Below are 72,089 nucleotides of genomic sequence, written 5' to 3'. Positions count from 1 at the left end.
CACAAAGTGATGCCAGCATGACCAAACTTGACCAAATTCAATTTAGAACTTGTATTAGGTGTATGAAACATGTTTAGGGCAAAATTTGTGAGATTTGCAAAGTTTTTGTCACTGTTGTAAATAATCGCGATTATTTACTTTTGCATGATTTTTTCTTGGAAATTGTCGAATCACCTCACCCATCATATGTACACACCTATTACATGCCAAAAGTCAAGTATGAGCCAAAATGACCACCCATTACTTATAAAATTGCCAAAAAAACACAAAGAAGTCCTTGCAAGACAAAATCTAGGTTATGAATAACTTTTCTTGATCCAAATCACCTCATATCTCATACCCAAGGTCTATACCATGCCTAGAACCAATTTATGCCAAAAAAATGTCAATTTTGGAAGAAAAGTTAATAATCGCGATTATTTATTTTTTGGTCAAAATTGAGGAATTTGGATATGTTGGCATCATACATCCAAAGTACATGTTGTGATAAGCCCACTAGCCAATTTTGAATGAATTTGGAGTTCAAAATCTCAAATTTCCTTTATATCTACTGTTTCAGAGACCTAAAGCCAAAATCTGGTACCATTTTCACCCTGTGCATCCAAATGAGCCCATATTTCCCTCAGAGCATGTATTTGGCATATACTTCAAGCCTATAAAGCCAAGTTTGCAAAAAGTTGAAAATTTTCCTCAGCTGTAAATAATCGCGATTATTTACTTTGGTTGCAAATTTTTGTTTTGACCATACAATTTTGTTCCTTGCATGATTTTATGCATCTTTGCTTGTTCAAAAATTGATTTGAAGCAATTTGTACCAGATTATCAGCATTTCAGTTTAAAAGGACATTCCAAAGAAAAATCCGACAACTCTGCTAACTTTGCACTCTATTCACTCAACAGGAGAAATGCAAGCCACAGAGAAGGCCAAGAAGAAGCTAAACCAAAAAGAGAAACTACAAGAACTGCCAGCATATCAACTAGACCCCGAGCCAGTCAAGGTGGCAAAAGCATCGTATCTTTCTAAAGAACAGCTGGAAGAACACCACACCACGGTCTTCACTAGCAGGTTCAAGAGTGAACAAGGGCATTAGGTGGAGTTGCAGCTCTTGCCTAAAGAGGTCTACGATGTAGCTGCAAAGCCAAAAACCAAAGAAGCCAACCGCAGGTTGGGGCTACGACATTTTTACGAACAAGAGCCTTGCGGAGTGAACTTTCAGAAAGCTTACGAGCTTCTGTCCAACATTAAAGAAGACGGAACAAGGTCGAGGTTGTAATTACAAAAGAAATAGTGGCAGAGGTACTCAGACTGCCCACTGAAGGAATGACCATGCGGGCAAGAGACAAGAAAACCGCGGGCACATTTACCAAGGAGACAACCGCGGCTACATTCGTCGCTCTCATCCACAAACAGGTGGAAGAGCCAGCCCGTCTGTACCATCAACACTTCCATTTCTTGGTAAAAAGGTCACCAAGGTACACGAGACCATATCACGTCGTGGCCACCACCTTTACTCAAGTTTTGAAGTCAACAACAAGGCAGTCTGTGGACCACGTCCAGTATGTCTTGACCACACTAAAGGCCACCAAGAAGGAGGGTAAATTTACATACTTGGGCATGCGAGAAGTGTTGACAATAATAGCCTATCATGCCATCGGCATGGCTGACAACCTACTGCCTGCCCCGGATCAGAATACATGGATCTTGGCAGCACAACCCTCTCCAAGAGCTACAAGATTAGGTAAAAGATCTTCTAAATCAGGTGATGAATCAGATGATAGCTCATTGGAGCGACACAGCAGTGAAAGCTCTGAGAACAAAGAAAAGAGAGCTAGAAGGGAGGAGATGAAGAGGAAAGCCGTGGTTGCCCACCAAGAGGAGCCAGCTCAAAAACAAGCACAATTTGAAAGAGAAAAACAGGCTTACCAGCGCAGTAGGCAAGCACAAGGAAAGGACCCAGAAAAGTGGGTACCCACAGGCCTGAAAGGACTTCGAACGAAGCATCGTACAAGAAAAGAGGCCGAGGGTCCAAAAGATTATTTAGAAAGAATGTACCAAGAGGCCGAAGCCTTAAAGCTGAAAGAGGTAGAAGAAGCAGCAAAGAAAGCTAAGGAAGCGGCTACTCAAGAGCAAAGCCAGGCATCTCCCCGACCCACCTCACCACCGCCGGAACAATAGAACCAACCCATGCCAAGCCCACCACCATCACTGACAGGCCAAGATACCGATGAAGAAGTGAGACCAAAAAAGAAAAAGATTCTGAATTCACCCACCAAACAGAAGCTACACAAAAATCTGACCATACCGAATGACATGAGGAAAAAGAAGTCGAGCCAGAACCGAAGCAGGCAGCAGCAGAAAATCAAAAAACGACACAAGAAACTGATAAGGAGGTAGATACAGAAAGAGAGCATACCACTACACATGAGAAAGAGCTCGAGTTGGAGAAGGTAGAAAGGCCAACACTTGGAGAGACGGTAAGGGTTGAGGCCACACCAATTTCCCCTCAGCCAAAAACAGCCGAGGCATCCAAGCCTCACGATGGCCAAAGAGAAGAACAACCATCCACCTCTACAGTGCCACCAGCACTTACAACACGGCAACAAGAAGAAACACAGGAGGCTGCAGACACATCCATACTAGCAGGACAGGAGGAGTGGCAGTCCAATGACAAAGTCATCTTACAAGTAAACGAGTATGCAAGGCAGATGCAAGACATGACGGAGAAACTCTGCTCAGCAGCCTTAAATCGCAGCACAAAGGCCAAGGAGCTAGAAATGGTCATTGATGCTCTTCAAGGAGAGCTCGACGACAGGATGATTACTATCACTGATCTCCACAGGCAAGTGCAAGAGCTAAAGACAGAAGCACATCATCTGATAGCTAGGGATAAACAACAAAAGGAAATGGAGTTAGAAGACCTCCTCACTAAGTTATCTGATCCCTGCAAGGTGAAAGACGAGCAACTGAGAGAAGTGACGAATGAACTTCTTACCACTTCTCTATCAGCTCAGAAAATTCAAGTGCAGTTAGATGTAGCCAACGCTCCTCTGCAACATTCCGAACAGAGAATCAATGATCAGGCCATTTTCTTGAAATCAGAGAAAATCCAGCCGTGACCTCGATCATGGGAACAGATGAAGTGTACAAGGCACTTGAAAAGAAAACAGAGATTTAGAATTGGAATTGAAGCTTGAATACTCACAGCGCAGAGACGTGGCACTGATGCGGGTCCAAAGAGAGGAGGAGCTCCTAAAGGAGATTGCAGAACTGAAGCGTATGAATCAACTCCTGAGAGATGGAAAGCCCGACACACAAGAATAGGCAGTCACTTTAGAGCCGCCCCAACTTGACATTCCCTCGGTCTCGTTTGCTGAATTTGAGATGCAGTCTACAGTAGAGCCGAGTGGTGATGAAGACTTTCAGGTCCACAATACTGACGAAGATACAGTGCTAATGGTCCACCTGTCAAAATCTGAAGAAGATGCATTGAAGGAAAAGATCACCTTAGAGGTGGATGAGCAGTGGAAGGCCACTATGGATTTGGAGTTGAGAGTTTTACACTCTGACAACGTCACTCAACTCACTCCCAATCAAATCAACGCTCAATGGCACCAACTATCCTTGCCATACCCTCTCATCAAGGTAGAACTCTTACAGGTAAAAGAAAGGCTGTATAAGGATATGCAAGAAGATGGTGCAAATAAAGACCACCCAAAGTGGAGGTTAAGTTGGTTGAACAAGAATCCGAGGTACTTGATTCTATTCACAAGAGCACCTGTAGCCTTACAGAAGGATCCAACATTCTGTCTTGTACCAAGAGTGAGGACATGGCAAGCGCATGAAGCACTGCAAAATAAAAGGCCAACATGGCTCAATTTCCCCAGGCTACCACCTCCAGAGAGAGGCCAAGCGACGGAAGAATACATGGTGAAAACCCTAACGGGCGCCATGACATTCTTAAAGAGTCTGTCAGATCACTCCTATGCAATTCTATATAAGATCTGTAGGATGTTATTCACATGCATACATGTTTTCAATGAGCCTGAGCAAACAGGAGCCCCATGGCTCTCATTCTTAGAAGGGAACAAAGGCTTATGCTACAATCTGAGTGGGAAACCTTCAGAAGAAATCCTTTACGGATTCTATGCCAGATGCATGTTCCTGCCATCGCATAATATGCTAGCCTTTGAAGAAACATTCTACACTGGATTCTTCACCTGGTGAATGAAGATATTTGCACCGGTGATAAGCAACCTCACATCCAGATTTGTAGGCTACTCGGTGGTGGAACTGAAAAACCAAGTTACCATGCAGTTTTTGCAAGTGCCTGACAAAGAATGCAAAATCAAATACCAAACAGCAATGGAAGCACTTAAAGACCGCCTCGCCCGCCATCAACCCTAAGACTACTTCAGCCCATAAAGCTGTGTCAAGGGACGACACAGGCGAGGATGGGGGGAATGTTAGCAGCAAGCTAACGCGGGCATCATTTTTTGGAGTTCTCCTTGTAAAACACTTATTATTTTGATAAATCGAGAATATTGTAACTCCTATTTTCTTGGTAAACTTTGTAATTAATGAGCCGGGGCTACAAGCTTCCAGATTGTATCAGCCAGTCAATTCCCAGCTTTGGTAGAACTCCATATTATTAGTTTTGACCACTCAAAAACCTTGGCTAAGGTATAAAAGCCAATTTTTGTAAGTTTTTTACAATTTTTGGATAAGAAATACACAGTGTGAGCTAATTGTGCTCACTTCTCTCCTTCTCGCGCTTCCTACTCCCTCTCCGGTTGTGACATTGCGATTACGGTTGTTGCATTGCAATTGTAGGTAAGAGCTCTACGCATTGACGTAAGGCATTCACAGTATTTCGTAGCTTTTGGTGTTGCCGACCCGTGGCCTAATTTCTACGCATTGACGTAAGGCATTCACAGTATTTCGTAGCTTTTGGTGTTGCCGACCCGCGGCCTAATTTCATCATAACTAGGAATTTACACTTTTAAATCAAAAACTAAGCATAGGCAGGGTATTGGGGCATCATTGCTAAGCATTTAGATGCATTCTGGGTCGAAAACGACTAGGTCAAAAATCCACTGCTGTTAATAATCGCGATTTTGGAACTTGACCTAAAGTGGGGTTTGAGGCCATAGGCATGTGTGCTTATCTCTTATAAACTTGTCCTAGAAGTTTCGTTACGTTTGGATGTCATTTGATGCTGTGATTTTCTTGCCGATGAGCGATTGGCTTTTGGTGATTTCACTCGCTTGAGTGTAGCCTAGTTTTTTTCTAAGAGATTGACAACCTCTTGTAGCCTCTATGCACTAGTCAAGTCAGCTTCATCTCATGGTTTGACAAATTAATCGTGAAGTTCTCACTAATACTGCAATAAGATAGGATGGTGAGGTTAGACATGCGTCCCACAGGCTACTCAGCAGTGGAGCTAAAGAACAAAGTCACCATGCAGTTTTTGCAAGTGACCAATAAAGAGAGAAAGATCAGATACCAAAAGGCACTCAATGCGCTTAAAGACCACCTCACATCCGTCAACCCGAAGACTACTTCAGTCCATAAGCTGTGTCAAGGGACGACACAGGTGAGGAGGGGGGGAAATGTTAGCAGCAAGCTGACATGGATACCAAAAGGCACTCGATGCGCTTAAAGACCACCTCACCAGTCCGTCAACCCGAAGACTACTTCAGCCCATAAGCGATGTCAAGGGACGACACAGGTGAGGACGGGGGGGAATGTTATCAACAAGCTAGCATGGATATCACACGGATATCATTTTTTGGAGCTTCCATGTAAAAACACTTATTATTTTTTATAAATCAAGAATATTGTAACTCTTATTTTTCGCATAAACCTTGTAATTGATGAGCCGGGGCTACAAGCTTCCAGATTGTATCAACCTATCATTGCCTATCTTTAGTTAGAGCTCCTAGATTATTAGTTTTGACCACCAAAAACCTTGGCTAAGGGATAAAAACCAATTTTTTGTAAGTTATTTGTAAGTTTTGGATAATGATATACACAGCGTGAGCTACAACGCTCACTTCTTTCCTTCTCGCGCTTCCTACTCCCTCCCTGGTTGTCACATTGTAGTCGCGTTTGTTGCATTGCAACCACAGGTAACAGCTCTACGCATTGACATAAACACATCACAATATTTTTGTAGCTTTTGGCGTCGCCGATCCGCGGCCTAATTTCATCATAAATGGGAATTTACACTTCAAAATCTAAAAATACGCATAGGCGGGGTATTGGGGCATCATTGCTAAGCATTTAGGTGCATTGTGGGTCAAAAACAACTAGGTCAAAAATCCACTCCTGTTAATAATCGTGATTTTGGAACTTGACCTAAAGTGGGGTTTGAGATGATAAGCATGTGAGCTTAGGTCTTATAAACATGTCCTAGAAGTTTTGTTACAATTGGATGTCATTTGATGTTGTAACGGATGTGATTTGTTTGTCGATCAGCTATTGGCTTTGGTGATTTCAGTCACTTGAGTGTAGCTTGAGTTAAATTCGAGTTGTTTGTTGTTTTCCAAGAGATTGACAACCTCTTGTAGCCTCTATGCACTAGTCGAGTCAGCTTCCTCCCATGGATTGGCAATTTAATAGTGGTTCTCGCTAAAACTACAATAAGATAGGATAGTGAGGTTAGACACGCGTCCCACACGTTCCCACATAGGGAGTCGGCTACAGGGGCTAAATAACTACACAGTAGCTATCGAGTCTAATGGAGAATCTGCCTAAGGCCTGTATGCGGAGAAAGTGGCCGGGGGAGGAGGGTCTTTCAAACGCCATCAATTGGAGGCCCAGTCGATCGATCCCAATGGAGGCAAGCATGAAAGTGGCAAAACTCAGCAGAATGGTCACCTTAAGCAGTCTGAAGAAGGGGTTAGGCGAAGGCAAGTCTTTCCACATCCCATCAACTGGGGAGACAGCCTTCCAGGCCCTGAAGAAAAGCTTACCACATGTGGTTGAAGTGGAAAATGCGTGCTCAGTGTCCGTCCCGCCACCGTTGATTAAAAAGAAGCTTGCTATGAAGGCCAATTTGTCCTTGGTATTTGGCTTTATGGGTAGAATACCATCATAGGTAGAGCTCATCAGATGGATCTCTGGTCCGGCGGTCCTAAACCATGGCAGAACGATTGAGTACGTCCAGTATTTAACCAAAGGGTTTTTCACTGTCAGGTTTAACGACTCCACTATAACTAACAAGATCCTAGCAAAAATTCTATTGTACCTCAACCACTACCCAGTATTCATCCTACAATGGAACTCAACTTTTGAATCCCATGTGGCCTTCAAGGATTTGTGCCCCATGTGGGTTGATTTCATCAACTTACTAATGTGGTTGACGGATAACCTCGAAGACCTTGCAAGCACCCAGGGTATTCCTCTATTTGTACCAACACATAGGAAGGTGGGAACCGCGGAAAATTAAGGTTGCATTTGTTGGGATGTACATATACCTCCTCCAAAGAGAATGATAATTAATGTAGGGGTAGGTTTGAAAGTGATCCCTCTCTGATTTGGTACGTTTTTTGGAGCATGCTTTAAGTGCAATGGTTCGGCCACTTTGCTAGAGACTGCCATCTGAATGGTACTAGGGAAGTTAAAGAGGATAGATTCAAACATGCACAAGTGCCCTCGCTCAAAGAATCGCTAGTATCCAACATGGAAGTTGAAGCTTCAAAGCAAGGATAATGTAGGAGCAGCAAGGATAATAAGTGCTCGAGTCTGGCAAGATGGGCACTCATAAGGACACTCCCCAAGAACATGCAACTATTGAGCGGAGCCTAAAAGAATCCACACCAAATATTCAATTTTCCACATTCCCTGTAGTCAAACCTCCCATGAAGCCTCATCCAAATAATGCCTTGCCCCTGACCCCCAGTCCGATGGACGAGGGCTGGCAAAAAATCTATGTGATAAAGTGCAAGAGAGTAAAAGCATTCGCGTGTAGAAACTTCCACCAAAAGGAGAACCCTCCAAATTTTTAAGGATCGCCGTCAATTTGGATAATGTCTTTGAAGTGCTTATGGACAAGGATTCAAAGAGATTTCTTACCTTGAAGCTATCCTCTTCTCGGCTAACTGTGGTGGTAGAGGAGGAGAGCGAAACAGAGATGGCTAGGAATGGTTCATCAAACGTGGAGACAACATTTATGCCAACTCTATGGGCTCCATTGATACAAAGGGATAAATCAAAAGCTGAAAGTCATCGTTTTGGAGATTTCTATCTTTGCCTATGTCAAGAGTTTTATGTTTTTTTTCTACAAAGGCTCTTTGATCTAGTTCACTTGGCTCTAGTATGCAATAAATTATGCATTTCAGAACCGAGCATAGAGAATATACGTACGTGGCTATAGAAAATGAGGAGGGTTAGTGGAGATACACTTGGGAGCAGCCCAAGGAAAGTCTCAAAGGTAATTCTTTTGACACTCCAAAGACAGATTTGTTAGCTTTGGAAATGTCTTCGTAGTTGAGAATAAACTAGAAGTGCCCAAATCTGTAATGTCACAATAAACACCCTTGTCAGCAAAATGCAACATAATGTTGCAAGGGTGAAGGTTGTTGTGCAAAAATTCATGGTGATATAAGTACTTCAACGTTTACAATAGAGCATTGACAATGTATAAGATATTTTCTTGGAAGTGCTCTATACTACCAGTTGTCTGCAAAAACTCTTTGATGGTAAGCTTGTTACCATTCGAGTGACATTCTTGTATCCAATAGGGAAAGGCTACCTCTCTCTCGGCCATAATTAAGAGGAGGCATAAGGGTTTTTGAGTTGCCAGAGGCAAGCGGAGCTCTTGAAGCAGGGCTCTCTCCAAGGAAGATTAGCATGAGGACACAACGGGAGGAAGATGAGAAAGCAAGAAGTCTCTCTCATCATGCATAAGGTGATCTGCCTGTGATTGAAAAGGCAAGCAAATGGAGAAACAAGGTTAAGCAAAGAAAGGAGCGAGAAGAGAAGGATAACAAGAGTTATGAAAGCTTGAGCTATCGGTTTGGCAGAACCCTTTAAGGGAAATTGAAGGCAATGATAGAGAGCTATCGTAGCTTGATTTTTTTTTCACGTAAGGGTGGGAACTAAAACCAGAAAAGAACGACAAAAGGAGCAAGAATGAAGTCTGCAAAGATTTCTTGAGGACAATTAGAGAGCAGGTTTTACATATTTTTGGACGGCTATTGAAGGCAACCAAAAGGAGAAATTTCGTAGAGCTTTTGAGAGTTGTTGACATCAATTGAAGAAAATAAACTCAACATGGAGAAGAACTCCATCACCATCATTAGCTTGAAGATTGATTAATCATCTTGTCAAGTCTTGGTGTCGTTAACAGCTCGATTAATCCTGTAAAACGAGAGCTTAAACTCCTAGTTATTAGATGATCCAAGTGACAGAGCTGCTAATAGCCCGCCTTGGCTACCGATTAAAATGTACTCATATCTTAAATTGATTAATTGAAGTTTATGATGATTGACATAGCCATTTGCACCTGTTGTTCTTATTCTCTCTCACGCCTCTCACAGCCAGAGACCCGATGGCCTCCCCGCTCACATTTCGAACACATATCCTGCGACAACATTACGTACTAATAGCTAGCTATGTGAGCTAATAGCTCTAGCAAAAGAGTGGTCACTATTATTTAATTGATTGAAAGATTAAATAATCAATCTGGTCACTATTGAGGTGTGAGAAAATCTCTAACACAACTCAACAGTCAAACCATTAATCATCACATCTGGAATAAAGCTACTTGTCATAGTTACAAGAAACACATAGAGAGTATATCTTTACTCACCTATTGCAAGTAGCAGACAGTTATGAAAAGAGAAGCAAAGCTTCAACTTAGCACTCACTTTCTGGTATTATTGCTTAGGTGAGTTGGATACATAAAACAAAAGCATAAACAATAGTGCAAACAAAGTATAAACATCGATACATTTGTAGACGAACAGAAAGTTAAACTTAACTCTTCACTCTTCAAATGTGGCAATGTGTATACTTTATTTATACTATAGTTTAGCTTTGTCTCTAGCATGTAAAGTAAACTATATTGGATAGCAAGATTCTAGATATGTTTGTATATTTTGCCAACTTCTGAAGTGCGAGTATTCTCATACACAACACAAAGTGACAAACCCCTACCCCATCTCTGAAGTGTGAGGATGGAACCTCTACACAACACGAGTGGGATTATAAACTCGCATTGGATCTCTCTGGATTGTGAACTCGCATTGTCTCTCTTAAATTGTGATCAATTGATCTACACAACCACAAGAAAAAGCTTTATCGTCTACCTATTCCAGGAGTGTGACTATGTCGACACAACCTCGGAATAGTTCTACGCACATGCAAACTAATTATGTGTGCAAGGTGAACCTCTAGCACAACGTGAATTAGCAAAAATAAATAAAAAATGAAAAACGAATTATACATGCTTCCTTTGTCTCCTCTTTCTCTGACAAACTGTACTACAGTGCCCTCCTTCGATTGAAGTGTTGAAATTAGGGTTGCAAAAAAATACACACATCCTGGAGAAAATAAAGGAAACTCAAGGCACACAATCTAGAGTGTACTACTTAGTGTACAATGTAAAGATAAGTTAGCTCTAGAGGAAAAAACCTCCTAGTGAGAGAAATAATGTCCTAGTGGTCCTAAGTGTGTTCACACACATCACTACCACATGTATATGGTAACAAATCCTCTCTGGGAGTGATGCGATGAATGAGAGCTAGCACATAGAGTATAGGGAAGTACTATGCCCTAAGGATATGATCAGTCCACAAAGGGGAGTAAGCCCAAACCTTTGCGGAAAGCTTCAAACTTCTCACGAGACAGTGCCTTTGTGAAAATATCTACAAGGTTGTCTTGTATTGGCACAAAAGCCAAGCTGATCTCTCCTGCTAAGAGCCTCTCCCTGACATAGTGGTAATGCACCTCAATGTGCTTTGTGTGAGCATGAAAAATTGGGCAAGCATGTAAGTCTTGTGTGAGCCAAGATGTAAAGTGCCATTGAAGTATCCAAAACTCCTCTTGGCAGCCTACAAATGCATAGACCTTGGGCTATATATGAATTTGCTGACCTGTGAGACTACAAACCAAATATCCGGCCTCATGTTGCATACATAAATAAGGCAGCCAATAGCAGTTTGGTAAAGAGTGAGATCGGCAAGATCACCAGCATCATGAAGACTCAATTTCAAATTTGTTTAGATGGGAGTGGAAATAGGTTTTCAATCCTCAAGTCCAAACTTACATAGCAATGTCTCTATGTAATTTGCCTCACACAAGGCTATACCACCATCACACAGGTTAAACTGTATACCCAAGTAATGATGCAACAGCCTCAGTTCTTTCATCTCAAAAGTAGCATTCAAATCAGCCTTAAATTCAGTAATATGTCTTTCATTTGGTCCAGTGATCAGTAAATCATCCACATAGAGAGACACAATGAGATGTACATCACCCTCACTCTTACATAGAGTGTGCTTTTTGTTGAACTGTTACAAAAGCCTCGTTTGACCAAATGAGTGTCAGCCTTCTCATACCAAGCACAAGGATTTTGCTTCAACTCATACAAAGCTTTCTTACATTTTCACACTTTATCTTTTTTGCCCTTTAATGAAAAAATCACAAGGCTCCTTTACATAAACTTCCTCAAATATTTCACCATTCAAGAAAGTAGTAACAATGCATGACTGATGTACACCCAATAGCTACCAATGCACATAGAAAATGCACAGTAGTCATACGTCAAGTGGGAGAAAAACTATCTTCATAATCTATGATTTTTTGCTATGCATAACCCTTTGCAACAAGTCGAGCCTTATAGCAATCACTCTCACCATCCACATGCGTTTCAACTTGTTGTAAACCCATTTTTTACCAATAGCCTTTTTGCCAAGAGGAAAATCACACAAATTCCATGTGTCATTTTCTATAAGTGCATCATGTTTTGATTGCATTTGGTAGCCATTGGATTTTGTGATTCATCAAAAGTCAAAGGTTCCTCAACATCACATAAACTAGACACAGTTAGAGCATAAAAATCTGATGCATAAGATGCATGGAAAGAATCTGAACAAGTACGACTAGACAAAGGTGCATCCAATTTACTGTCACACAAAATATGCACCAGCCATTTAGGCATACCTCTAGCCTGCTCATTCTCAGCTTTTTCCTCATCAAGTACATCATGTACATCTGCATCAGTAATAGGTTGATCTGTAACATTTTCAAAATTCCCCATAGGCTATACATTTTCCTCATTGGAATTTAAATTCACACTTGCACCACTGAAAAGAGGCAACAAAGCGTCATACATGTCCTATGAGCTTACATTATTGTCTCTCGTACATGAAAGAAAGGGCAAAATTCAGATGCCCAAAACGAGAGAGAGAGAGAGAGAGAGAGAGAGAGAGAGAGAGAGAGAGAGAGGTAAGGTTAATGTGTACATCTTTCATTTCTTTATCATGCATTTATTTTGAATATATATAATTAAATTACAATTTTTCAATTATGCACGTAAACATTTGATACAAATTTCCTTTTTCTCCTTAGATAGATCTTTAAAGTCCCTTGGGTTTAACACAAGGAGAGCATTCACACATGGAGAGATTAACCCATGCTTCATTGAGAAACACTATTGACATAGGCGAATTGTTTTAGTTTTTGGCAAACTTACAAAATGTTGAATCTACCCCTACCACTTCCTCAAACGGATGAAAATATAAAATACTCATAAAGCAGCATGCAAAAATCCATTGTCATCAGCATAGTGTTGTCAGTAGGAGTGTGAGACCCTTCATAAGTACCTCAAATGCTTGAGGTGTACTACTGATACACAGCTAGAAATGTGTCTCGTGTAAAATTGGAACATCTACAGGTCATACTCAATTATTATTCTTTGCACAAAAACCATTGTGTGTCAACGCAATGTTGACGATAAGTGAGGGGTCAAGGTGGTTCAAGTCTTGCTCTGACGAGTCTCGCTTCCTCTTACCAATAGTACATGTGTGTGTGTGTGTGTGTGTGTGTGTGTGTGTGTGTGTGTGTGTGCGTGTGTGTGCGTGTGTGTGTGTTATCTTTATACATCTCTCCATAAGACACATGATATTTATAAGGTGTGAAAAACATTTCTTCTAAAAACATGTGTAAGTAACATGGTATTTGTAAGGCTAATATGAAATTTCCCAAACATAGACATAAATGGTGATATTTGGATTTAGAGGCACGCCCCTTCCCTTTAGTGGGCATCCCTACTTCTACTTTCCCTCTTTTGGTTGCGGTTGCATCCTCGTCCCCCTCGACAATGTCATGACCAAAAATTATCTATTCTCTTGCAGCAACTGCAAAGGCTTCCAATTTGGTTCCACTTTCACTTTCATAGGGCACTAACTCCTCCTTGGCTATGGGCAACATCTTAACCTTGAATACCCAGTTTCTCTTCATTTTTATTCATGCTTGGTGGCATTTTGACTCCTAGGGGAGGGTATTTGCCAAATTCTTTCTAGGAATGTACTATGAGGTCCCCAACCTGGAAGATTGGGGTGATTTGATAGATGGCCTTACTCTATCCTCAAGTTCCATTGAAGACACCTTACTCCAATTCCACGAAGCAAGGATATGAGCAACAGAAGAGAGGAAGTCCTCTATCCATCATGATCGTGGTTGTAAGGGTCATACACCATAAGCCAAGTTGATAAATCAAGAATTCTAATGGAAGCTATTTTCTATAACATAAAGATGAAATCCCATTGACATATTTAGAATCCATAAATAACATCTTTTTCCCCATGTTTAAGAGGCACGGCTGCCATTCATCAACCCTAAATATGATCTATGAGACTTAGTCTAAACTAATTAATAATCTTGTGAAAAGTACCCAACTAATCGGGCCCACCCGTCCATAGATATAGATGCGATTGGATACTAGTCTCCCACTTTCCACACTGCACTCACCCGCTCTTCTTGTTTTTGTATTCCTACCATATTGTTTTACATATAATACAAACAGGGTTCCTTTACTAATTCCGAGCACAGGTTCTTTCATACAGTCCTTCAAACATCACCAAAACAATTCTTTCTCAAATTAGGCCTAATGTAAATAGTCCTACAATTCAACAAAAAAAATTGACTTTTTAATTATACTTAAGAGTTTGCCGCTACCCGTGGACTTTCTTTGTCTAGCCAACAAAGCCTTTGCAAAGGATTTACTTATTTACTAACCTCAAGTCATCCTGCTAGCTGCAAGGCACCTTGCTAACCGCAAGGGACAAAAAGAGAGCTGATAACCTCAACTTATTCTTCGCTAACCGTGGAATCACCTCGCTAACCACCACGAGTTCCATTTGGAAACAAGATATTCGTTCAACAATTGTTTTCTTTAAGTGATTCCTCAAACATTATTAGCTAACTTCTAATATTCAATAGAGACAATTTATCAAATAGTAACCATTAATCAAACAATTCTTTCACTACTCTATGAAATCATATGATTGTTTCTTGTGATATAACCACATTTCGTTGATGGTTTAAGGGAATTCCTAAGCTTGAATTACCGGGTCATCATGTATAACAATGCAGAATTATAAATTTATCTTACCAGATTAGCAACACATTCAACTACCTCCCGTGTTGGAGGCTGGACGGCTTTTACTTCTTCCACAATCGATACCTCCGCTTGCACTACCAATGGAGTAGTTGATACCTTCCTTTGCACCTTCCTTGGAGGTAAAATGACTGGAGTATCCTTGGAGCTACGAGTCACTCGCTTTAGGGCCATCGTCACGGAAGAGAAAAGGGAAAGAGAGAAAGAGAGCTTGCAAAATCCGAGGGACAGCACGACGGCGGTAAAGAAAGAGTTATAGTTGGATATAGCGATAGAGATAGAGATGGATATGGATTAAGGGTGAGAGATTGAGAGAGAGAAGGTAACTCCGGTGTCAAGGCACGAGAGCTTCAGCTTCTAAGAGCTTCTATGTGTATGTTGAAAGTGAGGGAAGAGGGTTCTTTATATAGGCTCTCAAGGCCAAAATCAAAAGTTAAGAATAGAAAAAAGCAGTTTACACGCGTCCACGGATTTTTTTTTTTAATGTGGGTAAGCATCTCGATGCGCGATTTTGAGACTCTAATTCTAGGAGAAGTTTGGCTTCCAAGAAAAGAAGCTATAATCTTGCCTTACTTCTCTAAAAACATTCTTTGTTTCTTAAAAATAATCCTTTCTTAAAAATACTCCTTCTTTTCTAAAATTATTCTCTCTTTCCTAAAATTACTCATTCTTTCTTAAGGGTCAACTTTTATCTTTAGATATAGTCTTCAGACTTAAGTTTCCATATCAACCTATTGTTTCCAAGTGAATAAGGGCCATAATTAATAGTTCGAGAGTCAATTTTTGATCCAATTATTTCGATAAAACTCTCTATGACTTAACAAAATGCGAACCTCAAACACTTTTGCAAAGTAAATATAGGGTACATTACATGAACTCACTGTTCTAAACAATCTGCACACATGCACCTCCATTGACACTGCTTGCTAAGTAAAACTATTGAGCTGGTAAAGAAAAAGGCTTCCAAAATCTCGTTCCAGATCTACAAAATTGCAACAAAATGTGTGTAGAGACCTTCTCCTACGTTGGCTCCATAGCCAGCAGCTATGTTTGTTGGTAAGCAAGATGGAAAAAGGGAGGGGGGCTCCAACCATGTCAAGGTCAATGGTGTTGGAATTAGGGTTGCAAGAAAACACACACAGCTTGGAGAATATGAAGGAAGCTCAAGGCACACAACGGAGAGTATATTACTTAGTGTGAAATGGAAAGATAAGCTAGCCCTAGACAGTGTTTTTTTTTTGGCTAAAAATCGCCAATTTGGCTAATCTTGAAATTTTTGAGCTTTTTTTTTGCTCTTATTGGTATAGACGTTAAGATGTTTTTTGCCAGACTTTGCTAAAAGGTTTTGTATTTTGGGGTAGCTAATCGTCGCCATAGATATGCCCACTGAAGAACTTGATGGTAGGGGAGATTGAGGGCCAAGTAGGTTTGATGAAACACATCACATTATGACATGAGACCCAAAATATTAGAGCCTACATGTGATTGTAAGATTTTGTTACATGGAATTTTAATGGGCTCCTATCATCATAATTACTTTTTTTTCACTCTCCTAACTTTTCTATGATTGATCTATGCATGATTAACTTGATTTTATGTAGGAGGTCTGAGATATTCACACTTCCTCATTTAGTTTTCATCTAGATTTCAAAGACCTTACCCTACTCAACAAGATGTTGTCTCCTAGCAAAACTAAAGTGTGTTGTAACATTCATACTTATTTGAAAAGTGTAGGTGGCACTACTTAAATCACTTCTTTCTATTATATAAAAATTTGTAAGAGATGCTCCTTTTATCCTTACATGTGATATTGAGAAAAATGACCAATTAAGGTTTTTTTTTAAATGATAAATTTAATTTTAAAATATTTTGCTCGTCAAATTCATAAATTTAGATTCATTTTCTCACCAAAAACTTGAGTAATATTTCAAGGTCTGTGTCCAAAAAAAATACACTGGCCCTAGAGTGATGGGTGTATATACAATGCACGGAGAAAAGCCTCCTAGTGATGGAAAAAATGCCCCGATGGTCCTAAGTGTGTTAACACACATCACTACCACATGTATATGGTAACAAATCCCCCTTGGGAGTGATGCGGTACACGAGAGCTGGCACATAGAGTATAGGGAAGTGCCATGCCATGTGGACATGATCAGTCCATAAAGGGGAGTAAGCCAAAAGCTTTGAGGAAAGATTCAAAATTCTCACGACACAATGTCTTTGTGAAAAGATCTGCAAGGTCGTCATGTGCTACACATAAGCCAAGCTGCCGTCTCCTGCTGACAGCTTCTCCCTTACATATTGGTAATGCACCTCAATGTGCTTTGTGCAAGCATGAAAAATTGGGTTCCATGCAACTGCCAATGCGCTTGACTATCAGTGTAGATAGTGCTGGTAGTGTCCTATCCAATACCAAATCAACCATAAGGCATCTGATCCATACACACTCAACAATAGCTTTGAATACTTCTCTATACTCAGCCTCACAACTATAAGTGGCCAAAGTAGGTTGCTTCTTGCTCACCCACGAGATATATGAACAGTCAAGCCACTTGTGGACACTCGCATGTCAAAACAAGCAACCCAATCTGAGTCCAAAAATGCATGTCTGGTGACAATGACCCCCCTTGGGATAAAACAAGCCAAGATAGCCAAAACTCCTCTTGACAGCCTTGCAAATGCATACACCATGGGCTATGCATGAATCTGCTGACCTGTGAGACTGCAAACCGAATATTCGGCCTCGTGTTGCATACATAAATAAGGTAGCCAACAGAAGTTTGGTAAAGAGTTACATCGACAGGATCACAAGCATCATGAAGACTCAATTTCAAACTTGTTTCCATGGGAGTGGCAATAGGTTTGCAATCCTCGAGTCCAAAATTACGTAGCAATGTCTCTATGTAACTTGCATCATGCAAGGCTATACCACCATTACACAACTTGAACTGTATACCAGAGTAATGATGCAATAGACCCAAATCTTTCATCTTGAAAGTAGCATTTAAATCAGCTTTAAATTCAGCAATATGTCTCTCATTTGGTCTAGTGATCAGCATATCATCCACAATGACAAGGACATCACCCTCATGATTTACACAGTGTGCTTTCTGTTGGACTATTAAAAAAGCCTTATTTGACCAAATGAGTGTCAGCCTTGTCATACCAAGCACAAGGAGATCACTTCAGCTCATACAAAGCTTTCTTACATTTTCACACTTTATCTTCCTGCGCTTTAATGACAAAACCGCGAGGCTCTGTTACATAAGCTTCCTCAAATATATCACCATTCAAGAAAGCAGTTTCAATGTATGACTGATGTATATCTCAACCAAAATGAGCTACCAATGCACATAGAAAATGCACAGTAGTCATACATCAAGTGGGAGCAAAATTCTCTTCATAGTGTATGCTCTTTTGCTATGCATAACCCTTGCACCAAGTCGAGCCTTATAGCGATCACTCTCATCATTCGTCTTGTGTTTTAACTTGTAAACCCACTTTGTACCAATGGCCTTTTTTCCAAGAGGCAAATCACATAAATTCCATGTGTCATTTTCTATAAGTGCTTCATATTCTAATTGCATGGTAGCCATCCAAGTTTTTGAATTATGTGCTTCATCAGAAGTCAGAGGTTCCTCAACATCACATAAGCTAGACAGAGCCAAAGCATAACAATCTAATGCATAAGATGCATGCAAAGAACCTAAACGAGTACGACTAGACAAAGGTGCATCCAATTTACTGTCACGCAAAGTATGCAGCAGCCATGTAGGCATACCTCTAGCCTGCTCATTCTCAACTTTTTCCTCATCAAGTACATCATGTATATCTGCATCAGTAGTAGTTTGATCTGTAACATTTTCAAAATCCCCCATAGGCTGTACATTTTCCTCATTGGAATTTAAATTCAAACTTCCACCACTGAAAAGTGGCAACAAAGTGCCATACATGTCCTATGAGCTCACATTACTGTCTCTAGTACATGACAAAAAGGGCTGAACAAAATCTTCCACAAACACAACATCCCATGAAACCAAAATACGCTTTGTTTGCGGATGATACAACCTATAACCAAAAAATACATGTGATGGCCTTATCATCTAATTTTCTTCGCTACGTTTGTGGCACCAAAGCATATGCCAGATAGCCATAAACACGCATGTGCTCAATAGAAGGCTTTCTATCATGCCATGCTTCATAAGGTGTCATAGACTGCAAAGCTTTTGTAGGACACCTGTTAAGTACATAAGTAGCATACATGATGGCCTAAAGCCAAAAAAATGCGGCAAGGCTTGACTTTTGAAAATACATCGTGCCAATTTTGTAAGAGACCTATTTTTCCTCTCACCAACACCATTTTGCTGAGGTGTATGTTGCACTATACATTGGTGTTTTATCCCATGACTCACCAGAAATGCATTAAATTTATGAGACATATACTTCCCCTCCCGATTTGAACGGAGGGTGCCCATAGTACATTTTGAGACATTTTAAGCCATAGCTAGAAACTGTTTGAAGCACATAAACACTTCGGACTTTTCTTTAAGCGGATATACCCATGCATACCTGGAGTAATCATCAATGAAAGTCACGAAGGAAAGGTAATTTCCCAAGGACGGGGTTTGCATGGGCCCACAAACATCACTATGCACAAGCTGCAACCTGCATGTGCCCCTAACTGAACCATCCTTTGGAAACTTTGAACATCACTATGCACAACCTGCAACCTGCATGCACAAGCTGCAATCTGCATGTGCCCCTAACTGAACCATCCTTTGGAAACTTTGAACGTTGCATCTTACCCAAAATATAGCCTTCACAAACATGTGTGACAGGTGCTTTGATGCGGCAAAGAAGAAACCATATCAATTTTTTGCAAATGCAACAAACGGGCAAAATTTAGATGCCCAAAACGTGCATGCCAAATTTTTGCATCTGAAATAGCCTTAGAATCTACAAGTGTAGTTGCAAAATTCTACCCACACTTGTCATGCAAAGTAAGCTATATAGCCCATGATATAAAATTCTTAATGCAACAATCTCATTACCAAAACTGAGACCGTGAATTGTACATGTCATCCACAAATTTCACAACAAGACCAAGTCTAGCAAGCGCAAATATAGACAAAAGATTCTTCTTGATCCCCGGTACATACAATGCATCAACGAGTCTGAAAGAACTTCCATTTGCAGCAGTAATCACAATCTTTCCAACTCCCTGAACTGGATAAGAGGCATTGTTGGCACCAGTGATTGAATTCTTATGAGGTACGGACTCAAGATAGGTAAACAAATCACGATGTGAGGTAATGTGATTTGTAGCACCAGTGTCAAAATACCACGCATGTGAAGCTACACCACTTGACATGCATGCATCATGGACTGCAGGATCATAAGTACACTATGCACTAAAATCCCACTTTGCATCTACATCAGCATCACAATCTCCTTTCATAGAAGACTCTACAGCTGCACTTGTATTGGAACATGTAGTTGATCCAACCTCTTTCTTCTTAGCCTCTTTTGCCTTCATTTTGAACACTACTTGATCAAGTGATCTTTAGCTTTACACTAATGGCAACGCATCTTCTTTTTTCCCTTATCACCTTAATTCCCACACAAAGTGCGACCAGCAGAAGCATTAGGAACAAAAAATTTTCCGCTCGCAGAAGAACCATGAGAAGTGGCTACATTGTTGTTACCACCTTTTCTTTGAGCAACAATAAAAGCATGTTCAATTGCACGCTATTTAGCCCTATTTTTTTTGGAAAGTGACTCTTGCAACAAAAATTTGCATAATGCATCAAACTTGACAACTTCAGGATTTCCTTTGGGTCATAAGTCTCCAAGTACTAGCAAAAGTTTGGTAAGAATCTGGCAAAGCATCAAGAACAGTATGCACAAGTGAACTATCAGAAATGACTTCACCTACAAAAATAAGTTTCTCATTTATATCCTTGACACTAGGAAGTAAAGTGTCCATTTCATCTTCCTCATGTATAATATCCACAAAACCAAGATGTACATCAATGCCCTGCACAATGTTCTAGATGCCCTTTGACCACAAGGACATGCTGCATCATGTAAGCCCACATATGGTAATTGTCCCCATCCAATCTGTCCTCAGCAGCAAACATCTTGAACACATCTGTGTTGTTGTCAGTCTTGGCAAATGCCTTCCACTTGATGTGAAAACTGCCCGAAAAGAGGATTAACAAAGTGGAAACAACACGTTCTATATAGCACAAACCGTAGAAGACTGTAAGGGACCTCTATGCAAAAAATGATACTAACAAAAAATTTGCACAAAATGACAAAATAGCATGCATAGTACTGCTTGTAGTGGAAACAAAGGCACAAATGAGACCGAATCAAAAATTTGAGCAAACCAAGCTCTACAAGCTCACCCAAATTATTTTTCAACCTGCTAACACTTGCCAAAGCTCATAGAAATCCGACAAAGTGAGCATGTGTGCGTTGGAGATGCTCGCGACTAAGCCCAGGACGACGCATCCTGCTCTGATACCACTTGTTGGAATTAGGGTTGCAAGGAAACGCACATAGCTTGGAGAAGACGAAGGAAGATCAAGGCACACAACAGAGAGTGTATTACTTAGTGTGCAATGAAAAGATAAGATATCTCTAGAGTGATGGGCGTATATAAAACATTTCCTAGTGAGGGAAAAATTGCCCTAGTGGTCCTAAGTGTGTTCACACACATCACTACCACATGTATATGGTAACAAGTAGAGATCAGCAAGGCGTGTCAACTAGAGTTGTGCATGAGAGCTGTGGATGTGTTCCATACAGAATCAAAGTGCGCCTCTCAAAGAATTGTTAGTGGGTTGGTGCTAGTAACTGACCACCCACTCTCATGGCCATTACCACAGCAAAAAGGCATCTAGGAGTGTCACATGCATGCATTTGATTGGCCTCTCTTCTCACCCCCAATTTGGTTACACTACACTCACAAAAGCCCTTGAACAAACCCATCAACCTTCTCTCAAATGTGACAATGTCACCTCCACTTATTGACCTACCCATAGCAATCTTGATCAGCACACTAAAGACTGATTTGAAAATTTTCAAACTCCTTAGATCCCTCCCAAGTTAGGTTTCTCTATATTGGCCCCTCTACCCTAGTGCTCTTTTCTTAATGAAATGTGTTTGTGGAGAAGGCTCTCTCTCTCTCTCTCTCTCTCTCTCTCTCTCTCTCTCTCTCTCACTCACACACACACACACACACACACACACACATTTCTCTCTTTTGCTTGGCCACAAGATTAGGTATTGGCCTATATGTATACAATCTTACCTCTATGTGGATACAAATGGCCCATGGTCTTTAATATCTTCCTTGATAGTTGTATCTCTTACATTATGGTCATTGGCCATAATCTAAGAGATACAGCTCAAATGAAATCAATTTTGAAGATATTTAGATGTGGTTGATTGTAAGCTAGTGCAATTTTGTCTAGCCAAAGAACATGTATGAAATATCAAATCACCGAGGAGTTACTTGTAGTTGTTGTGGTATAAACACCAAAGTTTCTAACCAAATGTTCACTCTCTGGTATGTTTTCATTAACAAGGTGTCCCCCACACAAGGGGGGTTAATCATAAGAGATAGAGTGATTAGATCTTTTGAAGAAACAATAGTTCTCTCTCTTTCTCTCTCTCTCTCTCTCTCTCTCACACACACACACACACAATTTGGGTTCTTTTTTTGTGTTTTTTTTTGGGGGGGGGGGGGGGGGGGGGGGGGGGGGGGGGGGGGGGGGGGGGGGGGGGGGGGGGGGGGGGGGGGGGGAGAGATGAATTTACTTGAGGAGTACTTAGTGGAGGGCGATCTCCCCTCCCCTCCCTCCTCCTCCCAAGATGAATTTACTTGAGGAGTACTTAGTGGAGGGCGATCTCCCCTCCCCTCCCTCCTCCTCCCCCCCCCCCCCCAAAAAAAATAAAATAAAATTGCACACCTCAAGTTTAGGGTGAAATTCAAAGATTCATTTTGATAACCATCAATTGAGATGTAGACCCTATCATACAATACTAGTATGTGACCCGCACGTTGCTGTGGCTCATTAGAAGACACGATAAGTATGTGATACTCTCCTCCCTCATCTTTCCCCAAGGTGGCAACATGTGCAAACATTCTCTATGCATCAATGAGGTAGTGGGCCCAAATATATTCTTGGATACTTCATTATTAACTAAGATGATCCTCCAAAGCTACTATAAGGCAACTATAATAACTAACTATCAATAGGGACATCTCATATAGAAAAATGGATGAGATGACATCTAAACTCTCTACGAAGACAATCCAATGAAAATCCACCCACATCAATGTGTTTTTTCTTATACCCTTTTTGACATAAAGTAATTGTTGGCTTCGCTATATTGTTCCACTGAGGTTGGTTATTCTGTGATTTCCATTGGTTAGCAAATGACTTAGAGGTGATACATTTTTTTGCTCGTAGCATGGCCTAATTGTTCTAGGATCTATAGAGGGGATGTATAGCCTTGGTGTACATGGTGTATACTTTATGAGGATTTGTATACTTGCATATCACATAATATTCCAATCATAATTTCTAAGATTTTATTGTTCAATTAGCCAAGAAAGTTGATGCATGAGTTCATATATATATATATACACATCACTCTCTCTTTATCTCTCTCTCAAAGCATAATGGGATCTTCACATACAACATTGCTTACCCCCCCCCTCTCTCTCTCTAACAAATCGAGAGAGAGAGAGATGTATACACTCGCACACACACATGTGTGTATACACATACATATGTTTATGTATATAATATATATATACATACATATCATATATATGTGTGTGTGTGTGGGAATGTATATGCACATACATAAGAAATTCTTCTCATGGATGTGTGTGTGTGTGTGTGTGTGTGTGTGTGTGTGTGTGTGTGTGTGTGTGTGAGAGAGAGAGAGAGAGAGAGAGAAAGTTTACAGAGTGTGCTCTTGATGGAAGAGCCTATCTTTCTGAGGGTACTATCATCCTCTCTCCATTTAGCTTACCATAGAAAAATTTTAATCCTTTAAGAGAGAATTTTCATTTGGGTTTTGGTTTTTTCAATTTGCCATGTGGCTAGTTGTACAGTCCCAGGTTGTTTCTTCAGTGCCCTCAGAATCATCACCATTTGTATTAATTCTTAGAGTTGTTTTTAAGTAGTACAAATTAGCCTCTTCTCATTCACAGAGAGATATATATATATATATATATATATATATATATATTTATTGAAGGTAGACCTTATCTTCTTCTTCTTCTCTCTCTCTCCCTCTATGTATCTATATATGTGTACGTGTAGTCGCGACCCATTGTTTCATCCCAAGAAAAATCCCGTTTATCATCTTTTACCAAAAATTGAGAATATTTTAACATGAGCAGTTATGAAAGTCAACCTCTCTATGATCTCTTTGTCTCTCTTTCTCTCTCTACCTATCTTCCTTTCATTGATTAGAGCCTTTCTAGTCTCTCTTTCTCTCTCTCTCTCCTCACCCCCCCCCACACACACACACACATAGAACCTCTCTCTACTCTCTTCTTCTCATTGATTAGTGTCCCATTAACCTCTCTCTCTCTCTCTCTCTCTCTCTCTCTCTCTCTCTCTCACACACACACACACACACACAACGTATGCACGTGGTTAAATTGGCCTATCTACCATCCCAAAAGGTGATTCACACAAGAAGATGTACTCCTGCTAAATCTAATAGTGGTCTGTCCATGAAATTCCTCTCTCTCTCTCTCTCTCTCTCTCTCTCTCTCTCTCTCTCTCTCTCTCCAGTGACATACTAAGCTGCATCGAGAGCTATCCCATGGATGGCGGAGCTTTGCCGTAAGCAGGCAAACCCTCCTCTCTTCATAAAAATATACTCAATGTTGGAGTTTGAGTCATTAATGTCTCTGTCATGTACATACATGCACTCACTATAGTAACTGATAAATTGAGAGAGAAGGACATCAACACACGTGTCCAATGCTCAACAAATTTTCAAGCACTTTAAGAAATGTTATAGAAGTGCCTCTTTATAGTTATTTTAAAATTTCTAAAAATACACTTGTTTGTTTCAAAATACAATGATGTCATTGTGGCAAGCTGCGATAAGTGAAAGTTTGTTATTATAGAACACCTACTGTGTTCTTGATAGACTCGGAAAGAGAACAAATGTGTAATCTTCAGCACCTTAAGGCTCAGCTTAAACTTGAGGCCATTTTGTAATTTCTTTGAGATTTAAATACATTCACTTACTATTGTGAGTTTGGCCAAAAAAAAAATTTGAAAATACACTTGCATAAATTTTTAAAAGATATCAATATTGGTCTTAAAAAAAATCCTTTGAGAAAATAAAACCAAATTTATCTTTAAAAATTAGATTTTTATTAAACAATAAAATATCCACAACAATTGTCATTTTTTTGTTATGTTATGTGCACTTTAGCTGGACCATTTACTTCATGTAAAGTAGAAAGCCTTTGAATTTTACATTTTCAAAAGTCTTTTTTGTTGTGTGTACTTAAATGGGTTTAGTTACTTTGTGTAAAGTAGAAAGTCTTTGATTTTCATTTTCAAAAGTCTTTTCATTTGCTGCATTTTAAATCTTTGACTTTTGCATTGTAGAATAGAGGTCTTATAGAGTTTTCTCTTAAGTGAAGCAATGAGTGACACATGGAGGGTCTCTCCTTCCTTGAAAAATTTAAGGTGCTTTATAGATAGCATAGAAGAACAACAATGGACGTTAGAGGACCAGGACGCTCTAGGTAGAAAAGTATGATTTATACATCATTGACAACTAGTTATAAGCCTAATTCAAAATTAGGATGAGAGTAGGATGAGAGTAGTTGTGTTGGTTTTTTATGCAAGAGTAATATGATATGGCATTTGGAAAGCTGTTTTCCTTTGAAAAGTAAAGTCTTCTTATTTTGTTTCGTCAAAATTAAGATATAAACTATTATTGGTAGGCAATGCACCTTTTATCTTGCCAAATAGACTATAACACAATTCTCCAGAAATCAATATATATAGGATTTGTAGATGGTTATGGTGGGTGTTATTTCACTCAATCGCTCAAGACAAGACAAGTTCAATTGTTTTTGGCTTTTTTAAAAAAAACCTTGGTGTTGTGTTGGGTTGGGGGACTTTCATTTTTGGTGTTTTTAATGCCATGATACGATGGACACTTATCTTAAATGTTATTTTGGTTTTAAAACACATCGCTTGACTTCTCTTGCATTCTATTCTTTTAAAATACTAAAGTGTAGCTTCACCTTGCATGGTTCTAATAAATTCTGCACATAAACACACACATTTATACACACACGTGTGTGTGTGTGTGTGTGTATATATATATATATATATATATATAGAGAGAGAGAGAGAGAGAGAGAGAGAGAGATTAATGAGATCTTATATATTATATATGAGCAAGCCATGGTAAAGGGAAAAAAACCGATGAAATATATGAGAACTTAGTTCAAAAATTCATAAATTTTAATATTTCTTGTAATATTTTCGGTTCGCTTCTTTGCAAGACAGAAACTTGGTCGCTTCATGAAAAAGACATTTTTGAAGAAAGTTTCAGCTTATATAATTCTAGTTAAACTCAACGTAATGATTTTATCACTTATTGTTTTAAAAAGCCATCGTGACCCTTTCACTTGTTTTAGAAAGAGTAGGAACTTATTACAACTCACACGTCCGACTCTGTGAGGTGGAGCATTCCACTTACACACACACACACACACATATATATATATATATATATATATATATATTAATGAGGTCTTTATATATTATATATGAGCAAGCCATGGTAAAGAAAAAAAAACCGATGAAATATATGAGACTTAGTTCAAAAATCCACAAATTTTAATATTTCTTCTAGTATTTTCGGTTCACTTCTTTGCAAGAAAGAAACTTGGCTGCTTCATAAAAGAGACATTTTTGAAGAATGTTTCACCTTATATAATTCTAGTTAAACTCAACGTAATGATTTTATCACTTATCTATACTAGTATAAAAAGGGGAGGGATTTCGGCTTCCCCCCGCCACGTGGTGCGACCTCCTTCCTCCGGTCCGTGTCTTCTGCAGCCTGGTAACACAGCGACTCAATGAGTGCATTGAGAGAGAGAGAGAGAGAGAGAGAGAGAGAGAGAGAGAGACTGTTGTGAGTCTGCGTGCCTCTTGCACGTGGGGCTGTCAACCAACGTGATGAGACTCAGGAGCTCTCCCAGTCCGCCTGTCTTATCGCACGTGGAGGGGAAGAGAGAGAGAGAGAGAGAGAGAGAGAGAGAGAGAGAGAGAGAGAGAGAGAAGGGGAGGGAAGGGGAGGAGGGGGGCATCGTAGCCTGCAGGTCAAAATAAAGCAGGGCAGGGCGTGAAAGTGAGGCTGAGTGCACAACCACGGCTCTGCAGGACGAGCCCGTGATTGGTGTGTGTGTGTGTGTGTGTGTGTGCGTGCGTGCGTGTGTGTGAGTGAGTGAGTGAGAGAGAGAGAGAGAGAGGGGTACACTAACTGTCTTAGCTTAATATCTTGCCGTTTTTAGTTTCAAAAATGGCGGTTGACGACGAGGGGAAAAAGAGAATTTCACCCCAAGTTCCCGAGAGAGAGAGAGAGAGAGAGAGAGAGAGAGAGAGAGAGAGAGAGAACGTTGTCTGTGCAGGCACTACACTATCTATCGACTTATCAATGAAGAGAGAGAGAGAGAGAGAGGCCTCGTAGCCTACGTGTGATGAAATGAAATGTTATATTAAACGTCTTCAAAAGGCCAAAATGGCCTATGAGACCAAATTGATACAACCTTGGTGGATCTAATCGAGATCTAATCCAATGTCTGGTTTTAAAAAAATATGATATAAAGTGAAAAATTAAAATCATTATCATCATCAACATCAATGTCTAAGGATACCAGGCATTGTGCATTGTCCAAGAAAGTATTGCATTGGTCGCTGAAAAACATCGTCAATGTTCGTCTCTTATGTCGGGCTAGAATAGTCGTGAGCGCTCTGCAACGAATCGGCGGGGGAGGGGGGGGAGAGAGAGAGAGAGAGAGAGAGAGAGAGAGAGAGAGAGTTGTTGTGAGTGCTAAATCATTGGCTTTGCGTCCACATATAGAGAAAGAGGATTTTTGTGTAGGAGTGTGGAGGATAGGAGGGGAGAGACAGAGAGTGTGCACTAATGTGAGCCGCAAAGCTCAAAATAAGGGCTGAGTCATACCCGATGCAGGCAAGGATAAGCAAAGAATACCCAACGAGGGAAGTTGTGGCCATTTTTAGCTGATCCGGAGCAAGGGTCTCTCCAGGTGCTCTGATGCAGTCACCTACACTCAGTGTTCGGGAAAAACCATTTTCCCAGACATACAAAATTCTTTACTTGAATTTTCCAAGAGGAAATTAAAAAATAAGGTTTTTTAAAATTTTTCGACACTATTTTTCTCTATTTTGAGTCGGAATTCCTTCCCCCATTATACTATACTAAGTATAATGGGGAAAGGGATTCCGGCTCCCTCCCCCGGACACGTGGCGAAAGGAGGTTACTCCGGCAATGCACTCTGTAGTCAGTGGTCGCACAGGCACGCACATGCCGACAACTAGAGAGAGCGAGGGAGCTTTCCACGTGCGTCCGGACTCCGGAGTTGCCTATTTTGAGGATTTGACTACACTGGAGGGATTCTGCCCGGCCCCCCTCCGCCACATGGCATCTTCTACTTCTTTCGGCAACTCTAGGAACGCGTAATGTGTTGGCATGCGAAAGCTAATGCGTCCCGGTCTGTGCGCCTTGCAATTCCCGAGCACATAGCGACACAACTTGCCAGCCACAAACACAAAGAGATAGAGAGAGAGAGAGAGAGAGAGAGAGAGAGAGAGAGAGAGAAGGAGGTTACTCCGGCAATGCACTCTGCAGTAAGCAGTCCCATAGGCGCACGCACATGCAGACAACTAGAGAGAGAGAGAGAGCACTTTCCACGTGCTTCCGGACTCCGGAGTTGCTTGCTTTGATAATTTGACTATGCTGGAGGGATTCCCCCCCCGCCACATGGCATCTTCTACTTCTTCCGACAACTCCAGGAACGGGAAAGATAATGCATTCCGGTCTGTGCGCCTTGCAATTCCCAGCCACACAGCGACACAGTCTGCCGACCGCGAACGCACACACACACACACACACACACACACACACACACACACACACACACAGAGAGAGAGAGAGAGAGAGAGAGAGAGAGAGAGAGAGAGAGAGAGAGAGAGAGAGAGAGAGAGAGCTGCCAACGTGAAGTCTGCATGTAAAGAAAGACAGAGAGAGACACACACAGATAGAGAGAGAGAGAGAGGCCACACATTGACACGGCCTGCCGACTTCCAACACAAAAAGAGAGAGAGAGAGAGAGAGAGAGAGAGAGAGAGAGAGAGAGAGAGAGAGAGAGAGAGAGATAGAGAGAGTGATGCCAGCGTGAAGACTGCAGGGGGGGAGAGAGAGAGAGAGAGAGAGAGTGCTACCAGTGTGAAGACTGTGGAGAGAGAGAGAGAGAGAGAGAGAGAGAGAGAGAGAGAGAATTGGAAGGCCAGTGCTCTTTGCAACCCAGTGACTCAGTGCGAGAGAGGGAGAGAGTTAAGAGGAGCCATGCGACCGTCGAAGGCGGTGCCGTTTTACTAGTTGTTTTAGAAAGCCATCGTGACCCTTTCACTTGTTTTAGAAAGAGTAGGAACTTATTACAACTCACACGCGTGACTCTGTGAGGTGGAGCATCCCAGCCAGATAAGGTTGGCCATTCCATCATATGGACTAGGGAAACAGCCCCTACGGACAGCTACATGGCACACGAGCTATAAGGGGGTTGAACCCAAGATCTTAGACACAAGAAGCTCTTGCTTTATCAACTAAGTTAGCACTAGTTGACATCCAATTGTTTTTAAGATGGAATCTAATATATATGTGAGCCTTGCAAGGCCAACTTAAGATTCAAGGCTGAGTTAGAGAGCTTCGAAGTCTCTTCTAACATTTCTCGTGCTTTTGTGGCTTAGCCATAGACTCCATGATATGGGTTTAAATTGAGATTCTAGAGGCAAACACTTCATGTTAGATTACAAAATTTTGCCTAGACTATCCTAGACATAATTTTTCCTGGAAGCTCTTAATAGCAAAATGGCAAGAACCCATTTTAGGAGTGATCAACAGTGTAAAAAGTGTCATAAATATTGCAAACCATGTGACTGAGACCTAAGATAGCACCCTCATGTTCAAATAAGATGTGGTATACTAAGTAGTAGCAAGAATTCAATCACTACTAGTTCACGACGAGGTTTTTTCCCCTCATCTTTTATATCTGCTCATTGTCAGAGATTTTGTGATAAAATGGAGATTGGGTATGGGTCAAGCCTTTAGCTGTTGTGAGTAGAGTTAAGCTAGATTAATGAAGAGTGTAGGAACATTTATTTAAGGATTAATTTCTAATTACAAATATAAAGAAAGATTAAGAGTAGAATGCATAGAAATAGAGAGGATTTGAGAGCCAACAAGTGTAAAGTAGCCAAATTACTAGAATCTAGTACCTCAATTAGAGAGCAATAATGTAATATCATGTTGGCATAAACCTTGATGGCTCTACCCAAAACATAAAGCAAGCCAAATCCTACCTAGCTTCAATCCACCTCCAAAACCTCTAGTCACATACCTAAATAGAACTCCATAAGCCCCCACTTGAGTCTCGGATGACAAAAGCCTCTAGATAATGGCACAATGATCATGATTGCCAACTGTCAATTGGTAATTGCCTATTTCCAATCTTGTGTGTGTGTGTGTGTGTGTGTGTGTGTGTGTGTGTGTGTGTGTGTGTGTGTGTGTGAGAGAGAGAGAGAGAGAGAGAGAGAGGAGAGAGAGGGATAAAGAAATATTAGATTGATTTCTTCTTCCTCCTTCTCATACAAACAAAAAAATTGCAAAATTGGTCTTTTCATCCAAAAAACTTGCCTTCATAACTTTCCCCTTAGCGGATTCCAAAAATAGCCAATAAAGGAAAAAGATATTCTTCTTTCTAGCACCAGTAGCCCATGAATACCCATGAAAATTCCCTCTTCAGTATTTCAGCTACCCATAAGGGACAACTTCAACCTCCTATATATGAACCCTATTGTAGCCGTTGTGAAGGATTTGGGGGTGGCCTCTATAACACCTCAATACTCACAAGATATATGAGTAAAAGTAAAGTAGCTCTCACAAGAGAATAGGATCCGATCTCCACTCACAAACACAGTCACTCTTGCATGCACAAAACCCTGCCTACACTCGACTAGCTTCCCTCTATACTGTCATAGCCCTAGCTATGATCAATTGCAGTCAAGGAAGCAAAAAGGCACTAAATTTTGGGAAAAAAAACCAAGGAAAATCTCTGCACTTTTGTTCATAAACACCATACCCTCACACCATCTCAGCAGCCCTTGCATATGCAGGAAGGGGCTCCATAGTCGCTCCCAACCATACACACAAACCCATCAAAAACAATGCCAATCATGAGTTATACAAAAACTCATGATGTTCGGCCAAAAAACCCAGCAAAAACCATGGAAAGCATGGGGAAACAACCTCCCATTCACAACAATAACAAGGGGCTTTCATTGTCAAACCTGAGTAGCAGGCACATGCGTACAAGAGAGCTCCGCTTCACGCAGCTTCCATCACCAAAAAGAGAGAAGAGGGGTGAAAGTGCAGAGGTCACCACCGATGTCATGGCCTTCTTGATGAGAGAACACTCTCCAATCAAGGCTCCAGGCCCTCGCACACACACACAGGCACCTCCACTACACAACCCCCACGCATGACCGCAGACTGCAACAAGAGAGGCTTTCTTCTTCACAGCTGAAATCTCCCACTCACTCACGACCCCAACCTGATAAAAGTTCAGTTTTTCTTCATATTTTTAAATCACTTACTCACACTTTGAAGTCTCGACACTTCTATGTACAAAAATGACAAAACTATGTACCCCACACAAATGGCACGCATACGTAGAGATAGCTGGCACACACTGCCTTTGTACACTTTGTACAAGCATGCTTTTATTTACATCCAAGAGGTCTAAGAGCACCAAAAAACATCTCTCAAAGACTTTGGGGTGGTCGACACCATTTCGCCAAAATGCGTCACATATTGCCCGCCCAACAAGCATAAGTCACTTTCAAGTGTTTCATGTGCATACTCTCACATCATTGTAAACATTCTCCTATTTTTCATGCCACAAAAGAACCAAAATATAAGATGAGAGCTAAAAATAACATAAATTCTCTTACCATACACCTCCATGTTGCATTCAATAACCATATGCATAACATAGTAGGAGCTTCTCCCACCGAAGCGAAATCCCATATGCTATTGACACGAGACATATGTTTTTTCCCTCTATCATACACACAATTTTGCATTGAATCCAAGCCAAAAATTTCTTGCTTCAACTCATACAAATCACTGATTTTAAATATATCCATCAAAGCTTCTACATTCTCAACCATAATTTGTCTAGTCAAGACATTCAAAGTATCCTTGCATGCAAAACCACAAAAGAGCACTTTCTCTTGCCCATCATAATTAAGACCATAAGGCATGCCATCATCCAGCTTTGCAAGCATATCAAAGCCACTAGCACAAAGCATATGACCATCCATATGATCAAGATTTCCAAAGCAAAGACCCTCTTTCATTAGCCTCAAAGCTTCCTCTAATATTCTCTTGTGGTTGACATTAGAGCTTCCAACAACAAGTAGCTCACCAAGCAAGTCACTAACAGATATAGCATCATCAAGGACCACATCATCATGCAAAAATTTAGGCTGAAAATCAAAGCATCCAAGTCATTACATTTAAGGTTGACATGGGACTCCATAGAACCTTGTGCAACACAAACTTCCACATGATTGGCAACCAGAGGCATAGCATCGAACAAGCCATGAGTGGAAGCATAGTCTTCATCATCAACCGCAAGAGTAGCATGAGATTCTTGTAGACCATGAAACTCAACCACATCAGCATCCTCATACTCACGAGGAGAGTCTATACAACCCACATCACATACATCATCCATTGTAGATGCTCCCACAACTTCGCATACCAAAGCCTTTTCATCAAATAAGCCATATGTAGACACATAATCTCCATCCACATAAACATCACTCTTAACCATGGGATTCAAACCATTTTCCAAAGCACAAAAGTCAGCATCTTCAACATCAAGAGAAGAATCCATAGAATTGTTTATGTCTACATCATAAGCATTCACCACATGTATGTCATTTTCTTCCACGTGATCACATGCTGCTATATTTGCATGCTTTTTTTCCTCCTCATCAATAGAAAGTGGCTTCTCAAGCTCATGACCATTTTCAACAACCTTATACAGTAAATCAACCAGGTGCATATCCTCTATCTTCGGTGGCGTATCCAAACCTACCATGAGCCTTATCTTCCTCTCTTTGTTGTAGGCAACATGTAGTGCTTCTTTCATGCTTTTTGGATTCTTCAATTCCACATGTGAACGCAAGGTAGGTTTCAAATTGCTTATCAACATTTTCAAGCACTACATGTTGTAGACAACATGTAGTGCTTCTTTCATGCTTTTTGGATTCTTCAATTCCACATGTGAACGCAAGGTAGGTTTCAACTTGCTTATCAACATTTTTAACCTCTATTGCATGTGTGTATCATGTAACTCTTTCACTGACATCACATTAGCATAAATCACACACTTTTTCCATTGCATCCATACATCATTGAACCTCTTCCAAAAGCAAGAAACAAACTCATCTTCACGCATAGCTAAGCTCTTCACCCTTGACCAAGCTTCATTTGGAGTTGGCATCACTACATATCTTTGAAATATAATGCTTCCAAGAGTGACCAACAACTCTTATTTGCATCATTCAAGCTCTTATACCAAACATAAGCATCATCCTCAAGCAAGAGAGGAAACATACGCAACCATTCTACTTCACAATCATTTCCTGTCAGTAAACATTGCACTTGTACCTCTATCAAGAACCTTCTCTGGTCCTTATCATCTTCACCTGTAAAACTTGGAGAACTCATGAAAACAACTTACAAATAGAAGGTTGAGCTTGACGCCAGGGAAAGTCTCAACCGAAGAGCCAAAATATATCCTCAGAAAGGGGGCACCAAAACATGTGAAGGATTTGGGGGTGGCCTCTATAACACACCCATACTCACAAGATATATGAGTAAAAGTAAAGTAGCTCTCACAAGAGGATAGGATCCGATCTCCACTCACAAACACACTCACCCTTGCATGCACAAAACCCCGTCTACACTCGACTAGCTTCCCTCTATACTGTCAAGGCCCTAGCTATGATCAATTGCAGTCAAGGAAGCAAAAAAGACACTAAATTTTGGGAAAACAAACCAATGAAAACCAAGGAAAATCTCTGTACTTTTGTTCATAAACACCATGTAAAGAATGAGGATGCAAGAGAGCTACACAAGACAAGCACAAAGCACACAGAGATGGAAAGCTTCTTCTTCTTCTTCACAGAAAAGAGAGTACAAAATGACTAAGTGCTAAAGCTGAAAAGTAGCACATATGTACATGTGGTCACTAAGAGTGAACTTGCTAGAAGCGTACTAGGCTGGCACTATAAGTGTAGTCCAGCTGTAGAATCACTGGCAGAGATCCTCCGTGTCGGTCACCTAACGCGCCAGTGAGTAAATGCCGTAAGCGGCCAAGACCCGTAGTGGATGCTAGCTCAAGGTGTAGAGCTCGACATCTCAACACTCCCCCTCGAGCTCTGCATGTCACAGAGTCCAAGCATAGTCCGGAAACGTCGAAGCTTCTCAACTCCGAGGGCCTTGGTAAAGATATCCGCTATCTGATCCTCTGTGCTGACGTAGACCAAGTCGATGTCGCCCGCCAACACTCGCTCTCGAACGTAGTGGTAATGGACCTCTATGTGTTTGGTCCTGGCATGGAACACTAGGTTCCTAGCCAACTACATGCTGCTGAGGTTGTCACAATGGATGAAAATCTGCTGGTCCACCTGCACTCCCAAGTCCTCAAGTAATGTGTGTAGCCAAGCTACCTCGCACGCCGCAACTGCTGCACCTCTGTACTCGGCCTCTGTGCTCGATAAAGCAACCGTAGGCTGCTTTTTGCTGCTTCAAGTAACAGCAGCACTCCCAAAAGAGAACATGAAGCCACTCGTAGATCTCCTATCAACAATGCTACCTGACCAATCTGCATCTATATACCCATACAATGCTAATGGTGCATCTGTTGCATAGAACAATGCGTAGTCAAGAGTACCTTGCACATACCTAAGTGTGCGTCGTACTCCATCCAAATGTGGCTTCCTCGGAAGCTGCATGAACTGACTCTCCAAGCCTACTGTGTAGCTCAAGTCTGGCCTCGTGATAGTCAAGTAGATTAGACTACCCACAATCGTCCTGTACATGTTGACATCCTCAACAACATCACCCTTCTCTGCACTTAGCTTTGCATTCACATCCAAGGGAATAGAATTTGGCTTACAATCAGCCATACCATACTTTGACAACATGTCCAAAGCATACTGTCTCTGTGATAGCCATACACCCTCTAGAGTCCTGATCACCTCAATGCCAAGAAAGTAGCGCAACTCGCCTAAATCTTTCATTTCAAACTCCTGTTTGAGAAGACCCTTCACATGGTCAATCTCCATAGCATTGTCACCAACAATAATAAGGTCATCTACATATATGGTAATGACCACAATCCCCACATCACTCTCACGTACATAGAGTGAATGATTAGCATGAGCTCTCCTAAAACCAATACTGACAAGATACTTGGCAATCCTGTCATACCATGCTCTAGAGCCCTGCTTCAAACCATACAAAGCTTTGAGAAGTCTGCATACATAATCTGGGTAACCTGGATCGACATAACCAGGTGGCTGATCCATATACACTTCCTCTTGCAACTCACCATTCAAGAAGGAATTCTTTACATACATTTGATGCATAATCCATCCTCTAGATGCAGCCACTGCTATGACAGCTCTCACAGTCGTCATCTTTGCCACTGGAGCAAAGGTCTCCTCATAGTCTATGCCATACGTTTGTGCATAACCCTTTGCAACCAGCCTTGCCTTGTGACGCTCAATGTTACCATCAGCCTTATGCTTGGTTTTATACACCCATTTACAGCCAATAGCTTTCTTGCCACTTGGCAATGGCACCAACTCCCATGTGTCGTTTGCTTCCAATGCAGCCATCTCTTCATTCATTGCATCATCCCAATGCACATTTCCAACTACATCCTCAAAACATGTGGGCTCCACATCCTGTATCACCTTAGCCATGTAGGCTTGGTGATGCGCTAGATACCCATCATAAGTCAATTTCTGAATTGGATTTCTGACTCTATTAGATCTGCGCGGTCCTGGGTCACTTCTTTGTCCTCTAGCATCTTCTTGTACTTTCCTTACACCAGGTGTCCTGACAGCCGGAATTCCAAATTCTTCATCAAGACTTTGTTCAGAACCATCTGAATCCATGTCTACATGTGAAAAACCTGATGATGCATCAGCCATAAAGGGAGGTTCATCAACCTTTTCCTTTCCTTTTTGTGATACATTCCCTGTACCTGTTGGTGGAGTAACCTGCGTACGTAGTCTACCATTCCATGGTTTCTCAACAGAGCCACGAGAAGAGGACTCTTGTGGTCCACTCAAAACCTGTGACTGTGGCCTCACATTTTGTACAACCACATCATCTTTTACATCAGCCCTAATAGTGCCATGTGCATTATTGTACCAGCTGCTCATCTCATCAAAGACTACATCTCTGCTCACTTGTAATTCTCGTGTAGTAGGATTGTAGCACCTGTACCCCTTTTGTTCAAGGGAATATCCCACAAGAATACATTTCTCTGCTTTAGGATCCAATTTCCTATGCAACTCATCTGGTACATGCACGTAAGCTATGCAGCCAAACACTTTCAAGTGTGCCAAATCAGGCTTTGTACCTGTAAACTTTTCCTCAGGTGTTACATCATGCACCGCAGCTGTAGGTGTCATGTTCATAATTTACACAGCTGTATTTACGGCTTCAGCCCAGAAATGATGAGGCATGTTCTTCTCATTCATCAATGCACGTGCAACCTCTGCAATGTGCCTGTTTTTCCTTTCTGCGACTCCATTCTGTTGTGGAGTATATCTGCATGTAAACTGCCTACGTATACCATGCATTCGCAGAAAATCTGAAAAATCATTGGAGAAGTACTCTCCCCCTCCATCTGACCTCAATGTCTTGATTTGCATATCTGTCTCCTTCTCAATCATGACTTTGAAGTCTTGAAAGTGACCAAACACTTCACTTTTGTTACGCATGAAGTAGACCCATACTTTCCTTGTATGGTCATCAATGAAAGAGACATAATACCTGCAACCATGTATACTTGCAGTATCGGTTGGACCCCAAACATCTGTGTGCACCACCTCAAGTGGCTTTTTACATACATTGCGCTCATGTGGAAATGAGCCCTTTGACTGTTTTCCAAACTGGCATGCTGCACACACTTTATGCATACCATCCACCTTGAATTTGGGCAAACCTTTTACAATCTGTTTTGATTGCATGCTGCGCAATCTCTACTCATTGACATGGCCAATGCGTTTGTGCCAAATGTCAACATCAGCCACAACACCTGTGCCCTGTGCAAATAATGCAGCTTTTACCTCAGGCATGTCTACATTCAGCGTAAACATTCTGCCCACACATTTTCCCTCTGTGATCAGCTTACAGCCATTCTGGAAATCTTCTACATAACAGCCATTTGGATTGAAGCGAACCTGCAAACCCTTCTCAACCATTTGTCCAACAGAAACAAGATTCTTTGTAATGTTTGGGACATGAAGTACATCTTCTAAGTACTTTGATTTCCCACTCTTCGTATTTAGAGGTATGTCCCCTACATGAGCAATGGGGTGAGCTGTGTCATCTCCTGTCTGCACATAGCCTGACACATCTGGTTTGCGCATATCTCTAAACCACTCTCCACGAGACGTCATGTGATTAGAGGCACCTGAATCCACATACCAAACATCATCTTGGGTGGAATTCTCTGCAGTCATTGTATTCATTACATGCTGCATAACAAACATGCGCTCGTTTTTGCTGTCATCTGCATCTCTGCTAGTAGATGCATAGTTGCCCTGTTCTCTCTTTCCACTTGCTTTTCCCTTTGGACAGTCACGTGACATGTGACCTCTTTCACCACAAGTCCAACATTCTCTGCTATCTGGAGTATGTTGCTGCCTGCTTGATCCTGCACCACGACCTCTTTGACTCCCCCTGCCTTGAGACTGGTTTCCCCTACCACCTGTATTGTTTTGATTTGATTGACCTTCCAGAAATTGGCCCCTGCAACCCCTTGGGCCTCGACCACGACCTCTACCTCTACCTCTGTTGGAGTTAGAATAGAAGGCCTGTTCAGAATTATTTCTGCCATGAGAAGAAGATGTGGCAAGGTTCTTCTCCTCAAGAATAAGCATAGAAATCAAATCTTGGAACACGGGGATGTCGTCTCTTGTATTCATGGAAGACCTAAAATGTACATACTCATCTCCTAGACCATCCAAGCATGCACGGACAATGTCATCGTCTTCCACTGAGACTTTAATAGATCCAAGAGCCTCAATGATACTCTTGATCTTCAAGGCATAATCATTGATTGAGAGGTTGTTCCTCTTAACCTGATTTAGCTACGACTTTAGTTGAAGCTTCCTAGCCTTGGTGTTCACCTCGAACACTCTGCCTAAGTTTCTCCATGCAATGGCGGGGCTTTCAGCATCCTGTAGATAGCCCATCATGCCATCTGTGATGCTCATAGAAAGCCAATACATCACTTTGCTCTGGCCTTGTTGCCAGTCCCTCAAAGCTTTCCTTTGTTCTGTTGTAGCATTTGCCTCAGGAATCTCTGGTTCCTTTTCATTGTCTCCTTCTACATAGTCCCAATAACCTTTTCCTTTTAGGAAATTTTTTATTCTGAACTTCCATGCAAGGTAGTTATTTTTCTCAAGCTTCTCAGTAACAATCTGACTGAAACCGTCAGACATCTTGAAGCACTAAGACAAAATAGTTGCAATCTGCAAAAACCTGCAAATCTGTTGAACCTGCTATCGTGGTACCTGTAACGCTTTCTACACTCAACGAGTGTCCACAATCAAGCATACATACGACCAATGTACTTGTACAATAAATCTCTGTATACTGCACTTTGGAGACCTGTTCAGAAACTTGTGCGAAAAACCCCTAAAATTGCGAATGAAGGGATTGTGATGCTCTTGCTCTCTTAGCCTCTCTTGCCTGCACCAGGCTCTGATACCATGTAAAGAATGAGGATGCAAGAGAGCTACACAAGACAAGCACAAAGCACACAGAGATGGAAAGCTTCTTCTTCTTCTTCACAGAAAAGAGAGTACAAAATGACTAAGTGCTAAAGTTGAAAAGTAGCACATATGTACATGTGGTCACTAAGAGTGAACTCGCTAGAAGCGTACTAGGCTGGCACTATAAGTGTAGTCCAGCTGTAGAATCACTGGCAGAGATCCTCCGTGTCGGTCACCTAACGCGCCAGTGAGTAAATGCCGTAAGCGGCCAAGACCCGTAGTGGATGCTAGCTCAAGGTGTAGATCTCGACATCTCAACACACCATACCCTCACACCATCTCAGCAGCCCTTGCATATGCAAGAAGGGGCTCCATAGTCGCTCCCAACCATGCACACAAACCCATCAAAAACCATGCCAATCATGAGTTATTCAAAAACTCATGATGTTCAGCCAACAAACCTAGCAAAAACCATGAAAAACATGGGGAAACAACCTCCCATTCACAACAATAACAAGGGGCTTTCATTGCCAAACCTGAGTAGCAGGCACACGCCTACAAGAGAGCTCCGCTTCACGCAGTTTCCATCACCAAACAGAGAGAAGAGGGGTGAAAGTGCAGAGGTCACCACCCATGTCATGGCCTTCTTGATGAGAGACACACTCTCCAATCAAGGCTCCATGCCCTCGCATACACACACGGGCACCTCCACTACACAACCCCCACGCACCACCGCATACTGCAGACAGCAAGAGAGGCTTTCTTCTTCACAGCTGAAATCTCCCACTCACTCACGACCCCAACCTGATAAAAGTTCAGTTTTTCTTCATATTTTTAAATCACTTACTCACACTTTGAAGTCTCGACACTTCTATGTACAAAAATGACAAAACTATGTACCCCACACAAATGGCACGCATACGTAGAGATAGCTGGCACACACTGCCTTTGTACACTTTGTACAAGCATGCTTTTATTTACATCCAAGAGGTCTAAGAGCACCAAAAAACATCTCTCAAAGACTTTGGGGTGGTCCGCACCATTTCGCCAAAACACGTCACACCGTGACCAGAAAAGTCTAGCAATGCTCGATCGATGGCCAACGACCGTCGCCGACTGGCAACAACCACCATCCGCATGCACATACTCTTCCGCAAGGGGGATGACCCACATCCACCATAGCGAAGGGAGGAGAGCTCCCTCCAAGGAGCTCTCTCCTTTTGAGAAACCCATAGAGCATTTTATTTTTTTACTTATATACAGCGAGTCAAGAGCTCCAACTTATCTCTATCGAATGGCACCACCTCATGGCTTCCCTTCAAACCTACCCAAAATACACACAAATGGTAAATTTTAGGCCATATCTTGGCCATTTAGGACTCGGAATTGGACACACCTAGCTCAATCCCATAGATAAAATCTACCCAATGTTTGACATTTTAATCCCTTTTGATTCCCCACATCCGGATACAAATTTTGGGAATCATTCAGAGAAAAACCTCAAACGACTTAGTTCCTAATACCCACCAAAATTCAAGCAAAGAACAAAAATGGACCCTATGCTCCAAATTTCAATCCATGCATAGAAAGTGTTACGACAATCACTCTGCTTGAACCTGCATGACAATCACCATCTTTGAAGTTGCACATCCTTTGGCATGTGCCAACCTTACGACTCATCCGCAAACACTTCCAAGGTTTCATCTTCAACCTATATCTCTAAATTCCGCTTCTTAATCTGCTTAACACACTTGCCTTCAAAAGGAATCTTCATCTATGTACCATCCAACTTTGACAACTTGTAGGCTGTAGGTAGCATTTTCATAAGCATGTTTGACCACAAAAGGACGAAACCATTGACCATCTTTTTGCATAGTTGCATATTGATTGTGCAGGTTATTGCCAAAAACCAAAAACCAATCATGGCTACACTGTAAATATGTCCATAAGCATCCAATCTTGGTCATATGATAATCAAAAACTCCTTCGGGATCATGTGGATAGCTTATAAATTTGCAATAATCATGGCATACACATATGGTGGCTAGTAAACATCTGGAACAATAGGCATTTAAGAAAATCAATGTGTATTAGGCATCAAAATATCATCTTGGATCAAAAGGCATAGTTAGTCCATAAGTGCATAGGAGCTTCAACCTCATCTAGTATATGCATAAGCTCTTCATAATCCTCATTTCATTTTTCTTGTAAGTTACATCTTGAATTATAATGTGTTTGAACCTTCTATCAAATGTCTTTGAACCTTGGCAGCATAGAACTTAGTATGTAGCTTAGAAATGACTTCAATTTTCCTTCCATATCATCGTCACGGCATAGCCATTCACTTGTAGCACTAAGACGCTGCACATTGTCGAGCACCCCCCCTAAATAGGCACATGTCATGGTTCTCTCTAACATTCCTTGAATATGTTGTATCGTTTATGCTTCAATCTCCATCTACAGACTCTCACCTCTAATTTATCACCATAATCTGATGTAAACCGTTAAACTCTCCATCGTGTACTCTTCTCACTTTGATTGGATTTTACATCGGGTTCACCAAAAAGATGTCAAAGTTTTTTGTGCTAAAGGGGAGACCGGGTAGGCACCAAATCATCTCCACTATAGGCAACACTACCCATGTAAATTTATTCTTTTGTGGATAAGTTCTGACCCATCCATTCTTTATAAAAGAGGTGCTTTGTAGTCTTCTATGGGTTTTTGCTTAATGTAATGCAAAAAAGAGCCTAGAATGAGAATAATGAAATTTGTCTCAACATTTCCATTTATATAGTCAATTATAGGTAAAATTGTGTTTGAGGCAACAAACAAAAAACACTTGCTAATGCACTGTATATACTTAGGATCAAGAAAGATGTATTACATATACTTAGGATCAAGAAAGATTTGTTATTGGTTTTTGTCCCTGCAAGACTTAGTCTTCTTCTTCTTCTTGTTAAACTTTTTAGTAACCCATAATTTTTTCATAATCGCAGTTCTTTTGATACAATTGTGGCATTCGACACTTTGTTCCATGCACCATATAAGCTACTTTTTGGAAATAATGTATTTTTCTACATTCCAAACATGGTTCTATGAAGGCTATTCACAAATTACAGCTTCGTAATGGTGACATTTGTGGTAAGATATCGACTCCATCTAGTGAAACTTATTTACTTTGTATCTTTTTTAATCTATTGATTATTCGAGGCATGCATGGGTATAATTGCTTACGGCAAAGTCCAAAGTGTTATTGTGTTTCAAGCAATTTCTATTCATGATTGAAGATGACCTTGGTTGCATTATGGACACCCTCGTTCTAATAGGAGGAGGAGTATATGTTGAAAGAGTTTAATGTATTCCTACCTAGTTATCTCCCTCAAAAGTATGGTATTGCTGATAGGAAAAACATGTCTTTTTATCGATGACATGATTAGTGGTCAAAAGGCATGTAATGGTTATGGCCTATAAAGTTTGAGAGTAGCGGAATTAAAAAAATTGGAGAAAGCATTTTTGTGAGATTACTTGGTGAGCATAGAGGTGAACTTAAATGATGGTAGCAACATAAACATAGTACTTAGCTAACTTGGCATAAACAATACTTTTGCAAGAGAGAGAGTTTAGAGAACATGACAACAGTTGACGACCGGATTTATGTGGAGCCGGTCCGTCCTCCAATAGGAATTTGTATTATAGATTCTCCCATCAAGAGAGACTTGGTACAACACAATCTTTGTGTTCCTTGTGACCTAGGTGATGTAATGAAGATGGAAAGCTTCATGCATCACGAGCATAACATAAACTTTGTAAAAAGCATTAACTATCCCAAGGCCTCAAACACCTTCGAAGGTGGAGAGAGCTAACGGGGAATAAGGGTAGGGAAGAGGAAGAGGAAATGTTCCATAGGAGAAAAAAATAGTTCCTCACTTATCATGACTCTTCTTGCTAGCATACATAATAGCATAGTAATGGAGATGGAAAAGCTGACAAGCTTAAGCATTGAAGCATGGCTCTTGGTTGGATTTGCATTCCATAGCAAAGAGTGTTGGTGTAGACTCTCAACTTCTCTACTAGCTTTGAGAAGGAGATGGAGCTCTTGCACTTTGCACTTCACACAATGAGAGTGTGTGTGAGTATGTGTGGGAGAGTATATCCCCCAAGAAGCCCCCCTTCTTGCTTTGGTCAACCCCCCTTGTAGCTCATGCTTGAAGCTCATTGGACCCTTCCATGCTTAGTGAATCACATGCAAGAGGCATATCAAGCAACAAGGGTAACCTTGGGACAAGTGTCCCCCTTTCCCCTTTGAGAGAAAGGACTTGATAAATGCAAAAATAATTAATTAAATTAACTAATTTATCATTGGACCCCTTGGAAGGCCAACCAATAGGTTTTAGGCACACCATGAGGGCAACATGGGTAGGGGCTTGACATGTGTCCTTGCTGCCTGTTGAGACTTGGGCTGACCTTGTGTGTGTGTGTGTGTGTGTGTGTGTGTGTGTGTGTGTGTGTGTGTGTGTGTGTGTGTGTTCTCTCTCAACCCCCTAGCTTTAGGGCTCGCCCCCTCTCTTGTAGGAATTTTGGAGCATAAGCACCTCAGTCAGCAAGCACGACGAAGCACCTCAAGCTTGGGTAGTGTTCCCACAAGCACCTCAAGATCCCTAGTCGACAAGCACCTCAAGTATCTTAGTCAGCAAGCACGACAAGCACCTCAAGCACCTTAGTCATCAAGCAGGACAAGCACCTCAAGCTTAGCCCTAGCTTACCTAAGGTCAAAGGACATTGTAAGACTAACCTTTGGAGGTCTTCAATGAAGCTAACCCTAAGGCCTTTTAAGCTCCATTGGTTAGTCTTGCTCTTCGACAGACCATCTCTCATTTGAACCCCTTTACCATTGACCCTGTGTTGAGATAGATCTGTAAGCACATGTCTATATTCTAACCCTTATTCCCGTTTATTCTCCCACATTAAATGATCAGTTTAATATGAGAAAATCATTTGGGTTGGTTAGATATTAGATTTTATGACAAGGCAAGCATTTCCTTTTGCGTTTTGGGTTGAAGTTGTTACGTGTGTTGCATACGTACTTAGCAAATTTCCTACTTAACAAAAGCCAAGTGTTTCCTTTTACATATGGTAGTGCTAATAGGAAAAACACTTCCTTTTGTCAATGACATGCTGAATGGTCAAAAACCAAGTGTTTCCTTTTACGTTTTGGGTTGAAGTTGTTACGTGAGTTACAAATAAACTTAACAAATTTCCTACTTATGCCTTGTTTGTAGTCTATCATTCCGTATGAAGTTTGTATGGTAGAAAGCTTTCATTTGGTCATTTTTGTGCCTTTGATTGTTTGGTTTATGATGTAGTGGTTGAGCAACAATGATGAAATTTGATTGCAAGGTTCTTAAATGTATCTTTGTTGGTTCCAACGAGAAAGCAAGTGCTACAGATAGTACTATCCATAATCAAAGCGTACTTGATTAGCCAAGATGTACTTTTTGTTGCAAATGTTTTACATCCACTGTTGCTACATATCAGAGAGAGAAATGTTCGCTCATAGAACATGTATGGTCTGATGTTGCCTCTTTTAACTAGGGTGGACAACCACGTAAAGACCATTAGGAGGCAAGAAAATACATTACAAGTTTCAAATGATTTCACAATTCATTCTATTACTCATGTACGTGTACACGAGTTACTTGATGAGGACGGAGTTAAAAATGAGCAAACTAAACGTATGCCAAAGTGCTTGGCAGTTATTAATTATGTGATAGCAAATTGGATTCACCAACTTTTAGATACACCATTTCTAGACATGCTAGTTTCTCAACATGCCTCCTATGAATCAAAATTTTTGATGAGGCACCAACTCAAAACAGTGTTTAGTTGCTATGCAAGTAAAGTATGACACTTTATGAACAAGTGAAAGAATCACGGTGTCTTTCTAAAATAATTAGAACGTGATAAAATTATTAGGTGGAGTTTAAGTAGAATTAGTGTTCAAGAAAGAATTGCCTCAGCTTAGTTTTGAGCCGGTTGAAAGTGGAGACTAATTGGTTGCAAACCATGGTAAAGGGAAGAAAAACTGGTGAAATATGTGAGAAAATAGTTCAAGAATCTTGCAAATTTTAAATTTATGCTAATATTTCCGGTCCACTTCTTTGTGGAGAGGAAACTCAATCGATGTGTGTGTGTGTGTGTGTGTGTGTGTGTGTGTGTGTGTGTGTGTGTGTGTGTCCATAGGACTTACTAAAATTATGTAAGTGAAGTTTCACTTTAATATTCTAAAACAATAGAATGCAAGAAAAGTCAAGACATGTCACGATATGAATGAAAAGATTCATTTACTATTTTAAAATTAAAACAACATTTAATGTAAGTTTCAATCATCACTGAAAACAATGAAAGTATGCCTAACCCAACTCAACTCTAAGGCTTCTTTTAGAAAACCAAAAATGGCACTTGGTCTTTTGAGTGATTTGCCTCTTCACAAAAACGGCATTAATACCAAGTGGATTTTCAAGTTGAAAAATGTAAGTCAAATAGTAGCTTAGGCTAGACTGAGAAAAGCATGGGTTTCAATGAGACTTTTGACCCCACATGACTATGAGTAGCATTTGTGCATTTTGGTAGCTCACAATGGCATGGTGATTTTTGCGAGCAAGTATATATAATGTAGTTGCATGGTTTGTTCAAATAAGACAAGAGGACAAAATATGTAAGACAAAACCTTTGCATGGTTTATAGCAAGATTCTCTTGCTTGCTATAAGAATATACATACTTATTTGGATACGCAAGGTTTTCAGATGTCCAAATGAGAGACATTGCATGTCAATTGTTTAGATGCTTTACTTATGAGCATTGTTATTCATGTAAATGATAGACCAAATGAGATACAAATTGTTGATTTTACGGTTGATTTTATAATATCAACATGTGATACTTGCATCATTCTTTGCGAATATAGTTCAAACACTGTGAAGGAGGTGATCACTTTGTGTCGAACAAATTTTATTGAGACTTCGTTATGTAGATGTGGCCTTGAGGATTACGAGCCCATTGTTTCTCCTATGGAGACACATTTGGAGCCTAGACTTCAGTAAGACACTACTTCGATGTCATGCCATTCTCCATTAGAAGGTTGGAGGTTTCCTTACTTTTTTTATCATTCTATGGTTAGACATTGAATATGCAATCTCGCAAGTCAGCAAATTTATGCATAGCACAAGGAGCATTGGCAAGTTGTTAAACGAAATTCGCTTCTTGAGTGGCACTGTATATCTTGGGTTGTTTTGTGATCTTTGCCATAGGTTTACATGCTTTTTTGTGTTTTTGGGACACTCATGCAATCGCGAGTTGCTTTTGGTTTATGTTTTGTAACTCAAACATATTGCAACTAAGCAAGAAGCAACCTACTATGATCACTTCTAGTTCTAAAGCCTAAGTGCACAGTAGCTTTCACGACTTTAGAATTGGACATCTTTTGAGTGATGTGGGTGCAATGCTCTCGACTTCTAGTCTACCATCACCATCTTCACTAGTAGTTCACAAACACATTGGCAATTTTGGGAGGACGCAATGTTTCATGCTCGCAAATGTGCTATGAGGCTAATCTAAAGTACTTGGACCAAAAGCAAAGTTGATGACGAGTATAAATAGGCATAGAGCTGCTTCGCGTAAGCACTAAATATCATCACCACTCTTTAGCTCCTATTAAGGTCTTAAGTCTAGAGACAACGAGCTTAACTATAGTGTCCTTAGCATACCCAACAAGATGGGAGCAAAATCATTCAAAACGATTTGCACACAAAAAGAGAGGAGAGCCCTATTTATTGCTACCATGAATAATAACCAAGACTGATTTGTTCATAAAGCAAGCCCTCAAAATTGACCTTGTGCTTGGAGAGAGAGAGAGAGAGAGAGAGAGAGCACCTCGACCTAAGAAATAAAACTACTCATTAAAAAATGATTCTGAAAAATGCATACATTTCCTACTGGCTTTAAAAAAACTAAATTCACTACTTGCATACTGAGGAAACTTTAAAAAAACTAAATTCACTACTTGCATACTGGCTTTAAAAATACTAAATTCACTACTTGCATACTGAGGAAACTCTGAAGAGGAGAAAAGCCTAAAAGAAGACTCAAAAAGAAAAAAACACAAAGGTATCAATGCACGCTCGACCACCTCTTTATATGGACATAAAAAGTCTTTTAAATTTCCATTTTCATGGGGCTTTTCATTTCTTAAACTCATCGTTCACTTATACATTTAAGAGTTTTAAAGGGTTTTTATTTTTCTGAGATTTGAGGACACTACTCGTTTATCGAAAAATGGTGGTGTAGCTCTGCAGTCACCTTTTAAGGGTGGAACAAGAGTTCCTTGCAATATGAAAAAATCAAAACCAAAAATGATAAATTTTATTAGAAGTGACCCATTACATATACTTGCCTTTTCTTGACAAGAAAGAGGAAATTGGGCTATCCCCAATAAACAATAAAGGTATGCAAGAGTTCTTTGCATGTGATGAGGTCTGGCCAAATTCTGACCCAACAAAATAATATATTGGAAGTGCAAGAGAAGCAGTATGATCATCTTCAATGCACTAATACTGCATAGGCTAGCTTTGAGGCGTAGCACCGCTTGCACCCACATTCCTCATGTAACTTGTTAGTTTTAAGTACCCTATTGCTAAAATTTGCACAAAACATTTACCTGCCAGAGGAACTCCTCTAGCCTAAATTGATTCAGGTCCTCCGAGTTGGGCGTAGCAACCTGGTTGAATTCAACTTACAACAATTACACCCTGACATCTTTCACTTGCGTTATGTCAAGGAAGGTATGAAGAGATCAGCAGCAAGAATAGAGGCAGATTGTTTTCCACCAACAATAAGAAAATGACCAAAGAACGGTAAATCATGCTCCCAGAACTTCTCTGAGAATGATACCTCAGGAATCAACCTGTTCTAGACTCAACTTATCAATCCATGAACCAAGAAGAGAAATCTCAGCACTCTCTCTTTGAGCATTAGCCGCAGCATCATCATAAAAGACATTTCTTGGACAAGCATCTGAAGGCACCTCTTTCACCAATTTCTGAACCCACGACAGATCAGGCTCTTCAGTTCCCCGCACGCCAAAAGATGAAGACTTCCTTAGCTTGGACAGGTCATTCCCTTGCACACTCCACTCTAGCTTTCCAGTGGGAGAACCCCACTCTGACCGTGTGAAATTGGCTCCTAGATCACGCGAACTGTGGCTCCTCTTGTCTCGCTGAGCGAAGGCGGCCCGTGCTGCAGCCAAGGCCAGAGAGATGGGAGCCTCCTCTGGAATATGCCCCTCTTCATCTAGCCCTCCAAGCAAAGACATTCGAGATAGAGAACCAAGACTGAAAGTAGGCGCTTTTGTTGGAGAGCGTAAATGAGCTTCTAAGGCTGCCTGTTGAGCATGCAACTGTTGCGTCCTAGTTGAAACAGGTGAAAATGGAACATGACCCTGTGCCTGCAGCTGTGCTTCAAACTGCGAAACAATGGATGGATCATGATGCATTGCAGATTTGGGTGATGAGAACTTTTCTGATGCAAATAACTCTTCCAGATTAGCTGGTGCCACATTAATTCCCAGAGTCCTGTATTGTCCGGCATTTAAACTTGTGATACTGCTTCCAGATGATGCTGCAACAGCTGCATTTAGACGCGCTTGAGTAGAGAGAGACTGAGATGACAGAGACTGAAAATCATTTAAAGATTGTCTTTCAAAATCAGGCAAAGCCATTGAATCAGCCACAGATGTGTTACGGGCCAGCAGAGCAGCCCTTAACCGACTTGACTGCAAACTAGCTCCAGGAAGATGTAAAGAAGGTATAGATGGATGAGCCCGTGTTCCAGGAAAGGAACTGGGAGCGGACGAAGAGGGCGACATAGGAGGCGTCCCATGCATTGTGCTCTGAGCAGAATGAGAAGGGGAATATGAAGGCAACACTGATGGGGAGCCTGGGGCAAGAGGAGGGCTCATCAAAGACATGTCAAAAGCACTTGACCTTGGAGAAGGTACGCCAGAACCTGTTGAGACATAGAGAGGCCGGAGTTCCTCGGCAGTGTGGGCAAAAAAACAAACTCTTCGGGTGCATGATGTGCCATCCTTGCAAAGCCTAGTCCGATACTGAGCAGGGTGCAGCCAGCACTCAAAAACTCCATGTGCATACTCACATGTGTCACCCCTTCTGCAGGAGCCTTTTCGAAATTCTGGACAAGGAACACAACTGTAATGATACCTTCTAGGATCCCTTCGGCGGGCATTTTCACCAGGATGAACAAAAGGGCATTCAGTCCAATCATGAGAATATGCCCTTGAACATGGCCGAATCTTGAAAGAATACATTCTGAACTCATCAGTGGTATAAATACTGTTTTTGATATCAGGAAGGGAAGGATCTACAGGATATTCCCGGACCTTCTCAACGCCATCACCACCAACTTTTGCTGCCATTGCTTGAGGAGACTTTGGAGATGAGGAGGGAGAAGGAGAAGATAACGATGACAGACCTGAGCCTAGGGATGTTGAAGAAAATGCCAATGACGAGATAACTTCTGCACTTTCCGCGTCCTCTGCTGATAAGCCCTTCTCATCAGAAGATGATAGGGGTAGATAGTTTTCAAAATAATCAGAAAACTCATAGCCAGCTCTTCCACAAGTTTCTGCTAGCTTTGTTTTGTTCAAAACATCAATCAAGCCTTTCTTGATGTGGTCACGTGAGTGTGGAACATCAATCACATCACAAGGTCGCCTTCCAAAGGAATCAAGCACATTCACATCAGCCCCTGACTCCAGTAGAATCCTAGCAGCCTCCACAGCAAACTCTGAACTTCCTGCAGCGGCACAATGAAGCGCAGTGGAGCCGTCATGGCCATATCTCTGATCAATATCTCCTTCAAATAAACAATAGTGTTTCACTATGTACTTCAACACATCCAAACTGCCATATAAAGCCGCGATCATTGCAGGAGTCCTTTGTTCCAAAACCATTTGTCTTGATCCATTCCGTCGGACATACCAAGGTCCAACCACATCTACCTTGCAGTTACCCTTTTCCACGAGCATTTGGAATCCTTCCAAGTCATTATCGGCAGCCAACTCCAACAAGCAACAGCTGGAAGCATGCATCTCTTCTTCGAACTGACCATTCACACCAAGGTCAGAGCTTGCTTCTGTTGCAGATTGCTTCTCAATGTGACAAGAACCAGTGCTTGGCTCATCCAGTCCACACATCCCAGCCTCAATCTAAAAAATGTTTCGAATTTTCCGAGCTTGTTGTGCTGAAAGGAACAAAAAACAGTCACAAACTGATTTCCTTAACAAGTGGCAAGAACCCACGGTAAAGCTAACAAATAAGCAACATAGCTATACAACCTATTGAAAGTTCTAAGATGAAATTTTATGCGTGTTGGCATAACAATCTCGCTGATGAGATGCAGCAATCAGAACTACAATCTAAAATTGAATTTTTCTTTTGCAAGTAGTCCAATCCATCAACAAAATTTTGTGCAGAAGTTAAGGAGCCTTGCACAGAGCAGTCGCTGAATGATCATAATCCTTAAAGCCTCAAAGCGCTAAATGCAGAGAGTGCCAGATTATTGCATTTTTGTTTAGGTTGCTGTGCAATACAAGAAAGCAGAGCTGCATGAGAACTACGTTGTCATTCCATGCAGTACTCACTAAAGCTACTCGTAACTCATGGAGACTCGAAACAAATCTGCCAGACTGAAGGCCAGAGAATGGCCTTGTTCATCAGATGATTAGAAAATGCAAAGAATGCATTCTCAGCAGCCGCCTGTGGGGAAGTGGTTCCCATTAGAGCCTCTTCCTTAAACCAAAATGCGCCTCTTTGCACCTGCAGCTAGTATGTAGTCTCTTCTTCCCTTTTGTAATAGTGCATCCATTCTCTGGGTGCATCCACTGTATAGTGAAAAGAAAATGGAAGATACCAACCTTGAATTCTCTGGTCAGGTTGAATTGTAAAGTAGCGAGAAAAATGCGATCTGCAAGGCGACACGAGTAGCAGATAAAGAGGAAGCTTTTCAACGAGGCGGCAATGGCGGATCCTTGAGAATGGCTGTTGCTGCGACTGCAAGCAGTGCTAAGGCGAAGAGGGGAGAAGAAAAAGAGGTACGAAACAGAGATTTCTTGCGGCAGACTAGGTCCTTTAAAGAAAGCACAATAATGGCGACAAGAAGGGCGAGAATCTCGAGGTCGTCATGGCGGGAAAAAAAACACAGCGGAAAGAGGAGGGGGAAAATGTGAGTACTTTTGTGTGTGTGTGTGTGTGTGTGTGTGTGTGTGTGGGTGGATGTGTAACAGTGAAGGTCGCCCAAGGAGGTCTACCTTCTTGGGCCTCCGTCCTGCTTCGTTGTCTGCTTCGCCTTCTTCTTGTGAATTGGTTGCCTGTCTTCCATTGATCCAATTAAATATAAAATTGAAACGAATAGTTTTTTGCTAAAAGACCAAATTCGATGAAATGAAATTAACTGAAAACCAGACAGAGGCTCATTTTCCACGTGTCCTGCCAGGCCCCCTTCCTTTCTTTACATCATTCACGGTCCACCACGTCAAAGCCTCTTTAGGGCATCATTATTATTTCTAGAATTCGAAGGGAGAATATTTCAAAAGGATTAAGGTTATCTTGTCCAAAGGTGGACAAACTTTACATTTGTATTAGAACTGCATCCCACTCTACACTTGTAGTGCCTCCGCACTATTTGGCACGGACGTTTCAAATGGGATCGATGGTGGGGGTCATTCGGGCCGTCACATGTATTTCATTTTCACATGCACCCTTGATCCCATTTGAGCACGCCCATGCCATATAGTGTTGACGCTTGCTTGCAGTGCATAGAGTGCAAAGGCCCTTGCACTGCATGCACTACAATAAATGAATCTCCCGCATGCTTTCAGTGGGATGCAACTCTTACATAAGTTTGGCACGCTCCAACAACTGAGTTATTTTGTCGTCAACAAGCTTGTATTCTTTCCACCTGAGAAAGGTTGCAACCAAATCTTCTCCTCTCATCTTCTTGGTTCACAAAGCCAAGTGCAAGGCTCCTGTGCATTTTTGGCAGAGTTGGCTTTGAACAATAGCATTCAGAGAGAGAAGACAAGAGAGGAGGGCTTGTAGCGTTTCAGCATAAATGGTTGATGAGGGCATCGAAACAAGGCTTGATGCAACATGTGAAAGTGCTCTTAGTCGGTTTCGCACGTTGAGAGAATGTGGGTGGAGCTCTTGTCAACCACTTTGTTTGCATACAGCTCTCTGCAAATTGAACAAGGAGAGACTCTATTGCCCTCTTTGTGTTAATGAACCCTTGCAAAAGCCAAAATGGAAATTTTTGGCAAAGGTTGACATAACAATAATGGTGTTTTTCGTTGTGAGTGAAAACACTCTTAGGGCAAATAGGGCAAGGGACTAAAGGATAACCCACACCTTGTACCCTAGCCTACCCAAGGTGGGTGACTGTAATTGTGCCAATTTCCGTCAAAGTCTACTTCTTTGTCGAAGGGTAGATGTCACAAGCTTTCACAAAGATATTGTGGTCCTTGGAAGATCATTAAAAAGCTTAGTGGCATAGTTTATTGCCTGCACAGTGTAAGTGTTTCATGTTAACAAATTGAAAAGATTTATTTCAAAAGATGATAATGTAATCAATGGAACTGTTATTTTACAAGAATTAGCAGAGTATGGCCATAGTCCATACAATATACTAGATAGGAGAGATAGACGGTTGAGAAATTGTATCCTCCATGAATTTCTAGTTGCCCTGAAAGGTCTTCCCCTTACTGATGCTACATGGGAGCGAGAGGACTTTGTTTGTCAACACTTCCTTGTTGGAGTTCAACCTAAGGCACCCACTACGCGTATTTAATTTCTAATGCCTTATTAAAGGCTAAAAACCAACTGAAACCTCTCTCTATTTGTGTGCATTATTTGCTCATGTACCCACCCTCTCGTCTCTTGTCTGCTATCTCACCCTCCAAGCTATGTCTTGTAGAGAAGCCGTGGGTTTTTACAATTGGTATGAGAGCTTTGTTGTGGTCTTAAGCTTTAAGATAAGAATCGTCTTAGGAAGTGAAGGCAAGAAGTTGTACAAAGGTAGCTGCAAAAGAAATTTCAATTGAATTGGAGGACACCGGAATGTTGTACGATACATCAAGGTGAAAGGCTCATGAGGGACTAACCAAGGAAAATAACATGTCTTTGTGGCAATGGGGGGGCATCGCGGGGGTGAGGGGGCTCTCTAAGAATGGCCTCAAAGGCTTCTAGAGGGCAATGCACCATTCACAACAGTAGCTACTACAAGGGGCAATGGTCTCAAAGGCACAAGCTACATACAAATTACAATAGTAGTGCTTCTCAGACAAGAGGCGCACATGCAACAACATCTATTGAGTCTCAACCATGACGTTAGTCTTACCAACTTTGAATGATGGCAGTAGGAAGCACGAGGCATGCATTCAAGCTACCACGTGACAGCATGATATATTTTTTGTTTTTATTGATCCAGTATGGATCTTACATATTATCAAAGAATGGGCTATTAAAGTTTCTCCCACAATAAGTTGATTGCATAATTCAAATGCATATTAACAATCATTGCATTGTTCATTTTCCAAACAAGATGATATGTACGTCAAAAATCAAAATGACTTTCATGCTTGCTCCATGAATTCAATATGTATGTTAAATGATACTAGGCCAAACCTCCCATTCATCCTATGTGTCAATATATTTAATGTAATGGAAATGACCTGGGAACATTAAAAATAGCAGAATTAAGAGAACTGTAGTGAGCATTTTTATGAGACTACTTTGAGAAAATAGAGGGTGAACTTGATTAGAGATAGCAACATAACCATTATACTTAATGAACTTGGCATGAACAATACTTTGTAACAGGGAGAATTAGGGAACTTGACAACACTTGAGGCCGGTCCCCCCTCCAAAAGGCTTTTGTATTATAATTTCTCCCATAAAGACAGACTTGATACAATACAAGCTTTGTGTTCCTTGAGACCTTGATGGCGCAATGAAGATAGAGATCTTCATGCACCACAATTATGCCTGTAACTTAGCTAAATGAAAGCATTAACTTGTCCCCGACCTCAATCACAAGACCTCAAACACCTTCACAGGTGGAGAGAGCTAGCAGGGAATGAGGGTAGGGAAGAGGAAGAATAAACATTCTTATGAGAAAGAAATAGTTCCTCATCATCACTCTTGTTGTATAGCATAGCATAATAGCATAATAATGATGATGAAAAAGATGGCAAGCTTAAGCATTCAAAAATGGCTTTTTAGTTGGATTTGCATTCCATAGCCAAGAGTGTTGGTGTAGGCTCGCAACTTCTCAACAAGCTTGGAGAAGGAGATGAAGTTCTTGCACTTAGCACTTCACACAATGAGAGTGTGTTTGAGAGAGTATATCTTGCAAGCAAGCCCCCTAGTTGCTTGGGTCGACCCCTCATTCTAGCTCATGACTTGTGCTCATTGGCTCTCTCAAGCCTAGCCAATCACAAGTCTAGGTCAATTCAAGCAATAGAGGTAGCCTTTGGACAAGTGTCCCCCTTCCCCTTTGAGAGAGAGGGAGAGATAAACTCTTAAACAATTAATTTAATTAGCTAAATTTTCATTGGACCTCTCTAAGGGTCAACCAATAGGCTTTAGGCACACTATGGGGGTAACCTAGCTAGGGGCTTGACATGTGTCCCTTTTGCCTTTTTGAGAAAGAGGTGCCCTTTGGGTGAGGGAGTAGTCACTCAACCCCACCCCCTACTCTCATGGCTTGCTCCCTCCTTTGTAGGCATGGGTTTGACTTTCAAGCCCTCAAGCACCTTGGCCCCCAACTAGCTTGAGCACGTCAAGCACCTTAGTCAGCATGCATAGGTCTAGCAAGATCATGGACTCTCTCTCTCTCTCTCTCTCTCTCTCTCTCTCTCTCTCTCTCTCTCTCTCTCTCTCTCTCTCTCTCTCTCTCCTAGCTTCAAGGGCTCGCCCCCTCCTTGTAGGGATTTGGGTTGACCTTCAAGCACAAGCATGCACCTTAGTTATCAAGCATCTCATGCACTTTAATCATCAAGCACACCAAGAATAGGCCTAGCTTAACCAAAGGTCTAAGGACTTTTACACTAACCTTTGGAGGTCTTTAATGAAGCTAACAGTAAGGTCCTTTTTAAGCTCCATTAGCTAGCTTTTCTCTTTGACAGACCATCTTCTCATTTGGACCCATTGGCTTTGATCTCATGCTGAGATAGATCCATAAGCACATTTCGATATTCTAACTCTTGTTCCCGTTTAGTCCCCCATTAAATGATCATTTTAATATGAGAAAGCCATTTGGGTTAGTTAGATATTAGATTTTATGAAATTACCTCTCTCTTGAAATCATAGTCGTCCTCGACTATGAGGTAGAAGAGATAAAGCCTTAGTCAATAGTCTATGTTTCTTAGCAAGTAGAGGATCCCTTTTTACCCTTCAACATCATTCCAAGATGGATGACTAATCCATTTGGGACTTCGGGGACTTAGCTTCCAGAAGCATGTGTGTTGTTTAGTCCATATCGTAGTTCCAAGTGACAATTTCTACTTGGTGTTTGAGAGATGTCGTCAACAACAAGATTTTAAGCACGCATACTACTTGAATTTGTGCACAATAAAAAGATATTTAGTCTTATAAGACAAAAACATTGATCATTTAAAATAAACTTTTACATTTTCTTACTCTAAATGTAGCATTGTAAGCATTGACAAGGTTCATACTATCCTTAAGTTGTATTCCTTGCATCCATCTAACATCTTCAAAAGGATAATTTTTGAACTTAATAGGATGCCGTCGGATAATCCTACCATGTCGTAGTACCTTATCCTCATGTCGAAGGATAACTTCGGGTTGTAGCACCTCTTCTTGGTCTTCGATTTCTGGGGGGGTCTTCAATAATTGGGTTTTTTGGTGGCTCTCCTTTGTAGGGCTTGAGTAGGCTCACATGAAAAGCATTGTGTATGAGCCAATGGTTGGGAAACTTGAGTTGATAAGCCATGTCATTAAATGGCTTCAAGATTTGAAAAGGACCGTATTATCTTTTTGCTAGTTTAGCATAATACTTTGGATGGCCGGTAGGATTTTTGCCCGTTGTTTGCCTCAATTGAGCATAGGGAAACTTGAGTAAGACCTAATCATTTTTCTTGAACGTTAAGGTTCTTCTGTGCTTATCAGCAACAACCTTTTTCCTTTGTTGAGAGATAGATATATCCTCCTTAATATTTTGAAAAGATTCTTGTAGGTCACGGCTATACTCATTGGTAGCGAAGATCTTCCCATGTACTTTAAGTAGCAAGGGACTTTTAGGTCTTCCCTCTATGATCTCAAAAGGTTCCTTTCCCGTAGTAGTATGGACAATTTTATTGTACGCATACTCCATAATGGGTAAGTACTTCTCTGCCGATTGCGAGCGTTGATCTACTTCTGTAACATAAGTCTTTAGTAGACCAAGACTCGTAAGAGCCATCCGTTTGTGGGTGATAGGCCGAAGAGAAATTCAATCTTGTACCTAGATTTTCAAAGAGACATTTCCAAAAATTACTGGTCATTCTAGGATTTCTATCTAACACGATGGATGTTGGCAATCCATGGTGTTTGAAAATCTGAGATATGAAGAGGGTTGTCATTTGATGTGCCTTAATAGTCTTTTTGACAGGAATAAAGTGTGCTTGCTTGCTAAACCTGTCGACTATTATCCATATTCCCGTATTTCCATGGATAGACTTGGGTAATCCAAAGATAAAGTCCATGGATATACTCTCCCATGACGAATTAGGGATTGTCTGTTGGGATTAAAGCCCAAGTGGCCTCTTATAAGGATATGGCCGCCCGCCCGCCTAACTCACTTATCACTAACTCTTTGTATATACTCACTTATACTTTTGTGGATAATAAGGTTTTGGGAGATATCCCTTCAAACGATTCTCTGCGTACTGTGTAAGCTCTCTATGTATCTGTGTGTGTGTGTGTGTGTGTGTGTGTGTGTGTGTGTGTGTGTGTGTGTGTGTGTGTGTGTGTGTGTGTGTGTGTGTGTGTGTGAGTCGATCTACGCTCCGCTCCGTGACTTCAATTGGTATCAGAGCTTGGTTCAGTGCGGTTTTGCGTAATCGCGCGCGCGCACTTTTCAGGTAGATTCTGGATTCGGAGCTTGGAAATTCACACTCGGCGTTCTGGGAGTATTTCCATTAGGCGACCTAGGGTTTTACCCCCCTTTCGAAGTTTTTTATGCCCTCAAAATTTCGTTCTGAGCACTACATCAGAAGATAGGTTACAACCGCAAAGAAACCCGTCTTGTGTAGATTGGGAAGCAGGAGGTGGTCGTCATCAATATCGGCATCGACATACATCACTCATTAGTCTTCAAAGCATCATCTATAGACCAGGTACACATATATATCATCAGATATATATGTTGCAGTCTGCATTGCTACTTCTTGTGCTTGCCAGGTTCCAGGGGAGGCGTGGCCATACGACGGCTTGACACCACTGGCATGCATTGCAGATTGATGTACTGTGATTGTGGGTGTGCTAGTTGTGAGTCACGCTAGCAGACAGACCACCGCAGCGGTCATAGGACAGTGATTGGTCTATTGTAGGATGTATGCTAGTTCTGGGCAGTTTGCTGAGCCATCTGAGAGGGTCGTGTGTGAGGTTTTTTGAAGCCAAGCATTGGGGGCTGGGTTACCCAGTGTGAGGTGGATTAGGTTGCTGGAGTTCCCCTCTACACGCATCCTCTTCGGCGACTTTTATCCCATAGGATGTATGACTTTGTGTAGACACTGGATTGCATCTTATGCGTCAGGCCGTTGAGGCATTGTTCAAGGTTCAGTCTTGAGACAGATACAGGTTCTGTGATCGCCCAGACAAGAGACAGTGTATGCTTACAAGACAACATATTACAGAGATTTTTAGATTTGTCACTGGTCAGCTATTTATGATTGTTTTTGAGCTATCTTTTGGTTCCCAGAGATCATTTTACAGGGGAGACTTTGTCAAAAATTTTCAAAATACTGACAGTTCTTGAGGAGAGGTGTTCAGCTTGTTGTTTACAGCTTGTTTATTGTGTATAGAGGCCAATTCACAGGGGAAACTCTGCCTGATTTTTCCCAGAAGTAAACAGTTTGGCAGATATAGCATCTTCTCAAAGTGAGACTCTTTACAACATAAAGAAGCTGGATGGCACAAACTTTCCATTCTGGAAGAAGCAGATTTGGCAGGTTTTGGTGCAAAAAAAACAAGTGAAGCCACTGAAGCTCAAAGGGGAGAGACCAGAAGGTATGGCTGAAGATGAGTGGGAAGAGCTTGACGAGTTAGCTTGTTCCACAATCATGCTGACCACTGGCAGAAAATGTTTACTTCAACGTAGCAAAAGAGACTACAGCGTATGGCATATGGCAAAAGCTATGTGGTATGTACGAGAAACAAAGTGCTGCTTCTCAGATTTACTGGCTCAAGAAATTGGTGGATTTGAAGATGAAGGAAGGGACAGCCATGTCAAATCATCTCAATGAATTTCACACAATTTTCAGCCAGTTAACAGCACATGAGATAGTCTTTCCAGATTCAATGAAGGCTATGTTTCTCTTAATCACTTTGCCAGAAAGTTGGGATACTTTTCGTACAATGTTAAGTAATTCTGTCGCACCAGAAGGTCTTACAAGTGCCAATGTAAAAGGCAACTTGCTCACAGAGGAAGTGAACAGGAAGAACATTGACAAAGGCAATAGTGCTTTGGTCGTTCGAGGGAGACAACAGTCTAAAGAGAAGAAGGGTAAGAAGGCACAAAACCGAAGTAAGTCTCATGACTCAAAGTCAAAGGATGACATGAATGCTACCATTGTGGCAAGAAGGGTCACATGAAACGAGACTGTACGAAGTGGAAACAAGAAAAAGGCAAAACAAAGAGTTCTGAGCAAGATGAAAAGAAGAGTTCAATGAAGATTGAAGAGGTGAATGTCACAGGATCTGGTTCAGCCAGTGATTCTGGTATAGCATCTGGTGACATCTTCCTCACAAGAAATCTTGATTCTTTTTTCTTGACTGCAAAGGATGGACATGCTATGAGTGATTGGATTATCGACTCAGGGGCATCTTTACATGTTTCTCCGCACAAAGAGTGGTTTACATCATATGTGGCTACTAAAGATTATGTCAGAATTGGCAATGAGCAAGTTTGTCACATACTTGGAGTGGGAGATGTGCAGTTGAAGTTTCAGAATGGCTCTTCTTTATGGCTCAAGAATGTCAGACATGTTCCAGCAATCCGAAAGAGCTTGATTGGTACAGGGAAGTTGGATGATGTGGGTTATGTGACAGTTTTTGGGAACAACGCTTGGAAGACCTCCAAAGGTTCGATGAATGTAGCACATGGCAACAACTTAGGAACTCTGTACACTTTACATGTTTCAGAGGTTAAAAACCATGTAATTAATGTGATTGAGCAGCCAAGTGTGTCATTGTGGCATCGTAGGCTGGGACATATGTCAAAAAGAGGAATGGAAATACTTTCTTATTATGGTTATTTGCGTGGCTTTTCATTTCAAGATTTCGAGTTTTGTGAGCATTGTGTTTATGGTAAGCAAACACAGGAACCGCACAGATCAAAGAGTAATCGTAGGAACGAACGGTTAGCTCTTGTGCACAATGATCTATGCAGAACAATGCCTAGTTTGTCACTAGGGGGAGCAACATACTTTTGTACATTCATAGATGACTATTCTCGCAAAGTATGGGTTTGCTTCTTGAAGCACAAGGATGAGGTGCTCAAGGTCTTTAAGACATTCTTGCAGCTTGTGGAGAATCAGAGTGGTCAGAAGCTGAAGTGCTTGAGAACTGACAATGGTGGAGAGTACGTTTCCAAAGCTTTTCAAGACTTTTGTGAAGCAAAAGGGATTAAGCGGGAACTTACTGCACCATATAATCCCTCACAGAATGGGGTTGCAGAACATATGAATAGGACCATACAAGAGAAGGTCAAAAGCATGTTGTCAAATGCCGAGTTGCCTGATGGATTTTGGGCAGAAGCAGTGGTTACAGCAGTCCATTTGATCAACAGGTCTCATAGTAGGGTTCTGGATAAGAGTGAAGTGGCCGAGATGCTATGGACAGGCAAGGCACCTTCGTATAAGCATCTCAGAGTCTTTGGTTGTGAAGCTTATAGCCATATTCCTAAGGAGTTCAGGAATAAGTTAGAACCAAAGAGCAAGAAGTGTATATTTCTTGGCTACGGAGAATCGGGCGAGATCGGCTACCGGCTTTGGGATCCTGAGTCCAAAAAAGTTATTCGTAGCAATGATGTGCATTTCAATGAAGCCAAGTTTCACGCTAAGCCAGAGAAGACAAAGGAGATCAGAAGAGTTGTCTTCAGGGAAGATGGACCTAGTGCTAGCACATCAAGACAGCATGGTCAGGCTCAGGAATAGCCTATAGTGGCTAGAGAGGTAGAATTAATTGTGGTGAGACGTTCTGAGTGTGTCTCCAAACCACCTGATCGTTATGTGCCATCTCTAAATTATGTCATGCTCACAGATTGCGGAGAACCATCTTGTTACAAGGAAGCATTACAAGTGGTTAACTCGAAAAAATGGCAGTTGGCCATGCAGTCAGAGATGACAGCTCTGCATAAAAACTAGACATGGAAGCTAGTTAAATTACCACTGGGCAATAAGGCTCTACCTTGTAAATGGGTTTACAGGTATAATATCACCGCTCATGACAGTCAGCCAAAGTACAAAGCAAGGCTTGTTGCCAAGGGCTTTAGGCAAGAACAAGGCATTGACTTTGATGAAGTCTTCTCTCCAGTGGTCAAGATAACTATATTGAGATGCTTTCTTGCATTGGTTGCCATATTGGATTTGGTGTTGCACCAAATGGATGTCAAGACAGCATTCTTGCATGGTGATTTAGATGTGGAAATTTACATGCTGCAGCCAGAAGGGTTTGTTGAGAAAGGCAAGGAAGATTTGGTATACCAGTTGTTAAAGAGTCTTTATGGCTTAAAACAATCACTGAGGGCATGGTACCATAAGTTCCACAAGTTTATGCTTTCTCAAGGCTACAAACGTAGTGAGTTCGATCACTGTCTATATACAAAGAAGGCTAAGGATGGCAGTTGGCTGATCCTTATTTTGTATGTGGATGACATGTTGATCGCTGGCAAACACTTGGAAGAAATTTCAGCTTTGAAGTCAAAGATGGCAAAATCGTTTGACATGAAAGACATGGGTGAGGCAAGTCATATACTTGGTATGCGCATTGAGAGAGATAGATCAAAGAAGTTGATTTGGTTATCTCAAACAGAGTATATTGACAAGGTTTTGCAACGTTTCAATATGGAGAAGGGAAAGGCATTGAGTGTTCCATTGCCACCATATGTGAAACTTAGCAAACAAGATTATATTGTGTTTGAGGAAGAAAAGGCTGAAATGGATAAGATTCCATATGCGTCTGCAGTGGGTAGTTTGATGTATGCAATGATTGCTACACGTCCGGACATTGCATTTTCAGTGGGAGTGGCTAGCAGATATATGTCAAATCCCGACAAGAAACATTGGGAGGCAGTGAAAGGTATCATGAGATACTTAAAACATACAAAGAGTATGCGCATATGCTATGGTAGTCAGGATTTGAGTGTCAGAGGATACAATGACTCAGATTATGCAGGAGACTTGGATAAGAGGAGATCTACATCAGGCTATGTCTTTACATTGGCTGGAGGTGCCATATCATGGCGATCTTGATTACAAGATTGTATTACGCAGTCTACTACAGAAGCTGAGTATGTTGCAGCAAATGAGGCATGCAAAGAAGCTATTTGGCTTGGTAGATTGGTAGCAGACTTGGGAATCAAAGTAGATATGCCACATTTATATTGTGATAGTCAAAGTGCTATACAATTGGCAAAGAATCCAGTGTTCCATTCGAAGACTAAGCATATTGATGTGAAATATCACTTCATTAGGGAAGTACTTGAAGACAAGCAGATACAATTGCTGAAGATCCACACCAAGGACAATCCTGCTGATCTACTCACAAAGGTACTTCCAGAAGAGGGCCGCTTTGTGCATTGTCATGAGTTATTGGGCATTGGATAGATGGCAGCCATGTAAATCTTTGTACATTTATGTTCATAGATTTATAGTTACTTAAAGTGCCACATTGGACTTTAAGTGGGAGGTTGTTGGGATTAAAGCCCAAGTGGCCTCTTATATAGATATGGCCGGCCGGCCACCTAACTCACTTATCACTAACTCTTTGTATATACTCACTTATACTTTTGTGGATAATAAGGTTTTGGGAGATAACCCTTCAAACGATTCTCTTCGTCCTGTGTAAGCTCTCTGTGTATCTGTGTGTGTGTGTGTGTGTGTGTGTGAGTCGATCTACGCTCCACTCCGTGAATTCATTAGCAATAGCTGGAGTAGTCTAGGTTGTTTCCCTCTATCGTACTTTGTCTTTTGGAATATCACACATTTGGATACATACTCTTGTATGTCCGCTTTTATGGTAGGTCAATAGAAGTACGTTTCTACTCCTTGAAGAGTAGGTTGAATCCCTCGATGCCCCGCATAGGGAGGAGCATGGGATTCATACATGACTTTCTTACGAAGGGAGTGAGTAACACATCCTGTTGCCATGGAGAATATAACCATCCTTCAAGATGAATGATTCCTCTTTCTTCCCTAAGGCAAGGGCTGACATTATGTCTTTAACATCAGGGTCAGTAGCGTACTCATCTATCATGGAAGATAGATCATTGTGAGTTTCTATAGACACTGCATTTACCCTCGCTTGTTGTGATAGTGCATAGGCCACTTGATTATGCTTACCAGCAATGTGAGCAATGTGAAGATTAAATTGCGAAAGAAAATTTTCCCACCTCATTTGCTTGTCAAAAATTTTGGTTTGCGTCATGAAGTACTTGAGACGTATTCACAAAATAAATGCAGTCCCCAATAGATAGTGCTTCCATGTGTCTAGGACATGTAGAATAGCTAAAAGCTCTTTTTCATATATGTCAAGATCCGTTCATTGGCATTGAGCCTTTGGCTCTCATATGCTATGGCATGCCCTTCTTGAAGCAAAACGGCTCCAAGGCAATCATCACAAGCATCACATTGGACCTCAAATGGTTTTGAGAGATCTGGAAGCATAAGCATTGGTTGGGAGGTAAGATTCTCTTTGAGCTTGTCAAACGCATTTTGCTCTTTAGCAGTCCATGAGTACTTAATGTTCTTCTTTGTTAAGTCATGTAATGGTCCTGCAATCTAAGAGAATTTTGCTATGAAGCGTCTATAGTATGCACACATATCAATACATCTCTGTAGCTCATGAATATTCCTTGGATTAGGCCATGCTTTTATTACCTCCAATTTTGATGGATCCATACGAATACCATCTTGAGAGATAATATGACCTAAGTATCGAATCTCTTGAAGGAAAAATTCACTCTTCGCTTGATTGATAAAAAGATTGTTCTCCCTCAAAGCTTGAAAAACTACCTAGAGATGTTGCTTGTGATCCTCCAAGGACTTGGAGTAGATGATGATATCATCAAAGAACACTCCAGTAAACTTGCGATGGGGTCTAAAAAATTTCTCCATTAAATGACTGAACGTGGCTGGAGAATTTGTCAAATTAAAAGACATGACAAGATATTCATGAAGACCAAACGTTGTACAAAACGCGGTCTTTATGATATCTTCATTCACTATCATTATTTGATGATAGCCACTTTTAAGGTCAATCCTACTGAAGTAGGTCAAACCTTGTAGCTTATCAAACATATCTTCTACCCGCGGTATGGGAAATCTATTTTTCATAGTGATACAATTTAGTGCTCGATAGTCCACACACATGTGGTATGTACCATCTTTCTTTTGCACTGAAAGGACTGGAGAGCAAAAGATAGAGGAGCTAGGACTCACTATCCCTTTGTCTACCAGCTCATGCACTTGCCTCATAATCTCTCTTGTTGAGCTTGAGAAACTCTGTAGGGAGGTTTATTAGGTGGTGAGCTCCCGGGTAGAAGCTCTATCATATGGTCATCATCCCCTTGTTTGGGAGGTAACTCCATAGGGATGTCATCGATAAATACATCTTGGAATCTATTTAGAACTATAGACAAGTATAATTCTTCTTGATTCCTACCACTTTGTTTTGTTAAAACATTATCATCATTTAGAGATTCTTTGACAAAAATCATGTACGAGAAAACTAAGCTTTTCATTGACTTATCAAAAGCAGGTGAATTTACAAGTGGTATAGTGCGACCGAACTCATTAGCATCTATATACATGCTCTTTTCCCTATAGGTGAAGTAGATTCTCTTTTCTGGGAACTTCATGTTGGCAGCCATGCGATTGAACCATGGTGCCTCTAGGATAACATCCTCATGTTGGAGAGGAGAGATAAAATACTCTTCTTTGTTGACGTAGCTTTGGACATGAAGCCTCAACTTCCCAATCAAGGGAGTAATGGAGGCTTGTTGTCCCTTGAAAGCTTCATTGATAGTTATAATATCTCCCATCTCAAAAGCTTGAATGCCCAACTTAGTGGCCAACTCCGTCGATATGAAGTTTAGAGTAGAGCCAAGATCAAATAGGATGAAGGCATCATGATCCCTCACCTTCCCCAAGCATATGAAAGGGATGATCCTTTGCAATGAGCACCCTGTTAACTGAGTCAACGTCAGTTAACAGGAGCTGCTAAAGACCAAAGACATACGGATGCACATTGAAGATCAACATAAATAAGCAGTGATCCACATTTTCCCGAAATGGTCATGGCTGAAAGCATGCAATCGTGGTACAAAAAGGACTGTCCTTGACACAACATGGGCTTGGTGGTTCATTTGTGTATAAATTGGACCTTTTAATTGGAAATGGAGAGGGGCCATATATTTCTTTGTTTTTAGACATTTCACTATTTAGAGGGGCCACTCCAAGAGAGGAGGTGGGGGAGAGGACTGGACCCACATTATGGTTATTGGCTTTCACGACTCTCTCTCTCTCTCTCTCTCTCTCTCTCTCTCTCTCTCTCTCTCTCTCTCTCCACAAGGTTGTGTTGCTCCTGTGCACCTTCCGTGCTCCATAGCCAGCGAACTTGGGCTGCTCTCTTGTTATCTCTCTTTCCCTCTCTCTCTCCACCAGCAAGCTGAGCCCTGGTTGACCACCCGCTACATCTCTTTCTCTCTCTCTCTTTCACTCTCTGCACCAAAAAGATGCACATGAAACCTTGGTTTTAATTGATGTTTATTGACCACTGCTGCATCTCTCTGTGTGTGTGTGTGTGCGCGCGCGCGTGCGTGTGTCTCTCTCTTGCTCCTTGCCAATAGACAATACTAAGAGTTTACTGCTCGGGTGACTCACAACTACTCTCTTTCGACGAGGTGGATGAGGAGGAATCACGCATGGATGAACATATACAAAACCATCCCATTTTTAGCTCCAATGAGACATGTATCACTAATCAAGCTTTTCTTCGTGATTATTGGGCTGCAAAGAAACGCAAACAGAGAAGGAAAGAATGACATCCTTCTTTTGCACTTGGATTCCGAAAGCCAGGTCAAGGAAGAACATTTGTGCAGCGGTGGCACGATGTTGGCGCAAGCAAACACTCGGGCTATCAAGGAATGAGCAAAAGGAAATATTTCAGCAACTATTGGACCACAAGACATTTTTTGAGCTGCAAAAATCAAATTTCACCAATGTTAAAGACACTGTTCTATCGAGTGTGCGAAACAATTTGGCTCAAATTAAGGTCCCGCACTCAGCAAGTGAGATTTTTGTTAAAAGAAACTCTCTGACGATGATCTTGAACAATAGTACAAGTGTAGCCTTAGTAAACCAATCCAAAATTGCTAGTGTCCTGGGTGTCCATCAAAGGAATATAGCTACTGCAACTTCAAGGCTGGAGAATAAAGATGAGGATGAAGTGTTGCCATTGAGTGCTTGTGAGAGACACTTGCCACAAGGAACCATTATCACTAATGAAACAAGAGATTTGGTGTATGCCTTTTGGACATCAGAAACCAGAGTTTCACCTAACAAGAAGGACATATGTAAGAAGAGAATTGGAAGGAAAAGTGTTGTCAAATATCCTGTGCATCTACTCGATGACTCTCAGGTACCAACAAATCTTAGCAATTGTAATTTATTTGGTGATTCTTAAGATTGATTTGGTCAAGACAGTACCAAATTTGGTGGTTTTCTATATGGAATTGGTGGTATGCAGTACCTTACAAAGGTTGTATATAGAACCAGTGCATTCCTGGGTGGTTCCAGAGCTATCCTTTATAGAACCAAAGCCCTTGTGCAGTACCAAATTTGGTAGTCTGCTATATGGTAGTGGTGGTATACAGTACCTTACAAAGGTTATATACAATACCAATGCACTCCTATGTAGTTCCAAAGCTATCTTGTAAAGAACCAAAGCCCCTGTGCAGTACCAGATTTGGTAGTCTGCTGCATACTAGTGATTCCAAAGCCTATCTATAAAGTACCAAAGCCTCTGTATAGTACCTTTTCCATCCCTACAGGCACCAAAGCCTCAATCTTTAGTACCAAAGCCTCAATCTTTAGTACCAAAGCCTCACTCTATTTTACCAAAGCCTACTTGTGTAGTACCAAAGTCTTTGTGCAGTACCAAACTATTCCCTGTATAATACCAAAAAATTCTTGTTTATCACCAAAGCATTTGCAAAGTTTCCATATGGGTACTCTTCTGCAAACAATTCTAAAATGAGTCAAAAGCAGACAGATAGTACAATTTCTGGTACTGCTTACAACCAATTTGGGTTCTACAGTACTATCTTTGGTATTTTTTACAACCAATTTTGGTTCTACAGTACAATATTTGGTACTGTTTACATCCAATTTTGGTTCTACATTACTAAAATTGGTACTGTTTACATCCAATTTTGGTTCTACAACACTATCTTTGGTGCTGTTTACATTCAATTTTGATTCTACTGTACAATCTTTGGTACTTTTTACATCCAATTTTGGTTCTACAGTACAATCTGTGGTAGTGTGTACATCTAATTTTGGTACATTACTATCTTTGGTATTGTTTACAACCAATTTTGGTTCTACAGTACAATCTTTTGTAGTGTGTACATCCAATTTTGGTACATTACTATCTTTGGTACTGTTTACAACCAATTTTGGCTCTCCATTACAATTTTTGGTACTCTTTACATCCAATTTTGGTTTTACAGTACTATCTTTGGTACTGTTTACAACCTATTTTGGTACTACAATACAAGCTTTGGTAGTATGTACATCCAATTTTGGTACATTACTATCTTTGGTAATGTTTAAAACCAATTTTGGTTCTACAATACAATCTTTGGTACTGTTTACATCCAATTTTGGTTCTACAATACATTCTTTGGTACTATATACAACCAGTTTTGGTACTACTACACATTAGTGGCATTTTACCATTTGCATGAAATTGCAATTTTCTAACTCTTATTGTATTGGTTCCATAGGTAGAGCTATACCAAAGATTCAAGAGGACTCACCCTACGGTGGTCGTGTCTCTTAGATGCTTTGAGGCATTAAAGCCGTACTTTGTTAGGAAGTTGAAAGAGCGGTATACCTGCTGCTGTGTTTCCATGTGCAGATACTCTATTTCAAAGAGGCTTTTAATCAGATGCGGTAAATCAATTTTGGGCATCATGGGAAAGGTCACCTTTGCACTTGCTCCGTGTGTTGTAGAAGTGATGATATAGGAGAGTGTTTTGCAAACCAGGTATTATGTCAGCACATCACTAGTATGTGGGAATCCATCACGTGCCCAAAACCAAGAGATAGTGAATACCATGCCAAGAAATTCTTGATGGGGGACTGCTCCCAATGTGGTGTACGGAAGTTGACATTTTGTCCAGATGAGATAACAGAGGATAGCAGGGAGGTGTCTGTGAAGGTCTTCATGGATGTTGGAACATGACAACTTGATGCAGGTGAGAGTGAGAAGAACAGAAAGGACTTGATTGTGCGACGGATGAAAAGTGCTACTTTTCTTAGCCTGTTTTCAGCCCACCTCACAGGCTTCATCAAGCACAACTTTGTCTTTCGTTGGCAAGGCCAACAATTCAAGGATTGTTTGCTAAATTTTCCTAGCAATGTCGTTGTATCAGTTATTGACTTTGCAGAGAATTATTTTTTTAAAATTCAGAATGAGATTCGGTCAATGCATTGGTGGTCTACCCAAGTCACAATACTTGTGCACATCACTTAGGTAAGAAATGCAGCAGGTGGTGTTCAAAAGACGTTGAACTTTTACATATCCAATGACAAGCAGCATGATACATTGTTTGTATAACATTGTCTCTTGCTTCATGACAGGTGGCTGAAACAACAAGGACATTGTTTGCAACACCATGGGGTGTGGTCAGATGGTGCGGCTTTACAAGTCAAAGCACGTAGACCTTACTATTTTGTGGCCAGGTTATATCAGAAGACAGGCTCGCACATGATGCATAACTTCTCAGCATCCGGGCATGGAAAAGGAGAGCATGATGGGGCAGGGGTAGTCATCAAGAGAACCTTGACACATGAGGAATTGAAACCAGATGGCTGGCCTATGAAGTGTGCAGCTGATGTGGTGAACTTTTTGAACGCAACATTTCAGTCAAGAGATTAGTCTCACAGGTGTACTACACAGAGAGTCTTCTGGCTTATTGGTGTGGATGATGTGCAACGTGATCTCCAATGGGACTGTGAGCGCATTGTGGGCTCCCACTCATTTCATTGTGCTGATGGGTATTCAAAGGAAAACCCGTGTGTTGTGCGCTTTCAAACCCTTTCATGCTTCTCCGATCCATGTATAAGTGGGCTATGGAGAAGATGCAAAAATATACTACACATAGAAGAATGGAAATATGTTTCCATCAAACCACTGCCGGAGTCTGTAAATACAGGAAGGTACAATGAAGAGGATGATGATAGATATTCAGTTTTTGTGCTGATGAGACAAGTTTCTAACCTGCCATTGTATGAAGGAAGCCCTGAAATGTTATGTGAAATGTTGTCCATTGGGGATAAATTTGCAGTCAAAGCAGCCGAGACTAAAGAGGACTTCTACCTTATCAAATGCACGAAGGAGTTGTACCAGATGGTGATATCACAAAAGGATATGTGGCATAACAATATTGTTAGAGGTGGGAAGGTTGTTGAAGGTTTCTACTATGGCCAAGTCAAAGGAAAAGTTGATACATATAGCTTATTGGATCAGACACCTGTAGTCATGATCTACTCACATCTTGTAAGGGCCATACGTTTCCCGATGGGGCCTATTGTTGGAGTCCCTAATCAAGTCAAGTTATCTGTTGAAGTATATGAGAACATATACAATAGCATGCCATATGATGATGATGATAGCGATGATGGTGCATCCATGATACTTGAAGTTACACAATGCCAAAACCCCTAAGTGGGCAAGTCCATGCTTTTCCTCTTGGTCAAAATATATATTTTTGTCCTCATGGTTTACTATTGTTCTTTCTATCCTTCACTTCCAAAATACAAGTATGCACAGCAGGGTCTCCAATTACTGATTGTCTCTTAAGACTTGCCCCTAACCAGAGCTAAAATAATACTAACCAGTACCAAAAGGGTTCTAACTAGTACCAAAATAATGACAAGAAGTACCAAAATTTGGTACTTTAGCCAACTTTGCATAATCACAAGACCATGGATCCAAGTTGCAACCCTAGGCTACCAAATACAAGTATGCACAATAGGGTCTCCAATTACTCATTGTCTCTTAAAACTTTCCCTTCACTTTGATACCATGTGAAAAATAGGGAGTGAAGGGATCTTTGTGCCATATGTGAGAATGACAAGTATATAACTAAAATGTATGAGAGAGAAAATGATATACTAAAAGGAATATCTTTATTAATGATGAAGAAACCTTGGCATACAATGTTGGTACTACAGACTACCAAACTGGGTACTGTAACACAATCTTAACAATACCAATAACAGAGAGCAAAAAGTTGGTACTGTGAGTACCAGTACCAAAGCAGGTACTATGTAACACCCAGATACACAGTACTGGTACCTACTGATACCATTGTATTAACACCAATGTCAGGGATCTTAAAAAATATGCTTTTAGACTAGAAACTACTAGACAACACCAAAAAAAGACAGTACAGTTCAAGCTCCAAGACAGTGTACAAAAATAGTGGGTTTCCATTATATATGTGCACAACACGATACAAATTTGGTTCAAGTACCGAAGTTCAGGAATCTCCATTACATTTTAGGTGACATGATACACAAGTTCACCAAGTACAACACTTTAGGAATCTCCTAGGTCAGGGGGATCTAATCTGTAAGAGTACCCCTCCATCTGTATGAAGTAATCAACAACGTATGGAGAGACATCATCTTGTGTGTCAAAAATTGGGTTTTTGCGAGTGTATGTTGTTGGGTACCGATCGTGTATCCATCCTTGCAACCAGGGAAAAATACAGTCCAACAGGTAAAAAGGGTAATCTTTTTCAACCACCAGAGGTTCATATGATCTAATGGCAAGACAATTCTCATAGTCGTTTTTCAGCGACTTGTATCTGCAGTCATCCACCAGTATTGTGTTGCTAGCATCAAAATGGGGGTGCCTTGCCCAAACTGTCCGTAGGTTCTTCAAAAAAATAGGCTTGTTAGCCACAATGCCGGGCACGTGTGGCATCTCCGCCATACTCTGCCGCTAGGTCTCACAGTCTTCTTGTGATAGTATACTTGCCATGCCATAAAGGCTGTTAGAAGTCTGAGTAGCTTAACAGCTAAAGCACTCAAGGCATTGTTACCTGCAAAACACTTCTGCCTCACATGCTGGGGGAAGCAAGCGTTCAACATATCTATCAACTTTTTCCTTCTACAGCAGGACCACAAAATTATCTTGGTTTTCTTCTTAAGAGTTCGTATGAACTCGTCAGCATCTGGCCTTACACAACAAACCAACGAGCTATTGACATGGACGATCCGTGGTTGGAGCTCATCCGCCAAAACCCAAAGGCCTTCTGGCAGCTCTGTGTAGCTTGTCAATAAGACCCCATTAAGGTCAAGCACAATCAGCCGACCAGGTTTAGCAGCCAGATCATTCGAAAGTGTTGTGTTTGGTTGTGTCTTATCTTGCCACCAAGATCTTACTACAATACCAACAATCCAAATGAGTGGTGGCAAATATACAATGCAAACATTATATAAAAAACAGAGCACCACTAGGACACAAGAAGTACAAAATTTGATACTGTACTGTACAGAATTTGATACTGTACTGTACAGAATTTGATACTGTATTGTACCAAAGTTGATACTATACAGTACCAAAGTACCAAATTAGGTACAATATCATATTGTGGTACAATATTGCACAGTAGAAGTGTAACATTGGAAAACTGCTTTGTACTATACAGTAATCATATTGTGGTACAATATTGCACAGTAGAAGTGTAACATTGGAAAACTGCATTGTACTATACAGTACCAAATTGGGTACGGTATTGCACTATAGAAATGTAACATTGGAAAACTGCATTGTACCATAGTGAGCAGTAACATTGGAAAACTGTATTGTACCATAGTGAACAGTTACATTGGAACACAACTGATGAAAGACAAAGGCCAAAAGTTGATTGTACTGGTAGAATGAAAAGCACATTGTGCAAAATACATAAGCATATGAGAAGGGCTACAACTTGCATGCATGAGAAAACTGGGTGACGGTGTGGTTGCGCTTCTTTCTTTGCATACTAAAAAGCTTCGACAGGGTCACCGAATTAGTGGAATCACCTGACATCTTTTGCACAGCATCTTCAGCTTCAGGATCCGCACTCCCGTCAGTACTGTCCACTTCTGCATCCTCCACTGCCACTTCCTTCTTGGCATCCTCGGGCCCGTCTCCCTTCATCGCATTGCCTGCCTTTTCCTTTTTTGCCTCTTCCCCCTTCCTG

At 41.1% G+C, this 72,089-nt stretch overlaps 1 protein-coding gene across 2 annotated transcripts; it reads right to left on the bottom strand.

Moving 5' to 3' along the window:
- Positions 1-47,433: 47,433 nt before the first annotated feature.
- On the bottom strand, positions 47,434-51,549 carry LOC147421826 (zinc finger CCCH domain-containing protein 30-like). 2 transcript variants are annotated; one of them, XM_086503251.1, is made up of 2 exons: positions 51,415-51,549; positions 47,434-50,348 (listed from the first exon to the last, which is right to left on the bottom strand). In XM_086503251.1, the coding sequence occupies exon 2, from the start codon at positions 50,299-50,301 to the stop codon at positions 47,983-47,985; it is 2,319 nt and encodes a 772-aa protein (XP_086359377.1). In that variant the 5' UTR covers positions 50,302-50,348; positions 51,415-51,549; the 3' UTR covers positions 47,434-47,982. The 2 variants fall into 2 exon arrangements, with proteins under 2 accessions (XP_086359377.1, XP_086359376.1); XM_086503250.1 differs by lacking the exon at positions 51,415-51,549 and adding an exon at positions 51,022-51,408.
- Between the last annotated feature and the right edge of the window lie 20,540 nt (positions 51,550-72,089).

The sequence above is a fragment of the Adiantum capillus-veneris genome, chromosome 27, assembly GCF_014529385.1.
Source record: "Adiantum capillus-veneris isolate H3 chromosome 27, ASM1452938v2, whole genome shotgun sequence".
Taxonomy (NCBI): Eukaryota; Viridiplantae; Streptophyta; class Polypodiopsida; order Polypodiales; family Pteridaceae; genus Adiantum; species Adiantum capillus-veneris.
The sequence above is the reverse complement of the archived record's forward strand: the minus strand, read 5'-3'. Positions and strand labels throughout refer to the sequence as shown.

Coding starts and splice junctions, on each gene's coding strand:
- LOC147421826 (XM_086503251.1), bottom strand. CDS start 50,301: ATGTGTGGACTGGATGAGCCAAGCACTGGTTCTTGTCACATTGAGAAG.